Source organism: Pelecanus crispus, chromosome 1, assembly GCF_030463565.1.
Source record: "Pelecanus crispus isolate bPelCri1 chromosome 1, bPelCri1.pri, whole genome shotgun sequence".
NCBI lineage: Eukaryota > Metazoa > Chordata > Aves > Pelecaniformes > Pelecanidae > Pelecanus > Pelecanus crispus.
The window spans coordinates 101,570,937-101,643,025 of record NC_134643.1 but is presented as its reverse complement, the minus strand read 5'-3'; positions in this window follow the sequence as shown (position 1 = coordinate 101,643,025).

Here is a 72,089-nt window from a genome sequence, read left to right as displayed (position 1 = left end):
AAGCTAAATTTAAATAAAAAGTTGAAGAAAGAATCATCTCTGAGAACTTGCCAATAAAGAGATGTTGCTCTGCATTTGTTGCATTTGTGGGGGTATGTCCAGCATTGCATGATGGCATAGTAGCTATGAGGCAGTAGCAAATTATGCCATTTCAGCTATGCAATGTATAACAGTTTTGGTAGAAAAGGAGAGAAAGCAAGGGACTGGAGGTGTCAACTGTCTAGAGGCAACAGGGTAACATTTAATTTCCTAAACTACATTGATCCAGCTTGCTGAAAATAAGTCAAAGAAGGGGTAATATTCACATTTCATTTAAATTATGGGAAGACCTTGTAAATTAATTTATTGGTAGTCAGGTAAAGTTTAATTACACTATGCAAAGAGAAGGTGGCATCTTTCTCAGTACTGCTCCCCTGTGGGTAACTTTCAGAAGCAGATTCAGAACATCGTTAAATCATAGACTCTGGAGACTGAATTGGCTCCGTGACCATTTATAATCCAATTAACAAGAAATAAATAAACAAACAGACAAACAAATCCCAAGCCCCATCCAAATTGTCAACACAGACAAAAAAATGCATTAAAGTTTAACTGCCATAAAGTTTTCTTTAATGAAGAGGATGCACTAAAGTAAATGCCACAAAATTGTTTCTTTTAGCAAACAGCAGGTATTAGCATATTTAGGATTTGAGATTTTTTCTGAAACGCCTGATAGTCCCCAATATCTTTCCAATCAACTCCCTGTTATTGTTCTCCTGTTTTTTGCAAAACACAAACAAGAAAATGAAAAGCATTACAACATTTCATCATATGCAGCAGGATTTAAAGTTGCTTTGAAGAAATTGCACCTCATTATCTGGAAACACAGCTATCCAGTCTGAAAACAGCCCAAGATGATAGAATGCAGCAACTTGTCTATTTAGAAACCCAAGCAACTGTAAGTTTATTTCCCTAGTGCTCTGTTCTCCATTGGTTCCCCACTGAATACAAAATGAACTTAAAGATTTCTGCCTTATGTTCAAAACCCTACAAAGGATTTGCTCAGTTATTTTCTTAGCTGTAATAGGGACCTACTATATTAGGTAGTTTGCAAAGTCATATCTGGACAGTCCCTCCCCTGGTACCATTGAGGAAACAAAATAAGAGGACTGGATTGAGTGATGACTTTTGGGCAAATTCACAAAACAAGCTGGGAATAGAGCCAAATCCTGTGACATTCATACTAGTTTCATAGCAGCCAAATCACACTGGCTGCCAAAGCTACTCAAGTAAGCACGTCTTTCTCTACAAGCATCATCTTTTGTAAGAACTTCTACTGTAATAGTGAAATTTCTAATCTCAGGACACAAAACAGCATACTCTTCTATGTCATTTGCGAAATTTATTTTAGCAAGCTATTAGAATATCAGCCCAGGAAGATCTGTCAGACATGCTTTGATTTAGCTTTCCAACAGCCAACACATTTTTCCAAATCTCAAGCCTAAGAAGGAGAAGAAAGAAGAAGAAAAAATGTGGGAGAAAATCATTATTTCCTTTAAAATCATCTAGACAGCACAGTGTTGAAGGTAATATGCACAACTAGATTAATAGAAAGGAACATGTGTGACAAAATTTTGTTAAATATTACTTATTGTTCCTAGAATGTGTCATTTGGTCATCCTGAAACTCTTTTACATCCTATCTTCTCCAATTTGAAACTTGAACCTGAAAAGCTTCCTGTTTAGCTCTTGGTATTGTGTTTATATTTGATATGTGCATCCACATCTGCATCTGCATGCCCATGTGGACTGATGGCCACTTGGAGGCCTACTTTTTCAAATAGGTTCCCAGCTAAATGGATACATACACAAACTTGTTTTGTAACTCTATTTCTAGAAGAAGATCTAGGAGATCAGCTTCTTAGTTGCTCTAAATTTGGTCAAAAAAGGTTTACTGAACAGACACCAGGCATCCTTCCCATGTGCCCTGGACAGTACACAGACTCCAAATCATGTGATGCAGCCTTCACCATTGACACAGGGGCTGCATCTATTTCAGTAACCGTAGAAAATATTTGTCTTCCATAAACTGCATTAAGGAGGTAAATGCTTACCTTAATTATGAATGAAGTGTAACACCTGTGTGTCTGGGCAGAGGTACTTTTAAAGGGATGTACACTTAAGTGTGTCTTTGTTTGAATCTTCAACCTAACTGTTACTTATCTTTATTTATCAGCCAGCTACCTATGTTGCCTAGGTGTGCTGATGAGCTACTATGTCAAAAATAAAAAACCCTCTGATTATAATCCATATTGTTATTAATAAAAAACACATTTGACTGCAACAAAGCTCAGATCACATTAGTATGTAACTGTATAATAACAGATCTGCCAAGAGGTTTGCAGGATTGTAGACAGAACATGAATTAATTAATTAAGGAATTACATCCACAAGGTGAAAAGTCCCTAAAGATAAGAATGTCAAGAGCTATTTTAGGGAAAAAATCTAGGGTTTCTGCACCTGAATAATTTTATGCAAATCTTCAATGGCAATTCTTGTGTGCATGTGAATATGTTTCCCCTCTTGCATAAGTGCTCTCAGTTCTGGGGTCTCAGATTTTTTGTGACAGACCCTGAAAAACTCAGAGACTGTTCCTACATGATGCTCATTATCAAAGTAGCCTCATACACATCAATAGCAGACCAGCAGTCAATGTGCCTAGAAGTTACAGGAGAGGACCTTCCAGGTTGTGAAGACCAGGGTGAATGTTTGCTCAGGGAAAGAAGGACTGAATGTAGGACAAAAGAGTGTAGAACACAGAGCCCTTGGCCAATGTGTAGGAAATTCATCTTTCCCAACCTGTCATGATCCAAACTGGGCTGGGCAGGGAGGATCATGGCACTTCTGAGATTCCCTTGGGCTAAATTAAGGTGAAATGACACCAAAGGATTAAATGCTTTATTGATGGTAGAAACAGCCCGAACTTGGCAAGCATACTGGTAGGCAACATGGGTTCTAATTGAAATACTTAATAGAAGAAAGGAAAAAGGAAAAGCAACAGGGGGGAGGAGACAGAGAGAGTTACCACCACCCTTGGATCCCCTGATGACGATGAGAGATGATTGATGAGGTGATCCTCCGGTGGTGGGTGCGCACCTGGCTTCCTCAGAGTTGTGTCTTTTATAAGCCAGTCTCTGCCTCTCAATTGAATCATACAATTATAGAATCATTTAGGTTGGAAAAGACCTTTAAGATCATCCAGTCCAACCATTAACCTAAGACCACCAAGTCCACCACTAAACCAGTTAAGGGTAGAGTAGTAGTTTCATGTTTCCTAGCTTGGTGGCTGGATTATTTTTTAATGAAAGTAAAAACTAGGAATCATTAAGGTTGGAAAGGACCTCTAAGATCATCAATCCAACCATCAACCCAACACCACCATGCCCACTAAACCATGTCACAAAAAGCCATGTCCACACGTTTTTTGAACACTTCCAGGGATGGTGGCTCCACCACCTCTCTGGGCAGCCTGTTCCAATGCTTGACCACCCTTTCCATGAAGAAATTTTTCCTAATATCCAATCTAAACCTCCTCTGATGCAGCTTGAAGGCCATTACCTCTCGTCCTATCATGTGTTACTTGGGAGAAGAGACCAACACCCACCTCACTACAACCTCCTTTCAGGTAGTTGTAGAGAGTGATAAGGTCTCCCCTCAGCCTCCTCTTCTCTAGGCTAAACAACCCCAGTTCCCTCAGCCGCTCCTCATAAGACCTGTGCTCCAGACCCTTCACCAGCCTTGTTGCCCTTCTCTGGACATGCTCCAGCACCTCAATGTCTTTCTTGTAGTGAGGGGCCGAAAACTGGACACAGTATTCCAGGTGCGGCCTCACCAGCACCGAGTACAGGGGGACAATCACCTCCCTGCTCCTGCTGGCCACACTATTCCTGATACAAGCCAGGATGCTGTTGGCCTTCTTGGCCACCTGGGCACACTGCTGGCTCATGTTCAGCCGGTTGTCGACTAACACCCCCAGGTCCTTTTTGGCCAGGCAGCTTCTCAGCCACTCTTCCCCAAGCCTGTAGCGTTGCATGGGGTTGTTGTGACTGAAGTGCAGGACCCGGCACTTGGCCTTGTTAAACCTCATACAGTTGGCCTCAGCCCATTGGTCCAGCCTGAGCAATGCATCAAGTCCATCCCCTCAATGACTTTTATGGCTCTTGTTTCAGAAAGTTCTCAATCTTTTGCACAAGCATCATTGTGGGCGCTGGTTGCGAGGGGTCTTTTGGGTGGTCGTGAGCCCCGTCCTCAAATGGACTTTGTATGACCTCTGGCCGTATATGGTGAGTTGTGAGGCACATCAGAAATACAGAGCTGTGCATCATCCAATACGCCTCCCCACACTCTGTGCCAACCGACTTCTCACTTGTGGTTTGGTGTCACCATGCAGATCTTAACTTGTTTTGCTGCAATGTTTGAGACACCAACCAACCACCACAATGTCTGAGACGTCAACCAACATTAACTCTTTCAGTCTCTCACATGAGCTCTGCTTAAAGACCCCTTTAAGTCACTAGAGCAGTTTACATAAAAAAATCTAACCCAAGCTCACAGAGAATAAGACCTACCAGACTGTGGTTTTCTGGACTTGTGCAATAATCAGATACCATATTTTGATGTCAATTTGACACAGGTTGTTCCAGTTCTGTGTGAAGCTTTCCATTCTTCAGTTGTGCCAGTGTGAGAAAAAGAGATTCAAAACCATTTCTTTAGTACATGGGTATCCTCTCTTCCTATAAGTTATTTTGAAATATGCTGTTTGTACTCTTCACATGATTAAATGCTTGGCTTAAGACACCTGAAATATACTGTAGTCTGCATGTGCACACGCATGCACACTCACACACACTAATCTCATGTAATACATATACAAACATTCTCATTATTGTTTATATCTATTTTTAATAGCTTTCATTGTGTTATTAGGAAAAATCTGTATGTGTACTGGCAGTTGTGTGCTTAGTGTATTTATTTTATAAATGCTTCTCTTTTCTTTATTTATTTTGATTTTTAGAAGAAAAATAGATTTCTTTTAATTCGATGACCTCCCTATTATATTCAACATGCATCTTTCCACTCTTTTTTTCAGAGTAGGTAATACCTTTTAGCCACCAAATTAGAATAATTCCACATTCTAGTCTATTTTAAGTGACATTAATAGTGATCTATGGTTTGTTTTAGATAATGAGCAGGTTGAGAGGAACATTTTAAGAGGAATTTATACCATTTGTAAAGCATGCAAGGAAACAAACAAAGAAATAAAACAGAACAAAAGATAAACAGGAACAATTTCCTGTTTTCACTAATTTCGGGCAGGCTGAAATATTTTATGCTTTTGTGCGTATTTCAGTGAAGGCTTCTGCTTGTTTAGGAAATAACTTTCTCTTGATCCTGAGATGGAAGAAGTAAGACAACAGAGACATGTTGCTTAAACATAGTAGATGAAAGAAGAAATAGTAGTGACCAAGCGTTGCAATAGTAGAAAGCAGAAAAAAATAAATAATTGCAATTCTTACAGGCATCTCTTGAAGATCGGGGACATTAAAACATTTGCCTGTCTTATGCACCTTCTGTATAAGATGTTTTTGGAGTACTGCTGCTATTGAAAGTTGTTTTCTATTTGGACATTTGCAGCAAACCCAGGTCTGAACCAGGGAGCACCGCTGTGTGACGTGCCGTGAACCACTGAGGGAACACCTCCCTTGGCGTGTGCTCAGTGATCTGGGACCTGTGATCAAACCCAAGCAAAATGGTTCTATTAACAGAAAATTACTATTGATTATGGTCTATATTTTCACACATTTTTAATGGAAGTTCCTGCTGTCATCCAAGCACACTTTTTTCGCCCCAAATAGTGGAAACCCAGTCTTGGGCTTATGGCCAGGGGTGGGCTGTGAACACAATATCTCCCTGTATCCCAGCCTACCTAGTTCCCTGCAGTCCTTTGCCCCAGCTGTACCTAATTCCTTCAGTAAGTTCTGGCATTTTTCCCATTGTTGAGGGTGAGACAATCCACTCTAAGTGTCAGCTATGCAGGTCAGATACCAAAAGGTAAATATTAAAATCCAAGTCAACAGCCACAGTCGGAAAGTTTAGGAGGCATTCCACAGACAAAATACATGGGTACAAAAGAACCCAGGCAGGTCATTTTCAATGATCTGAGTAGCCAGCACTGTAAAATGAGAGCATGAATTTCTGCAGACAGTCACCCAGGCACATTTTGTTCACTAGATTGTCATATCTAAATCCGAATCAGCTCCGTACACGAAAGTGAGCTGTGCTGCTTCCTAACGCTAATTGTAAATGGACGTATTATGGAGCCAGGGAAGTCATTACGATGGCTCTTTGTCTAAGTCATCAGGCATCCTGTAAAACACGCCATGCTTATGACGGTAAGTGTTGTATGGCTGTAAGAGCTGTATAATATGCCTGTGTCTCTGGAGAGGCACCTGCTGACTGTTCATATTACAGCTTGTAAAAAAGCTATGCAAACAGCTTAGCTACAAAATCTTCCTTTTATGTTTAATGAAACCAATTTGAGCTTCGGTTTGTGACCCTGCAAGTAATAGTTAAAGAGGCTGTCCTTTTAAGGACATATGCAAGAAAAATAAATCCTTTGCCCAATGCATAATTGGTTCAAGGACAGAAAATTTTAGGCCCATGCTACTCTTAAAAAGTCATGCTGTATTTAGATGTAAACCACCTCTTGGTGCTTTGAGGCCCAGACCAAACCCTAGAGAACAGAACTACTACTCCAAGTGTGCATGTAAGGAGAAAAGGCAGTGCAGTAAGCCAAGGATATGTATCTCCTGGCATACCATCGTCAGTAGCGGTTCCAGCCTCCTGCACAACGGGCTTGCCTTTTGGCCCTGTGGTAATTAAGTGGCTGCTCCGTACCTCCCATCCTATGCCTTCTGTTGTGTGGCACAAAGAAAGGGTTGCTTTAGCTTGGATCTCTGCTTTGCAAGTATGCTGCTGGTGCTTCCCCTGTTCTTGCCCACCTTGGTGTCTGGGGGTCATGGCAGGATTCAGACCTAAGAGAGCCAACACTTTTTGTGTGCAGCAAACGTGTTTTAGGACAAGCGGTTAGTGTCCTTGATTTCTGTATTTCATGCAGAGGTGCTTGAGGACACATATAAATATCTGCAAGGAGCGTTTATGGGATGCATAAAGCTCTGTCCCTGGCTTTCATGCTCACTCATCCTTAACCCCTCTAGAATTAAGAGATATACATAATAAATGATTCATTATGAGCAATTATCTCTGGAGATTTTTTTTAATCTTATCAAAGCATAGACTGTGTCAATCATATGCAAAGTCTCAAATGGAATTACTTTTCATAATCATCCACTCTTAAGTTTGTATCTCATTTTTACCATGTCATTTTAAAAGGAGATATGATTCTCAGGGCCTCTTTTGGAAACTGAGAGAAAGAAATAATGTATTTTTAAATCCATCTTCAGGACTCAGAGCCATCAGCTGAACAGCCTCTGGAGTCTTAGGATTTCCAATAAACTTTCATCAACAGAAAATCAATCACTTCAGGGAAAGGTATCTGTATCCCAGTGGTTGCATACAAACAGGAGAGAGGTAACACGTATTAAATTAGATGCCTTATCATGTGGCACAGTAAGAATAGTGCTAATCTACATAACCTATTGCAACAATAGCCTGTGACACAGTGAAGTGCACTGTTAAGTTTAATAAATAATAATATTTCTGAATGTACAACAGATTACTGGAGAGCCTTTGAGAAAAAGTAAGTAAAAAAATAAGTCAAACTTTTGAGGCTAAAAATGGAAAAGACATCCAATAATTATCAAGGTTCATGGAAACTGACTTGAAAGTTTCCATTGTGAATTCCTAATATGCATATAGGGACCCTACTATTGAAACCTTGATGAAAAGTAGATAAAAAGGATTTTCTAAAACAACATTAGGGACTAAGTATGCAGCCTGAATTGTGCGGCTTCCGTTAAAGGTAATGGGTCTTTCAATGTGTATTTCTTGCATTGAAAATGTGTCCTTGATAGCTTCATTTAATCTCACCAAAAGAAATTTCATACTTCAGACAGAAACGTGCGAAGTATTATGCTCTACAGAAACAAATGGGAACAGCCTTAATTTTGTTAACCTTCTAAGTATGTAACATTAATGGGAGCACAGCCCCCCAGACAGTATTGCCTGGCCTGGGAGCTGCCTCCTTGCTGAGCCACATGCCCATGTTTCCTTACCCTGCCACGGGGTGATAACACAGCACCGTGGCCCAGGAAATACTCTTGGACCTTTAGTTAGAGGCAAGAAGGAAAGGAATGATTGTACTTGACCTGGATGGCTGATGCTGGGTATTGTACTTGGCCAGTTTCTCTGCAAGATCAGCCCCACTCTAGTCAGCAAGTGGGCTGGTGACTCTGAAAGAAGGAGGGAAAGGCCCCAGTGGGAATTTGTAAAGGAGGAACCTTGTAAGGTCTAAAAGCACCCTGGGGCCTCTTTAGGATGATGAGGAGGCCTGGGAGACTGTGCAGACTGCCAGTGAGTCACCAGCTGAAGGCTTGTTTCCATTCAAGCCAGCAACTTCTAACCATTCTTTTTCTTTAAACAAGAAGCATAGAAGGCAGATACATTGGAAGCTAAAGCAAAGACTTGCAGCCTCTTCCGGTGATCGAGCTGGAGTTTTCCTTTTGCACTGTGCAGGTGTGGTGAACAGTAGCGCAACAGACACATTCAAGGCTGGTGCAGCATTTTCACAGGCATGGAGCAGATCCAGGGACAGGGTCTGTTGAAGGGTAAATTGTACTGAAGGACAACTCCCTTGAGTCTCTGCAAAAAAGAAACATTTTTCTCCTACAAAATTCAGATACCATTGATGGCTTAATATATATTTCTGCTCAACCTATAAGCTTATTATCATGATTGAAACCCCCTCTACTGATTTGGCAGAACTTTGAAACAAATGTGTTGAAGACTTTATTCCTGTGTAAAACTGTATGTACTCCATGTACATTCATAGAGCAGTGTTTACAGCCAGGTCTTACCTACATCAAGACCTTCATTCACAAGAACATGCAATGAAAACATTTGTCTTTTTTTTAGCTTTATGTCTTTCTGGTGCCAGAACTCATAAAAATGGTACAAATAATTTTTTTTTTTTTTTTATAAGCAAAAAGACCTCATTTTCTCTTTGTGTCCACTCGCCCTGTAGTAAAGCACTGTTTGAGGCATTCCTGTTCATATGGTCAAAAACTAAAATGCAAAACCAAAATGGGCCTGCAAAAGGTCACCAAATCTGGAAAATTTTAGTTCAAAAATGTGTTTCCTTAGAAATTTATGAGTGGATCAAAACAAGGTGTCAGAATGACAATACATGTGGGCTATTAACTTTCAGTATAGTAATGGTATTCTAGTTAGAATTATATCTCATTTTTCAGTATTTCATTTAAGCCTTGGCACTTTAAATAATTAAATCATAAAATGAAGAAACTAAGGTGGATGTAATTTAGACCTATATTTAAAAAAAAAATCATTTCTTTTATACCTCATGAGTATGTCAGTGAGCAATCAGATAGCACAGCTCGGTCTGTTCTCAGTGCACACAGTATGTTCATACATGGAATGAGAGCAACATCGAACTCTGTGTCTTTTTAACAGATGTGGTCTGGAGCCAAGATCCTGAGTAATGCAGGTGCAACTGGAATATCCAATGATGATTTGGCCACATGTATACAAATTGCCAGAACCTAGTATTGGCAAGAGGAAAGGAAAGGTCCCACCTGCATTTTGTATGTGACAGGTGCAACTGAGTCTGTTGACTCACAGTAGCAAATGTAGCATCACTATAAACTCTGCCATGTTCTTTGTTAAGAGTCTTCATGCTGTGCTTGCAGGGGAGGGTGCGATGCACAGATTTTTGCCATTTTTGTTTGTACTAAATGCCTTAAATTTTCTTCCAGCAAAGGCAGAATGCAAGGGGGTGGGATGTGGAAGATTGCAGCAAGGCTTTAGTTCCCAAAGTCCTGCATGTGGATACATGTTCTTAGGTCCTGAAATGACTAACTTCCATTTCTATACATGTGGGACCATTTTCAGGAATCACAGCCTGGAAATGCTAGGAATCAGTGTTTCAACGGGGCCTTTTGGATTCCTTCGTAAGGACAGCATATAACTAACTGTAGTTGGTGGTCAGATAAGTGGAGCATGAAACATGAATGAAATGGAGTGGTATTAAAAAGCCACTGCCTTGACAAGTGTTCATTAAAGGTCAGACTGTGTAGGGAAGCCTCTAACTTATGGACCATGTAGAAGTGACTCTGCCTGCCATCACAAGAGTGAAGTGAGAGAGGTCCTCATAAGTCCTTCTTGAAGAGTAGTACTTTCATATCATAGAGAAGAGGCATCCCACAGCCCTGTCACTTTTCCACTTTTTCCAGTAGCACTGGCAGGGTATGGAGAAAGAGAAAGACCCATTTCAAGGAAAGTCATATACTTCACAGAGCCTGGGTGGCTCCACATCATTCTCCATAGAGACTATTGCCTCAGACTTGTATGCTAACTTGCTGTGTCCTAATTATGTTATTATTATTATTAATCTTGAAATTCTGGTCTCACCTCTGGTGGGTTGTTATATTTCGACCTGTGAATTGCCCATTCAGTTCTAGTTTTCTGTGTGATAAGGCTGTCGAACAGTTGCCAAATTTCATACCAGAGGTGTCTGAACTGTAGTGGTAGATTAAATAATCCCCGCAAACCACATTGCTATAAAGGCTTCTAAAGCATATTAGGACCTTCTAGGGATGAAAAGCAATTGTAAACTGCAGTTATGATTATCATCCAGCACTTAGGTGTTATTGTAACAGAATGAATAAAAAAGAAAGCTATATAATGGCAACTGACATGATTATGTGATGTGTTGGTCTTTGGTAACAAACACAGCTTCTTTTTCATGTGTGAAGGTACAGAAACAGTGTCTGAATCAAGATTTAGTCAAATTTCATTGTCATCCTCTAGAGGTACTAGTTTGTATTTCTTATTTACATTTAACATTAATAAGGACCCAGAAGCAGAACAAGTGAACAAGTAGTATCCCACAAGATATTCTGGAGGTTCAAATTGTGCTTTTTTTTCCTCAATTAAATGAAAATCTCAGACTAGAAATTGTGATCTATTTTATTCTGAAGCTCTGAATAGCTTTATTTTAATAATGCTGAAGCAGAATATTGTATTAAATGAAAAGTCTTAAGAATAATATGTAAATAATATGAAACCTTATAAATTAAAGGTAATAACAAAATGAAATTAAATGCTTCCAACTTTTCAAAACACAAGGTTTCAGTATGACTGAATCAAAGCAAAAAGTGGAACATGATTCAATTTGATACTTTTCTCTCAGTTTTGGAATGAAAATTGGCATGTGGCTATTTTAATTCAACATTTCCCAATGTTAAACAGTTCTCTTGAAAATGCTTTTGGCCATATATTCTTTGTTAAGAAAACACATACATTAGAATAAGTCTTTGCTTGGTTTCTTCACTCTAAGTAACAGTGAATGTTTGACTCTGCGTGGTAGTGACTGCAAAGCATTACCGTTGGCAGGTCTTCCTTACAGTGGTGGAGACACCTCTCAGTTAAATTCCTGCAGGCTATGGGCCAGTATCAGGCTTAGTTGCAGGTCTAAAGGGTTGTAGGAACCAAGCCCTTTTCTCATCCTTAGGTCTTTTCTTCATACAAAGTTAGTGCTATGCAAAGCTAGAGTATGAAATTACAACATGGTGGTGTCCACAACTCTATCTACACTAAGGAAGAAGAAGGAAATGGTTGTGTGGTCTTGTCTGGTCATAAGTTTTGGAAACACAAGTACCACACTGAGTGGTAGTAGCAGAATGTGGATACAGAATAACGAGTAAGAGTACAGATGCATTTTCTTACCAGTAAATCCAGCCTTAAGCTAGGTACTCCAAACTACCTCCTTGTGTAGACATTTTTATGAGCAGTAAGAGAGGTAGCTTACTTAGAAATGTGCTTTCTAAGCTGTTTGGCTCTCAAAGCTATTTTCAAAGCTTAATGTCTTTGACGATGGGTCGAGGTACTTTATTCATATTTGTGGCATTAATAAACTTCTCACAGAGAGCAATTGTGGAACAGCATGTGTTCAAACCCGTACTAACTTCCTAACTTGTGCAGCCTGCTCTTTAGACCCAATTCCCTCAGCTCAGGGTTGACATAGGGCCACTGGCAATATTATCTTGCAGCTACATGTACCCTAATGGTTTACATGCCATCCCTCTGCCAATCTCAAGACAGACTAGCATCAAGCAGCTGCCACCAGCAGCTGTGGGCATTCAGCACCTCTGAAAATTAGCTGCAGGGTATCTTAAGTCTGGTATTCCAAAAGTGGTGAATCATAAATTAGAAGCTGCAGTTGAAAACATAGCTGTAGTTCTTGAATTTTTCATAAGAACTACTACAATTAAAGCCTTATAGTAGACAAAAATAAGAGGGAAAAATCAAAAGACTTGCTGTACCCACTTGAAAAAGGAGAATTCATATGAATGATACTCACTCTAATTGTTTCAAGTAACGTCTTAAAAGTAATGTTGATAATTTTGAAATAGTAAATAAGATTAGTAAATTACCAGTTAAATGAAGCCACAGTGCAAGGTCAACAGCTAGTGTGGCATCACACTAAACAGCAAAATGAACAAATTTGTTGGTTAAAAGTTTCGTAAACCTACTGGGGGTTTAGCAAGAAAAGCTGAACATCAGTGGTAGTTAAATTGGGATGGAAATGTCTGGGGAAAAAAAAATGCAGAAAACTAAGAACTGAAATGCCTCATTTACCCAATTTCACCTTACAGTTTCTTATCCAAGATCCTACATGCTTATTACGTATTTTGCAGCAAAGATATCTGATTCTACTCAATAACACACTTCAAACAGATAGCAAGACATAGCCCCCTTTTCTAAATTGGTATTGGTACTTAATTTGGTGTCAGATATCATCAAGAGCATTGCTAGAGTCATATCACATATCACAAACTATGCCATGCAAGCTGTGAAACAGCTCCAGGTCTAGGAACCCCCCTTTCCTCCAATCAAGCTTTGTAAATAAGAAGTACTTAAGCAGACAGAGCCAGTGGGACAACATCCAAATCAGTTCATGTCACTGAGCTGTCTTAAAGATCCCTGATTTTTCTTCTAAAAATTTGGATGTGTCCACATTTGTGGCTTACTTTGGACTGGCTTTGGAGTTAATCTCCTCATTCTCCACACTTAGTAAGCTTTCACATCATGGACTAGTCTCAGAGTGTGCAAAGTGGATTTCTTTTGAATGAAACTAAACCAGGAGGCATGCTCCAGTCATGCTTCAAAGGCAGTGGGCTCAGTGCATGGGGCCAGACTAGAACTAGTTGAAGTAAAATCTCTCTGAAGTGCAGCTAGTGCAGATATCAGTTCCTAAGCACCAGCTGTTTCTGTCTACAAACCTTCTTTTACTGGCCTGTATGACTTGATAATGTAGACATAGCTTGTCTGTCCATGTGCATTGCTGGCTGGAGATTGCCTGTGAGCCAGGCTGCCTATAATTCCTACACTGCCTGGCTGCATGCAGCATCAAGACCCTTCTAAGACTTGTTTGCTTCTGCAGGGTTTGCAGAGGACAAAATGAGCTTTGCAATAGCCTTCCCTTGAGCCCACTTTGGATACAAGGCAAGCTGGGGTTCGAAAGGCAGTAGACTTAGAACTGGGAGTCTTTGTTCTGGCTCCATGTGGACTTACACCAAGTTTGTAGGACCTACGTGTTTCCCTTGTCCACTGGAGCGAAGCAAAGGAATAAGAGTGATTGCTGGTTGGCTGGTGCATATCCCAAAAGAGATGCAAAATATAATACAGCTGTTCCTCATCTGTGTCTTTCAGAGGATACACAGCACCACAGGTTTCGGGGTGGAAGGACTTTTTGGGAACGAATCATAGAATGATTTGGGTTGGAAGGGACCTTCCTGGAGTTATTCTTCCTGCTCTTCTCATTCCCAAGCCCAGTTTTTTTCTTTTCCATCTTCTTCTTGGAAAGAGTGTTTTGCATTGACTCATAGGTTGTTGTTGTCCCAGAAATGCTGGAGCGCTCTATTTTCTTTTAATAAAAAATTCAATGCCTGTAGCAAACCTCACCAGTTCTAAAAGATATCCATATGGTATTCTAAAAAAATCCATATGGTGTTCCTATATCAGAACCAGCATGTTGGAATCCACAGAAGGCATCTACCCAGTGGCTTAAGAATGCAGCAAGTCCTCAGTAAACAAACAAATAATGCAATTGGCTGTGTAGTCCTACAGAGGGAAATGCTGGTGATTCCTCCTCTCTGGGCTTTGTCTGAAGGCAGAGGAAGGTACTTCTCATGCCTGTCACCGGGAAGAAGTTGCTTCACAGTTCACACTGGTGCTGGGAGTGTGCAATGTCTCTGTAGGTACCTGACTAGTGGAGATGATTATTGTGGTGACTGTGTGCAGACTCAGTGCATCTGCTGAACTTCCTTGGACGTGCTCTATTCATTTTGTGATTGCTACTAGCAAAGAGATTTCTGGAGAGGTGTTTTTCATAGGCTCTTATTGCAGCTATTGCCTACGAGCAGCGGCTGGCCAGTGCAAAAGTTGTGTGCTTGATGGGAAGTGCCTTCCAGGAACTGACTGTTGGGCTTTTTCTGTCCTTACAGCCCATACACCAGCAGTACACATCTAAAACATGGTGGTGGTCTCTTCCTGGTGTCTGAGAATTCTGAGGAATGTGAATTCCTGATCTATTTTGCTTACTTTATTTCTTTTAGAACATTAACTCTTGGTTTCCTTGGGTTTTTCTTTTGTAAGATGGTCGCATTAACAGACTGCACCTCCTCCTAGCAGCCCATGAATGTTAATATTTTAATGTTTATTTTCATATCTCACTCGACTGTCAAAAAAGTAGTATTTAGCAGTACACTTCATTTAGTGCAATGTATTAAAGTAGTACTATCTCAGAATAAATACATTATGCCTCTCATGCATGATATGAAACTTAGAAAGGAACCAGATGCTAAAAAGAAAGGAAAGAAATGAAAGAAAAAAAAAAGAGAAGAAACAAATAGCCATGGACACCCAGAAGCCAGATTGATGCAAATTGATGTAAGCGTCATTGGAGCAAAAGGGAAAGAAAATCAGTTTGCATAAATAATACTCCTTGTCCTTGCATGTTGATATTGTTTAGATGAGTGTTTATGGGACTGGATGGTGGTGTCTTTAATTTCTTTGGAGAGGGAAGGTTGTGCACACACTGAAGAAAAAGAGAAGATAAAAAAATAAAACAGCCTTAATGGAGTATCAGGGTCTCTGCTAGTACTCTCTCAGCCCAAGGAAACTGTAAGCAAATGTATCAGAACAAATGCACAGTGTTTGCAAGCTTTCTTTCTCCATTTCTCGCAGAATTAGAGAACAGTGGGTTAGGAAGGATCTCAAAAGGTCAGACTGAGAAATCTGCTCCCAAAAATATTTGGTGGTTCCTTCAGTGGAGAATTAAAAATAAAGGAATAGATTAAAAGCAAAACTGCTCATTAATTATGTGGACATAATTAAACATTCCTCACACTTGTAAGTCTTCTGTGTGCTTGGCACTGATACCCCAGGATGGGATGTATTGGAGTCCTGACCACTGCAGATCAGTGCTTGACCCTTTTTTTTTTTGCAGAGGGAGGTAGCTCAGTAAAGAAAGAAGCACCGATGTGGACAATTAGTGGACAACCTAGTTCACTGTGTTTATCTGATTTAGTTCCTTTCAAGAGAGTACAGTGCAACATTTACTGCTACATGGCATGCAGAAATTCCTTTTGCTTTCTGCCATCATAAATAAAATTAAATATTCTTTCTAAGGCTTTTTGATATTGTAGCAGAAAATGATGTGGTACTAATATTATCCTCCTGTAATCAGTTTGATTTACATTGAGGAGATGAGCAGTATGTATGAACAGGTGGGGCAAGCTGTAAATCCTCTTCAAGCTAATAATTTTTTTTTCAAATTTCTTATAAGGAACCTTTACCGATAACATTTTTCCTTAGAAGATCACTGATGGCAAAACCATGACACTATACTTATACATTTACTATTGTGTTATTTTGGAATTCACAATAAGTGGGACTCTCAAAAGCACTCCGTATTGACCTCCTTCAAATCCTATTGGCATTACATGGCTGCAAAGACAAGCCACTTTGGAAAAAATCCACCTCAGAATCACTTAAGCTGTATTTCCACATGACAGTAAATCTAATTTTAAGGCACGCTGTAGAGAATCAAAATGCCATGGCCACAGGACATAAAGCACTGAACCTGTACAGTGTCTCCCTGTCAGTCCAAGTTGTTCGAAAATATTAAAGGGGAACCTTTGTTCCAGTAGGTTTTGTATCAGAAAGGCACTGTTTGTCTGTTCATAGCTGGGAGAAAGCTGAAATGCAGCTCAAGATGTAAGCCCCATGTTGTTGGGTTGTTCGGGATAGCTGTAGAAACATGGCTGTTGCATTTAGTCCTGAGAATATGGACTCATAGCTGGGTGAGTATGTACTGTAGTGAACTGTAAGACCAACTGTGGAGCCCAACCTCTTTGCAACACGAACAAAGACGTTGTTTTCAACACAGTGTATCAACTTCACCTATTACTCTACCTGTCAAAAAAGGTAGGTCTTCGTAGGTTTGTCGCAGCGTCGTGTGCGTGAAGGAATGTCCTTTTGTGATTTCATTTTGGAGCAAAACTGAGAAGAATCACACTGTGAATCCAGTGCTGTGTTGCTGACTGTATCTTTAGAATTTAATCTACTTTACCGACTACAAAAGGATCATCTAGTGCAGTAGAGTCATGCCAACTGTCAAAAAATAACCTGAGTCGTCAGCGAGCTAGAGCGTGATCTGCTCCGTTTGTCAAATTTGTGAAGTTAGGGCACTTTCTCGCATTCCTTCTGCCTAGATCCATTGTAATAAATTTGGATTGCATGTCAATTACTGCAATTTATGACTACCCATCTCTCCATTCTGAATATGTATGTGATTTTAATTTAAGGCTTCCTTACTGTACAATATTTATTATCAGTTCTCTATTTTAACCAGCATTGAGATAACTGCTATTTTACACTCCTAATGTCTTCTCTTTTCAAGGTCATCAGTTTCGTGACATCGCTGAAAATGAAGTAGGACGTATGGTTCTGTTTAATCAAATTTCATGCTCTGTTGCCTCCTTCTTATGGCCTCTGTGCTAATTGATCAAGTTTTCAATTAAAGTCCTCCATCTTTGTTTTAATCTTTGTTAAGGTTTTTATTCCATTACATGGTTTCTTGAGATCTAAGTTGTTACAAGTGCAAACCATCTCTGCCTTTCCAACTGTCTAGTTACAATAGCTATATAGCTATATATAGCTATATAGCTATATAGTTCTTCTCATTTCCCCTTTCTTATTATTAAAACCCTCAGTGGACTAGCTTCATCTGTTGGATTTAGACTTAAAGTCCAAAATTCTGATTCATCCATCAAGGAGATATTAGTTTACCTCATGAATTGTCATGCCTAAAAATCTCTCTGTATCTCAGCACCTTCCAGCCATCTTGCTCAGCCACAATTAAGCAAATTGCTGTTCCTAAAGAAATATTGAAATGTCTCTCACTAATAAATGGGCCCATGTCAGGCGTGTGCAGAAAACACTGCCTTATGGAGAGGTTTTCCTAATGAGCAGTGATTCTGTTTTCATTCTTTTATTGTGTTTGTATAGATCAAGCAAATATTAATACAGCAAATATATATTGATGCACAGGGTTGATTACTCATTCTGTAGTTTATAACTCTATGTTTCAGCTCCTAAGTAGTACTATATCAAATACATTTTGAAATCCACTAACATGTTCATTTTTAAAAATCAAATAACCTTTTGAATCAAATGTTTTTTAAAAGGCCAAATAAAATGTGCTGACAGAATCCATATAAATACAATTTTTTAGGGAACTTTGTTCAGTTAGGGGCAGTTCTTCATTTTTTTAGAATGATGGTGGGCTTTTTACTTAAGTTCTGATAGTTTTAATTCTGACAAAAATATAGACCAGATTATTCTCTGGAAAAAATTGCAATGACTGTCAGCAGTCTTAAAAGGTTTACAGTTTAGAGTCTTTGCAATATGAAAAATCTCACTTTATGATAATCTTCAAATAAAGCATGAAAGCCTATAAAACATTTTCCATTTCCCTGTTTAAGATGCAAAATCAGGTTTGCTTTCCAACCTTGTCTATCTGAATGTTTACACAGAGCCAATGTGTTGATAAGAGTGACTGTAGCTGACCAATTCCACAGTGGCTGTGCTAGTACATTTTTTTGTATGCTGTTTTAGTATGAAGTCCTGTAGTTCTCAAACTCTTCTCCCAACATTGTGCTGAAGAGCAATGCTACAAAGCTCTGTGCTTGAAAATCTCTATATCATTTCATGCTGAATATTTAGTCAGTCACCAGGAGGAAACCTGATGTGTCGGGGGTGCTTGAGCCTTGGGACTCAGGTAACACGAAGTGAGATCCTGCTTCCATTGCAGGCGATGCCAAAATTCCCACTGATTTCAACACAGTCAAGATTTCATCCTTCCATCCAAGATGAAATAATTCATAGACGATGGCATCATCTATGGCATCAAACTCTGTCAGGGATCCATTGGGTTTCTTTGAGCAAGCCCACTGACCACAATAAACAACACAAGTACATATATCAGCACAAATACTTTTATTTGTAGAGGCCATCTTCAGACCTCTGTGGCATTTTTTGAGGGATGGTAAAATCCATCTAGCCTGTATCTGTTTTTTGACAGTAGTCAAGTACTGAATGCCTAGGGAAGACGTAATAGAAGGGCAAGCATACAATGGTGCTTCCCTGGCATATTCTCCCAGCTTCCAGCAATCCATGGTTTAACAAATTCCTTGGTTATAAATGTTATTTCTGGGTTTAACAGCCTTGGTGGTCTTACTTCCATGAATTGGCCCTGTTGCTTTTTGAACTGGTAAGAATTTACAGTATTTAGAATATCCTTGGGTAAGGAATTTCCCAGTTTAACTGTGCTGCTTGAAAAGGTGCCTTCTTTTGTTTGTTTTCAGCCTGTCACCTGATAATTTCATTTGTTGCCCCTACTTCTTGCACTATGAAAAATTTAAATAATAATTTCCTAATGATCTTCTCAATGTCATTGATGTTTCTCTTAATTTGTGTCACACCTACCCTTGGTTGTCTCTTTTCTCTGCGAAGGAGTCTTATCTAGTTGTTTCTACTTTGGACACTGTTCTTACTGTGTGATACCTTTACCTGTGTGTTTTCTCATCCTAATACAGCCTTTCTGACCAGAAAACCAGAACTGCAGGCAGTGTTCAGCTATGGGCACAGCATGGGTTTATACAAAGTCATAATTACATTTTCAGTCTGGTTCTCTGTTTCCTCCCTGATAATTCCTAGCATCCCACTTGTTTTTCTTGGGCCAGCTGATGTTTTCACAGAACGAGCTGCTGTAACTAGGAGTTCTCATTCCAGAGATGCTAGTTCGGAGCCCATCCTTGCACACATCAAGTTAAGTTGCGTCTCCTAGGTGCACCACTAGACATTTACCAACACTGCATTTCAGCTTTCATTTTATCCTCCACTATTGTGCCATCTTTCTGGATATCTTTACAGCATCCTTTAATTTCCACTCTTCTGAATCATTTAGCATTAACAAATTTGTCCTCTCACTCTTCCCTCTTTTTTTCTGGGACATTTTTGAATATGTTTATTAAACACCTTTTGAGAGGGAGCTTGTTGAAAGCTTCTTGAAAGTCCTTTCACTGTGCTGTGAAAAGTCTTTGAAAAGGCTTGTACTCTCCCATGTACAACGACTACAAGTGGAATCACCTCAAATGGGTGAACACTTTAGCTTGAATGTTTCTGTCCTTCACTTCTCCTCACAACAGTATAGGTCAATAATGCCCCTCTTATGCAAACTATTTTAGGGGCTTGGGGAGTAAAGAACATATAAGTGCTAGCTGTTAGTATTTCTTAATTTAGCTATTTCAATAACGTCTTATGTGGTGAATGCTTGAAGGAAGCCATAGGAAGAGCACAAGCTGTTCTTTAATTGTATCTGGCAGCCATAATAATTAATAATTGTAAAGCAAACGTTGTCTACATTTGAAGTATGCAGCTACTACAGTGAAAGAAGATTATAATGTCTCTGCTTTTAAAAATCCCTCAAAGCATTATTAAGCATATTCTGGAGTGTATTTTCTTATGCAAGTGGGCAATTCAAGAAGTGCAAAGATGAATACACTGCAGCACACATTTAAATCAGGATTAAAATAAATTCAAAGACAATTCAAATTATTAAAGTTAGTAAAGCAAATTCCCATATCCTTCCCATGGTTATTCAACACTGCTGAGCTTGCAAGAGAAAGATTAAAAAAGTCCATCCCCCACCCCAACAAGTAAAGAAGGCAACAATAAACCTTTTTTATTGAATGTTTGATTATTTTAAGAAAACCTGCTTGTTTTTTAAAATGTATGCTGTATTCTGTCTTGACACAGTGAGCCACAACATGTAATAAATTTTAAACCAATTTTGTCTGTGAATGCACACTATCGATTTAAATAGCATTTATTTGCATTAGATTGTTTTAAGAGGACAGTAGCTCAGCAAGTAGGAAACTTTGTGAGCCTCCACTTGCTATGTGCTGAATGCTGGACCACGTAAATGCTGGACTGGCTTTTCTCATTCCAGCCTGAGTAAAACAGAGTGCTCAGTTTTTTCTGAAGCAGATTTGGCACCAGCCTGATGGGGGAGTCATAACCTGGAGGGTGCTCCCCAACTCCCATTATGCACCAGATACAGAAGAGCCAGTGTGGGTTGTTTTCAGTCCTACCTTATTTCTTTACCCAGAGTTGCATGTGACCTGGAAGGTGCTCACTTCTACTATTCTGAGCCATCCACCCTACAAATCATAAACAAAGCTCTCCTTAAGTCTTCTTTGACAATCATTAACATCAATACCAGTTCTGCTGCAGACAGAGTTGGGACAAACTCATGTTTCCTTCTTGGTCTCACCCCTAACACTGCTATCACTCTGCATTCTATGTCATCTAGATCTTGTAGGCACTGTGCTCTGATCATGATCAACCAAAGTCTTAAGGAGAACACAGGGAATGAAAATGTATATTATACTGTATCACTAGTACATCCACAAAATAGGTGGGAAATTCAGTTGGCAAGGAGAGGAAGGAGAATAATGTGTGAAATGTCCAACTGCGTATCTCCTTTCCGGACATTATAGTCAATGTCAGTAAATTTTGGTCAACCCTTGAAAAATATTAATTCATCCAGATCTTGATATGATGGCTTCTTTTAGACTGCTTTAATTTTTTGTTTTCAATAGACACCTAATTTGCTGTGTGCCAGGTCATGTCTTCCAGACCATGTGCTGCATGTAACTACACAGTGGAGGCTGGAAGGCGGAAAGAGGCACAGGACTCCTTAAGCTGCTGCTTTCTGGGTGGAGAGGCTGGCAGTTCCTGCCTTGGGGAGCTCTGTTCAGTCTGGGGTAGTACACCAAGGCATTTTCCTCTGCTGCAGTGCTCCTCAATGTGTACAGATGGATTTACGTTTCACTAGAAAAGCAGAATTTATTTATTCCTTCCCCTTTTCATTGTGCATGCTTCTCTTACCACCTGAGTTTCCTATCTTCTTTGCAAGATAATGACAGAGAGATAGTCATTAACCTTTCAGTGCCCCTGTCATCTTTAAGGGTTTGGTTGACTGTGGCCAGAGTGCAATGCCTGCAAGTCTTAGATGACACAGAATGCAGAGGTCTCTGAGATCTAGCCCAGTTGTGACACCAAGTGCCATTCACACCGATGACTTTGTATGTGGGCAAGAACTCACATTTAAGGTTAATGCTCTCACATAACCTAGTAAACACATTTAACACAGGCTACCCTACCGTATCCATTTAAGGTGACTCTTTTAAGCCAATTTGTCACTAGTAAACTAACAGAAGAAACCGTGATTCTTAATAACAGCGGAATGATACACTTGTAATCTCTATTTCAGAAGCTGCTGTGGGAAACAGCCTCACAACTTGCTGTTTCTTCTGCAATCCAGTTGGCTTGTGCTAAGATGATGGTTGCTGTATTAAAACCCTAAAATTGCTGTTCTTAAATTTAGGTTTTATTGAATTTAGTAATTCTATTTTTAAAACAGCACTGCAGTTAATGATCCAAACAGATCAATATTTATAACCAGAGTTGTGCAAGCTAAATACATTAATAAGTAAAATAGATATACTTGTACTTTTGCTTAAAACTTAATTAATCTGATGTGAATTGTAGACATTTTTAATTGGAATGATCAGCTAAGGAAAATAAAGTGTTTCCTTCTCTCTGGAAAGAAAGAGAAATTCTGGTTATTTCCAAAGAATGGGTACCAGATTCTGATCTAATACTGTTTTTACACAAGTGAATTAAGCTCAATTCCTTCAAGTAATACCTTCATTTTAAAGAAGTGACAGAGCAAGATCATGCCTGTAGGGGACAGTATGAGTGAAGCTGGTCCTTCTGGTAAGGGTTGGCAAACTATTGGATGAAGGTACAATAATTTTGCTTCCAAAAGCAAGATATTGCGCTGTGCATGCCTAACCACTCGAAAGAGCTAATTAGCTGACACTCAAGCCCTTGATGGTTGTGAGTATTTTGGTTCTGAAGTTAGCCTAGTCACCCTGGCTCTGCATCCTTTGCATGGTGCTCTTCTGAGCCGTATGAAAACTACTCCAAATTGCCCTTGATGTGTTTGTGTAGTCACCCTCTCCATTAAGATATGTCAAGGTCTTCCATAGGCATGACAAAAGTGTCAGTAGACTTTGCAGTCTAAAATAAGTGGATATATTCCACATGCATTTCCTTCTTCATGTGTATGTGGAGATGTGTCTGCCCTTTTGGTTAGGTGGGCAAGAGTGAATTACTGTCACCTTTCTATCCCTTCTTTATTTTGGCTCCTGGAACAAATTTGTGTAATCCCTGGGCTGCTTTATTTAGGACAGTGATGACTGGATCACAGATGGATCCCTGGTTGTCCCAGACTGTCAGAACTCTCTCTGTACCTTGGGATGGGGGAAGAGAATTCAGGAACACACAATGTCAGGTCACCAATGCTGGCTTTATAGAGTCGGAAAATCTTCTATCGAGTGTAAAGTGTGCTAGGGAGGAAGATCTGGTCCCATAAATAGAATAAGAATACAATTTCTCTATTCTGTATAACCAGAATTACATAAGCCTACAGCTCATTCACTTTTGTGCCCAGGAAAAAAAGAAAAGTCCTGCTTTTTTCTCCACTTGAGTTGTTAGATCAAGAACCTGACACTAGTAGCTGCCACATTGTACTTGTCCATAGATACTAGCTGGTCAAGGTTGATATTTTTCTAAGTTGCAAGTACAGGTGTCTGTATGGAGAGGTTTCATTTCTTCCAAACTGCTTCACATACACTTTGGTCCATGTTAAGTTGGTTCCACACTAAAAAAAAAAAAAAAATTTCCATTGTCAACAGTAATTGCCAGCAAGAGATTCCCTCCTTCCTCACCTGTCCCCAAAATCGGTATTAAAAATGGTTGAACTGTTAATGAAGATGAGACAAACCCCTGACAACACTTCTGAGAATACATTTGTCAAGTAGAATTTTAGTCAAGCCCTTTCATAAAGGACCTAGCGGGTATGCAGACTCTTGCTGCTGTAACAAAAAAAACCCTATCCATGCTTGTCTCGCGTCTGCAGACCTATCAATACATTTTGCTATGCAAGAGGGAATACAGACCTGCCCCCCCCCCCCCATCTTGTTTTCCCGCAAGAATAAAGCATTGATAGTTTATTGTCAATTAAGTTTTAGATTTCACAGGCAGGAAAAATCTGTGATATTCTCAAATTCACCCTCATCCAACTCAAATTCATATCTGAAAAAGCCATGTCTGAGGTGCTGGTAGATGGCTAGACACTATAAGGCTTTTTTGCAGTTCTGAATGGTGCAGCTGGTGTTGTCAATTCAGTTTAGACAATTTTGAAATACCTGAGAATCCCTGGGGGAAGTTGTTTTGTGGTTCAGTAGGTTTGGCAGGGGTGGCAGTACTGCCCAGGTTGCCAAATTCCTTCCTTTTGCTTACTCATGGGGAAAGTAATGCCCATGTGTGAGGAGCAGCATTTGAATTTTCCCCTTACTGGCTAGATAAGCAATAGTTACAAACCAAAATCTGCAAAGAACTTCTCCTCTGTGTCGAGCTTTGACTCTAGGACTGTCAGCCCAATGCGTTCTGCTGTGTGGCTCGTCTCTGTTTCCCAGTTTGAACACAGGAGCCAAAAAGTCTGTTCTTGAAACCTTGCAGTTTTCAAGATTTTGTTTCCAGCTCTCATACACTCTTCAGAAAAGTCTGACTCTAGAGCTTCCCTGGCTCCGCTTTTAATTCTTTATTCCCATTGTATTTAAATCCAGAGAGGAACCTGTGACACCTGTGGATTTCAGTGTAACTCTGACTTAGATGGCAAATGGGACAAGGAGGGACGCCATCTCTGTGGTTGGTCCTTCAGTTACTATTTGTTTCTGGAAATGAGGAACAGATGCAAGAAATGAAGAGGTGTGCAAGGGCCAGTCTCCCTGTTTAGTGCAGATTTCTGTGGGAAGTTTGCGAAGACCTGCTGTGTACTGCTCTGTGCATGGCTGTCTATCTTCTGGGATTCTTCAGCTACCCAGTGACATGGGAATCTGACCCTGTTGCAAAAATTAGCTTCAGCAGTTAAGCTTTTGTGGTTTTGCTTAGGTTTCCAGCTTTCCTGGTTGCACAGTACCTGATCTTTGTGCAACCCAGTGCTGTATTATCCTCCCCAACCTACACTCTGACAGCATTTAAGAGGTGTGAATTTTCTCTGTTCATCTCTGTGGGATGTGTAATGCCCTACACCTAAAACTTAGGTTACTATTTTGCTCCTGCTCATTTCAGCTAATAGAGCCAGCTAATAAGATTCTTTTACTGTATGTTCCCAACATATGTTACATAGCCTGTGTTAGAGTCTCTGCATAATTGTTTGATGCACTAACAGGTAATGGAAGAGTGGGAGTGAAAGAAAGGGTTAGGAATTTCAGCCTATTTAACAAGCTGGTTTTGCCTTTGCCTGACAAAGGAGGTAGAAGGAGAGGCTGTATCACAACAGCTTCCTGAAGATCAAGCCACCTTCCTTGTTCTGGTTTGATTAGACTCATCCAACATTTCAGATTCTGGCTTCCAAAATTGATTTACCTATTTTTCATATGTGATTCTGCAGCACAGTGGTGGTAGAAAATAGATTGTGCTGAAATCATGAAGTTTACTCCATTTCACAGTAAAATGAAGACAGAGCAGGTGACTAATTAGAGAGCCTTTCTAAGAATATTTCTAGAACATGCCACAAATGTCACTGTTGCTCCTGACAGGGTCTTGTTGCAGAATTTAAGTCCAAAGACTCAGAGATACCACCTGCCTTTCCCATACTGTAAAAACCTCCAGGTTTGTGTTGCCTTATTAGATATTGGGCTTGACTTTGACTCCCTCACTTGTGGTAATCAATAGTACAATGATACAATAAAATAATAGTTACTGCTGCCCATGGGTGTTGTGTATGGGTGTACTCCTGTTGCTACAACCAAAATAAATCATAACAAACTCTGTGACTATCTGATCTAGTTATACTCAGCATTAATACTAACAACACTGCAGGACCCCACAGATTTTTACAAGTGAAGGAAGGCCCAGTTTGCTATTTCCACCACTCATCTTTTTTCTAGAGATACTCAACCCAAGAATCAATTGGATTTTAAGTGAGTTAGGTTCCAATGTCACCACAACAGCTACAGTAGAGTTTCCTGAGATGTGAAGATGCTTTCTTTCTGATTTGAACAGTTTCTTCTTGTATGCAAGGAATTCTCAGATGTCCAAACTGGGCAAAAGGGTTGGAGCATACAATTCTAGATAGACTAGAGAGCTGGGCAATCACCAGCCATATAGAATTTAACAAGAGGAAATGCTGGATTGTGCATCTGGGACAGGGTGATCCTGGTTATATATACAAACTGGGGGATGAGAGGCTGGACAGCAGCCCCGTGGAAAGAGATCTGGGGGTTCGGGTTGATGGCAAGTTGAATATGAGTCAACAGTATGCCCTGGCAGCCGAAATAGCCAACTGTGTCCTGGGGTGCATCAAGCACAGCATAGCTAGCTGGTCAAGGGAGGTGGTTGTCCCACTCTACACTGCACTGGTGTGGCCCCACCTTGAGTACTGTGTGCAGCTTTGGACACTTCAATATAAGAAGGACATCAAACTGTTAGAGTGTGTCTGGAGGAGAGTGACCAAGATGGTGAAAGGTTTTGAGTGCAAGAATTATGAGGAGCAGCTGAGATCACTTGTTTTTTTCAGCTTGGAGAAGAGAAAGCCAAGGGGTGACCTCATTGCAGTCTACAACTTCCTCATGGGGGACAGCAGAGGGGGAAGTGCTGATCTCCTCTCTCTGGTGACCGGTGATAGTACACAAGGAAATGAGATGAAACTGCATCAGGGGAAATTCAGACTGAACATTAGGAAAAGGTTCTTCACTGAGAGGGTGGTCAGTCACTGAAACAGGCTCCCCAGGGAAGTGGTCACGGTACCAAGCCTATCAGAGTTCAAGGAGCATCTGGATGACCCTCTTAGTCGTATAGTTTAGTTTTAAGTAGTCCTGCAAAGATCAGGGAGTTGGACTTGATGATCCTTATGGGTCCCTTCCAACTCGATATATTCTATGATTCTATGATCTACATCTACCAGGATTTTGTAACTTTCAGTCAGCATACAGAACTGAAATATGAAGACTTCAGAGATCACCTGATTCGGCTCCAGTTGAGTGGTAGCCTAAGTAAATAAAGTGATTTCACTCCAGGAGGTCTTAGGAGATTAATTTGATTTCATCACCATTGTAAGGATTTCTGGGGCCATGCACAGCCCATATTCTTTTTATGTCACCCCTGATCATAATATCTTTCCAGGAGAATGAGAAGAATTTGTATTTTATTGTATTACTTGTATCATGATTTGGGTGATTAGGAATGCAGAGCATGCCTTTGCTTTTGTCTGTTCTTGCTCGGAAATTCCCTTTGTAATCAGACGCTTACTCTCATTGACTGTAATGGAAGGAAAACAGCCCTTGACACACAAGAAAGGACTAATGAGAAAGGTCAGGTGAATGAATAGCTCTTTGGAGCAGAAGCTGGGTTTGAGAAACAGGATAAAGCAAGCTACAAAGCCAGGGCAAGGTGAGCATCCTGAGTGGGATTTGGCGTCAGCCTGGAGGCTGATGCTGCACTGTTTCACTGTTCCAGGCAATGCATGTTCGGTTGCACAAAGGAAACATGTCCGGCCAAATGATCCCGCTCTCTGTATAAAGGCCTTTAGAGTCAAAGGTCTGAGAGACTTTTATTTCATCCTAAAGGGAAGAACTCAAAGCAGGAACAACGTGGCTTCGTCTTCTGATTCCTGAGTTGTTTCCAGAGCCTAAAAAACAAGTGAACATTTTCTACCCAGACTGAGCATCCTCAGGGTAAGGAACTGACTGACTCAGCCATGTATCAACTTGCAATGTGTATATCCCTGCAATACAAGTCAGCAGACATTTGTTTTCTGTGCTATAAAAGACCAAGCAAACATATCATTATTATTACTATTATTTTTATTGTTTTGTATTTTAGGCTTGTATTGAGGGACTGTGAATTTTTTTTTTTTTTTTTTCAAAGAAGGAACTGGCAAAGAAGATTAAGTGATCTAATAATTTGTAATAATGAGTACTGCATTTGTGAGTAGTACAGAATGTTATATTCTGGCTTTTGGGACCATGCATGCATTTTATAGGGGAATAAATAAATAATCATTTGTGACTTCAAAATGTAACAGTCTTCAGAAGAGAAGGGGAGAGAAATGAATGTTGATTCAGAAGGGAACTACTGTTCCAATTTGCCATAATTTTAACAAGAAGAGATCTGTGGAGTGCTTACAGGAGAACAACGTGTAGTTAATACTTCAAGTTAAGTACTGGCTTGATTTTTTTTCTCTTTATTCTTGGATCCAATTATGAGCAATCTACAGAAATAATGAGAAATTATTGAAAGTTTTCCAAATTTCAGAGCTTTTTCAAGGTAATGAGAAGGAACCTTAGATTTTAATACCTTTATATCTTGCTTCAGTTTTGAAAACTGGATGAACTTCCCTATGCAGTTCACCTCTGAACTATCACTGTAAAATCTGATCTATTACTACAATTTATGGCCAACTGGATATTGATTTACTCACACCAAATAATAACATATGCTAAAAGCAGTCCCATAGGATCAGTGGAAAGACTTGGGCAGTAAAATGCAACTTAGATTTTCAAAGTCTGGCCTTACAGTAATAAAATGGGTTCATTTGAAAAGCTTTCCAGAGTTTGAGAATTATTGATATTCCCCATTTTGAGGAAAACCAGGTCAAAGTATTCAAAATGGAAATATGGTTGGAACTTTTGTTGGATATGAGGGCTTGCTATTTGCTTTGGATGTGAAAAGGGATTGTGTTTTACCTCCCTTACTGAAAAGCAGTAATTCACATGAATAGTCAGTGATACTGCTCACAAAGGGGAGTTGAATCCTCTTCTGGCCTTTATAACTATAGGTCATATTGTGCCCCTGGCTGTAAAACAGATATTCTTACTTCAGGAGGTACATTGCTGACCACTGATACAAAATTCAATGGCCAGTTGGTGTAGTAAGCTGTGTAAGGAGTGAGTGCAATTGTAGAAGTCTTCTAAAGGATTTTTGTGGCCTTTTCTAGGTGCAGAAGACCCAACTTGCCATGCAAGGAATTTCTGGACTTCTAGGATGAATCCCAGTCTAGATTCTTTGGCCTAAAAATTATTCCAAAGACTGACAGAAAATCATAGCATAGTCTACAAAAATTGTATTGTCACCTTCCTAGTTTACACTAAGATGACAATGTTTACACTAACAAGACAGACTTTCAGTGAAGTTAATAACACAGGTTGAGTAGCAAATCAGCACACAGCTGCAGCAAGTCTTCTTTTCCACCATGAAAGGACCAAATTATACTCGTATGTGGTAGAGAAGACATTCCCTAGGAAAGAGAGGTGTCAGGTGTAAAAGTGCTTGGAGCATGGACGTTGGCATAGGAAGGTCAGTTGTCAGTGTTGCAGCCACACTGCCTTGTCTGTGCTGCAGGCAGAGTTGTTGTGGGGTGGTGTGCCCTGACTGCACAGGGAGTGTAGTGCAGGACAATGCCTGAGGTTGCACCACCCCTCGATCACACTCTAGCTTCCAGGGTAAAAACATCTGGATATCTGAGTTGGGGGAGAACCAGTATGTCCTGCAAAGGATCCTCTCATGTGAAGAAGAATGAGTGCAAGGTGCACTCAAAGTACACCTGTCCTGCATTTGAGATCTAGACAAAATTGCTGTACATGACATTCTCTTTCTGAACACTTCCTGGCAGAGTGCTCTGAAGCAGATGTGCAGTCAGTATGCTCTAGAGAGGAAAGCCATCTGCAGGGGGGACATGGGCCAGTCTGCATTACTTGGCCGGGGATCCGTGGACCACTGTCTGAGGTGGGTACCTTTAGCAGTGTGGATGCAGACTTTGGCACTTCCACTGATGCTGCGTTGCAAGCATCTGGAAAGCGTGCTAGCAAAGGTTCTAAGTAGCACCATGGAAAACTACTCCAGTTTGGAGAAAAAATATTAACAACTGAGCAGAGACAAGGAGTTTCTACCACTGGTGGCTTTGTGTGGTTTATATTTAGTTGTTTAGCTAGTGCCTTGTTGTAAGGTTGATCTGTATTTTAAGAGGACATTGACATTTTGTGGTTAAAGATTCACTGCATGGTTGCACTTGCATATGTCCTTCCCTCTTCAGAATTCCTTAGGGATGTTTGTTTCCCACTTCTGAAGTGTTATGTGACCTTTTAAGAGAGAAGTGCTAGGCAGGAACTGGTGGATACAGCCTCCAGGTGATGTATTTATCATTTTAGGGTATAGATGGTGAGGGCAACTTTTGTTGAAAGTGCCAGATACAAGCCGTTGAACAAGAAGATAGCAGCGGCGCTTCCAGGGGGGGTAGGTATACAGAAAATAATTTTGTGGCACCCCATACACAGAACTGAGAGTCCTAGCCACTGGCTAATTTCAGAGTCCATGGCTCTTTCCAGGTGTCCAGAGCATGAGGGAGTCAGCGGAGATAGATAGCGCAAAGCACGAGACAAACGGCCAAATTCAGCACTTCTGTATACTCTCTTTGACTCAGAATAATTCCACTCACGCCAGGGGAAATATTCTTGTCAGTATTATTAGTAGCAATATTTGACTCAAACTTTGAAAGTAAGGTTAGTCTTTGACACAGTAAATATTCAGTTTTCTGTTTACCTTCTTCATGTTAATGTTTTAAAGTTTATGCTGTAGTAAATAATATAGTAGTACATTTTTATTAGATAGAGTAGACACTTTTACATTCAGTTATTAGCTGTTTAGACATTGGTAAATGGGCTATTCTCAGAGATGCTGATCTTTGGATATCCCTTTTCTCTCCAAATGCACATTCCAAACCAGAGAACATTTCCCTCCTTTAAATCTTTTTTTTTTCTTAAAAAACCCAAACTGAACAGCAGATTTTATTTGTGTCTGCAGTTTTTTAGTTTTGTTTTTGTTGGGAATGGTATACATGGATATTTTATTAACGTTCAGAAGCAGCGTTCTTTATGATTCCTTATGATTCCTTCCTTCCTCCCTCCCCTCAGAACAAGATATAGGAATTAGTGCAAAGTAGTATATAAGGAATTTTTTTAGTGGTTTATGTGATCAGTACAGAGCTAGCACAGAGCCTTCCAGAAACTCTTGGCAGGACCTTGAAATGATCATAACAGACGAGTGGCTGATTGCAGAGCTGAATCAATCTGTGATTACATTACAATATAAGGGCCAGTTTCTGCAACCCCTTATTCATGCAAGCAATCCTAATGGAGGCAAAGTTAAGAAGGAAAAGAAAGCTGAAATCATCGAATTCCTTTCAAGCATAAAAAACATCCTGAGGAGTGAAGGGGTTAATGCCTTGAAGACTGCCTTTTCCCCCCATTTTCCATCAGCTGTACACAATGTGAAATGAAGAGAATTAATTTAATAGTTACTAATGGCTTAAGCAAAAGTAACCTCTGTAAAGCCCAGTTCCAAAAAAACTGTAGGTATTGCTGACTCATTCTGCAATTCAGAGATGATATTTCTTCCAGTATTTCATTTAACTTTGAAAGACTAGTGAAAAGTTCCTTAACCTGGAGTGGCTTCTACAAACGGATAATTTGTGGCATACCCATCTGAAACTTTTACTTGAAAAAACAATGTATTCTGTTATTATATTTTGAATGCCATAAAATGTAATTGCAATTAACCCATGTTTCCATTGTTATCCCTAGCCCCGCTTGAAAATACAGAAACATGACATGATGTGTTCAAGAGACAGAAGAATACATGATAAAAATGTAGGCACAAGAAAACATAGTGGGTTGGATAACATGCCTCCAGCATTGCTTATTCCATGATTCCGAAAAGCATTTAAGAATCTGTGCTTGAATTTAAACTGTGTGTTTAATAAAGCCTGTCCCTATGCAAAGCATTAAGCTTATGCTCAACTTGAAAGCTGTGGTCAAGTTGTACCGATGTGAATAGAAAAGGTGCATCCAAACTGATCAGCATAAAGCAAATATGGGCTGATGAAAAGCCCACTGATACCCAAGGAGGTGTTTCGGATCCTTGTTTGGAGCATTTGCTAAAATGAGGTCATTCATTTGTTCATTCCACAGTGCTCTACTGTACCCCTAACATGGATGGGGCAGTGTTTAGGTGAGAGAAATACAGGGGATGCAGTCTCTGCCCTACCTGACCTTAGATTTTGCTCAGGGGTTGGAAAAAAATTTTGAAGTACATTTCAGAAAGGGAAGTATATGTCAGTTCCCCCCCTTTCTTGGTCCTATAGTATAGGGAGCCTTATTTCCCTCCAGGTTCTTTGCATTTCAGGAGACTGTCTCCAGGCACCCCTAACTGCTGCCACCAACAAGCTCTGCATGCGGAGTTAAGGGAGCAATTTCAAGAGCATCCTTGGGGCCCATGAAAGGTACTGAATAATCAGGAGATGGAAGGAAGGTGTAGGAAGAGCAAGTTACCTTAAAATTTCTACTTTTTTTTATCGATAGACTCTGCATATACAAGTATGGAAAGATTCCATTTCAGCTGTTAAGGATGTTATTTCAGTTATCCAGCACATAACTGAGTTGCCAGAAGTGCAAGGAACAGTACGGCGCTCAGTCTTTCCAATGCTCTTTCATTTTAGAAACAGGGGAGAAAAGATTCCTACTAGACACTGGTCCCAGGGTAGGAGGGGAATGTGTGTATTTAGGGATTTATACAATAAATGTACCTGAGACTGCCTGTGGTCTCCGTATTGGTCCTGCAAACTCTAAGATGGAAATGTTATAAAGCTTCCAGTCTGCTTTTCAAAGAGGCTTTAAACCAGACTTTTGAATATGCATATACTGACGCCTTGTTGCTGGGTATGGGGGGAACAACAGGAGATTCAGGGATGCAGAGCTATGGCATAGATGATGGTCTTTGGACCAGAGTACAAGGAGTTAAACAGCAGTGGCACATTTAAAGTAGTTTCACACTGGAATGTTGCAAATCCTCATGTTTCTCTCAAGGTCTTGCACACGGAGACAGATACTAGACGCACAGACTGATACAAAGCCGTGCAGCCTGGCTAGGGTTTGGCAGCCTTGGGACTGGGTTTACATACTATTTTGCATTTCTGTTCAAATAAGTTCTCCTAAAGCTTTAGGCATTCCTGAAAAGCTACAGTGAAAGCGACAGTGTATTTTCCATAGGCTCCGTGGCTCTATGGGAGACCCAACTATGCAGCCTGTCTAGTGTGGAGAGAACTCTGTCATGAGTGGGGAGAAAGGGAGAAAGCTCAGTTGGGAAAATGTCACGGAAATAGGCTGCCTCTTAGGCTTGTATAATTTTCTGTCATTGACCAGTGATAGGGGGACGTTCAAGCAAGGATGACTTAGTGCTGTGTTTGATCAAATGTAGTAATCTTGGCTCAGGAAATTTATTCAGATGTTAATAAAAATGGAAAACTGTGAAATAGTGGCATTTGCAGGATAGTAGGGAGGCTTTGTCTTCCTTCCTGCAATTTACCCTCCTTCATTGCTGAGGCCCAAATAACAATGTGGATAAATGACTATTATCACAGGACCTGGCTTTATATGCCTTGTGCAATGGTAGGAGGAAAATTAATACAGAAGCAGCAACCTGATGAAAGCCATTGTAACAACAGCCATTCTTTGTGAAATGCTGCATGCTAAACTGATTTTCACTAAATGTTTACAATCGTGTATCTCTGTGTCTATGTGAGAGACGTTCTTGTTTACCGTATGATTTCATCAGCTCCTACAGCTTGAAACACTACAAGGCACCCTGCGCTCTAACACGCAAAAGCTGATGGATTCTCAGTGTAGGGGAATTGTACAAGACCCCCCTAACAACCTCCCCCCCCAAAAAAAAATCCCCAAGCCCCTCAGGCTTCTAGGGTTCATGATGTTTCTTCTGTGATTTCTTCTCTGGAAAAAAAAAGATGTGCAGCTGAAAACTACACTGGAAAGAGAGAGGGGTGGGGGAAATATGCTCCTAAAATGTTTTGAAGGATAGAAATTACCTGCTTTTTGTGAGCTCTGTGCAATAAATTCAGTCTGGGCATTAGTTATCCAAATTACCTCTTCCTTTTATCTAACATAAAAAACACTGTCACGCTCTTAACTAATGTTTCATTTTTGTGTGTAGATGCAATATCGGATGCTTAATTAGGCCAATAATTATTCACACATTAGTGTGAACTTTTTGAAGTATAATGGTAACTTGTTAAATGTATAATTATTACCACTGATAATTAGCAACCTTTTTTTTTTATGTGCATCACTGATCCTGTAGAAGAAAATAATGTTTTCAGTACTGAATGGTAGAATTCAGTGGAATTCACACCTCCTCACACAACCTGAGTTAAGATCGAAAACTTGACCTTGCTCAGGTAGAAGTCCCAATGTATTGTAGTCTTGGATACTCAGTTGTACTCTACGTTTCTAAGAGGCTGCTATTTGAATTTCCTGCTAATTTCATGTCTTTCTGTTGTCTTTGCAACAGGAAAATTGCATCCTTTGTGTCATTGTTATGAAAACTTTTAAGCCTCCTTTGATGCAACTAATTCTCTGTGCAATCCTTGCTTTTTTTTTTTTTTTTTTTTCTTTGGAAATTCAAATAGCAAGCATTTGATTCCACAGCTGAAATTCTCTGTGAGGATGTCTGTTTTTAAAAATACAAGTCTGATGCATATTTTCCATTTCACTTTAGAAATTTGAATGACAAAATACTTTGGCAAACTTGAAGATAAAGTGCTCATTCGTGCTAAACACTTTGGAAATACTTCTCTAGCCTGACCTATTCTTTTTAGTACTGTGTGTGACTGTGTTGTATATAAATTTTTATGTGTGTGTGTCCATATATATAGGTAGGTATCCATCTAGATATGCTCCTTATATAAACAATTTATGTGCATACACATTCTTTAATATAACATTAAATACAGAACCATATGTTATACAATATTATGGCTTCACTATTATTCACTCGGAAGTTAAACATTTCAGAAGCTGAGGTACATCGTATAATCATAACTCTGGTCCTATGTATTTTATAGTCTTTAACTGGGTAATCACGCATTACTTGACAAATAATGCATCCATGTGCAGCTTTATCTGCATGCTTAGGAGTTAAAGCATTTTAAAAATAGACATTTCTCCACTGCCTCCCCCAGGAACTTAAACTTACGTTGTTCAAAGTCAGTGACAGCATTCTTAGTGACTTCCGTGCTGCAGGATGTGGAAATCCACTCCCTAAGCTAGTCCATCCTCTGTGCAAATGTAACTTGAATACGGTACTTCAAACCCTGAACTGTCAAACTTTCCCTTCATTGTTTCACAGGTATAGTAGCATTTGCATGAGTTTTATTCTGAACCATTTATTCTTTTTTTAATAAAAATTATTTATGAAAAACATAACATTTTCAGTACTGGAATGACTGATCAATTCCTTTCTGCTGCTAGAAAAGACTTCTATATGTACTTAGCTTTACACATAGTAAGGGGTCATAGTAAAAAAATTACTATCCAATTTTTAGAAGAAGTTTAAGTTTTTGATTAAGTTTTTGACATAAACTTTCCAAGGACAATTCTGATTTTTGTTTTTTAAAAAAAGCACAACTACAAATGGTTCCAAATAAAAATATTTTTATAGGACTGCTTCACCTTGGTCCTTAGTATAATTTGTAAATGAACGCTTTTACATACACCATTCTCTTCTCTGGATTTAACTTCCCATTCAGATTGTATTTTCATATTGTCTTCCATTTCGTCACGAGGACAATCTATCGCATATCAGTATTCAACTAGAAGTCCCAATGTTTGAAGCTACCTAGATTTGAGAAATAGTTTGGACTCTTAGAAAAACACCAATTATAAATTTTGGATCAAGTTTCAAATTTGGGTTGCTGATTTGAATGAAATGTAAAGGACTTTAGAGGTGGCATCTATAGTTCTTCCCTATCACCAAGTTACAAAGCAGATGAAAGGAAATAAACCAAAAGAGAATGATCAAGAAGAGCAATTAAAAGCTAAATCGTTCCCTGCTGTATTAGAGTGGCAATAACCTTTTGTTGCCTTGATTTACTGCTTTGTAAATTGGGAATATCATGGCTGTTTCTGATGTTTACTCAGCACTTAACAGATAATTAGGATTGTCTACATGCTAAGTATTTCAGCCATACGTGGTATTTTAATGGCAATACCCAGACCTGCATATCAAAGCAATGTAAGACCACAGTTTTTGCATACTTCATCTGGGACAAGAAAGGATGTTTTCTTCATTTTCCTATAACCCATTTCCTTTCCTCTGCTTGGACTGTATGAACTTAGAAGAGCTGGTACCTGGAGCCATAATGGGAGGTTTTGGGTGTAAAGATATGCTCACATAAAATTGCGTTCTTTCTGTAACAACTGGATATAGATCCCGAGGGTGAGTGAATTCAGTCTATTAGGAGGATTGTCAGTATCCCCAGTAAAGACTGGGATGGACAAGAAAGTTGTTGAGTCTGCTGTTCCTTTGATCTCCATTTGCATAGATTGTCTAATAAAACTAAAATAATGTTTCTAAATATAACAGGGCTGGAATACTAAATACTATATGTAACCACTGGACTGTATTTCCCTCTTTTTTTTTTTTTTGCATAAGGTTGATATATAGGGAAAGAGCTAGTAGAACCTCCTTTTAACTCCTTCAGCCTTGCCTGTTCTTTGGCCGACTGGGTCATGTGGAAGGCGTGGTGCCTTAGGAGATTATTGTCTATGCAGACTTGGCTGGAAGCATATAGCCGCATCACCATGCTGAGCTCAAGTTAATATATGCTGCCTCTTGGTAAACCTTGCTAATTTGGGTTCAGCACCATGCTAACTTTAATTAAATGGCTTCCAATTCAGAGCTGGCTCATATCTTGGTTTGTATCCCCATTCATGGGAAGAGTGAAATTTGTCTACCCACAGTGATATGATAAATCCCCATAGTTATCACTGAAGCTCTTTACTGAGTTGGTATAACTTGGCACTATGACTATAATGGCCTTACTTACTAGAATCAGTTTGAATGTTTTATTCGTATTTGCCATCAGATGTTCAGGGAGTCAGGGAAATGTACATTAAAACATTGCATCCTTTAGTTGGAAACATAAAGGAAAATATTTTATCTGTTGTGTTTTTTACCTCCAGAAAGGTGGCACAACAGCAATAAAAACTTTTTGAGAAAATAATGTAAACGACGTATGAGAAAAACAGCCAACAGTGTCATAAAGCTAATCAAGAATATATTTTGATTTGGATTGAAAATGATGTAATCTTGCTTTTTGTTTCTTGCCATTATAATTACTTTTCTGTTTTAAAATAATGATGAGAGCAACTGACATCTGCCAAAAGCAAATGATGTGTCAGCTTAGCATAAATTCCTTGTCAAGTCTAGGCAAGTGTAAAAATGCAAAATGTAACATTAATTGATCAATTTAACATACCAGAAAAGCTAAATTGCTCCAAATCATAAAAGTTCTTATTTTTGCCATGTTCAAAATATCTTTTTCAAGTGCAACTACTTTACCATTAAACAATGACCATGCAATGGAGACGAATTTCATGTTCATTCTCCATTGTTGCAAATTATTTTAATTACTTCTGCAAAGGGTAATTGGCACAATCAGCAGATGTTAGCAGATCATTTGGGAACATTTATTTTGCCAATTTATCCATTCTTGAAATGTCAATATTAAATTATTTTAATTTTTGTTACAAATATGATGTATATATACAGCTATAGTAAAGGTAACTGTTTTCTAGGAGAACTTGTGACCTCAGGGTTCATGAGCTAATACATTTGTTCTGGCTACTAAAGCTAAACTGAATGTTAATGCAACATTTCAAATACTATTGTCTGAAGTCTTTTGTAAAAACAATGTGTTTGTATTGTAGCACAGGACTGTATTTATGCAATGAGAAAGCATAATGTGCTCAATAAATATTGAAGTTCTTGGACTCCTGCTGAGCATTTGATATTGAAGCATACCTAGTTATATACTTTGAAATTGATGCCCCTTTTCATTCTGGGCTGAATTTGCACCTTTGCTACAGTAATTTCACTTTGCATCTCTGCACATAATTATTGTGAGACTGATTCAACAGGGGAACAATAAAGAGAGAGATAGAGAGAGTTCTGCCTGAACAGCAGGCAGTTGTATTATTTTAATGAAACTGGAAAGTTTGAGGAACTGAAACAGTAAATACTGCAAAATCCCAAACCAGGACTTCAGGCAGTTGTTTTCTGGTCCTCTGTTACCCTCACAGTATTTGGAGCTAAATTTCTGTGAAGTCAGTTATAAGTGTAAAAGAGAGCAGACTTTTGGCCTTTGTGGTCTCTTCCACAGCAGAGTAAGGAATCGTATTAAACATCCTTCACCTGTAGCCTCCAAGCATTTACATGCTGACATGGATACCTGAGTAAGGAAATGCAGCAAGGGGGTAAGACATGGTTGTATCTTCCTAACCCTAAACTCAGTATCCATCCCTCCTTATGTATTAACTCTTCTGAGAGCTCTTAATTAGCTCCCAAGGCAAATGGACTCAGGAAGGTGGACCGGCTCTTTTCATTCTGCACAGAGTCATCATAGTTTTAAGACATAGGTAGCTGTAATCTTTTGCTCTGTGAATGTGTATATATTTTTAATGTTCACGTTAGTGCTGAAATGCCCTCAAAACAGGATTATTTTGCATTGGGGTAATGAGTGTCTCAAGGAGACATTCACAAGCTGAGCAGATCCTTAGCCCCTTGGAAAGTGTGCCAATATAAGCACTTTGAGGACATACTGATTTAGCAACACTCCCAGATTTGGGAGGATGGTGGTGGTCCCCCAGAGGACATTTCACTTTGCTGGAATCCTCTGAGAGCAGTGAGTGTAGACTGTGCCCACAGGAGAGTCAGACTCTAGGCATAGGCCTACTGAGAGAGTCATTGACATGAAGGAAGTCCTTTCAATGAAGTTAAGAGTAGTGCATTTCTCATTCATGAAATTTTGGCCCCTTTGAAGCCAATAGGAGTTCTGTTGTCCTCTTGCAGTGTGGTGTTTAAGCCCCGAACCTGCAATAAGCTAAGTGGATGAGTTCAGAAAGAAGTATGAGAACTGACTATTCCACAGAAATTAGTGGGCACATGGGAGTAGTCTGGGATTTTGGGAGGGAAGTTTTCCAAGACACATAGGAAGTTACCCCCATTTCAGCTGAAAATAGCTACTGAATTTCTCCTTTGGGTAATAACAGATCTCTCCCAGTGTCCTTATTATGGTTCATTCAATATAAGAACAATAAAAGTGAACACAGAGGCCCAGCTACTCAGGCACTGTAGATCCATTGACTTCAAGATCTGCTGAAAAATCAGAACAAAAGCATGCACAGAGGGGTCTTCAAACTTGATCTGTAATTAACTTAAAAAAAACCCCAACAACTGTGCCAGTTCAAATCCTCATACTATACGGTATGATGCAAACTGACATACCACCACTGATATTGCCAGACTTGCATCAGTCACCAACCCAATTATCTCATGCATTGGGCCACTGGTGCCAGAGACGCAAAATGAAATTCCAGACAGTGCAGTTTTTCAGTGCAGTGAAACCAGAGCCTTTTATATTCTCATCAGCTCACTTTCTTAGGACACATCACCTTCTAAAATTTATTTTTGATTTTACTACTTGGCTCAATAAAGGGGCAGAGTGGCCAACAGGATGATGAAAGATTTTTATATGAAGTCGGTATCACTTAAGGTTATCGGTAAGTCTCTCTCTCTTCCATCACTGTAGATATCCAGGTTTCCTACACATATTTCTCGGGGATGTATATTCTTTAGACATTAACACTCTCAATGATCTTTCACAAAATATGTTTCCAATTTCTTTTTCCTGAGCAGCAGGAATGTTGCAATCAACTTTCTCTGGAAAAATGCTATGGGATACATTCATTTCAGATGTTGTACCCCAGCAGCTATAGCTGTGACGTGTTGTTAGTGAGAGAGTGGTTTGTTCCACTCACTGGTTGTTGGTCTTTGTTTGGTCCTCTGTCTCATAAGGAACTTTTGCTATGGTTGTTTTCAAATTGCAGTCCTCTTCTTTCCCTTCTTTTCCTACTGCCATTTCTGTACACTTGCCTATTGATTTGCTACTCTTTGATAATTTGCCTTCTGCATGGATATAGGGGTTTATATTCCTGACTCACTTTTCCTGAGTTTGCACCACTGTCTTGACTGCCCTTCACTTTGTTGAACTCATTTACATCTCTGTAAGGAGTGAGAGAAAAATAGCACCCTTCAGTGCTCCATTTGCTCCTCTCATTGCACAGGTGTAAATGACAAGATATGAGATTGTCGGGAATTAGGTCTGGCTCAAGCTACTGAGGCATTGAGTTATGCTTGCAATTTGAGGTTCAGAAAAAACGGGAACTGTCAATTTTCATGTTGTGCAGTGGTGCAATGGTATGGAATAGCATAAAATCTTGCTTTGATCCACAGTCACTACATATTTGTGTGCCCTAGCAAACTCTGAACAAACCTGAATTTAGATGCAAGTTTATAACTCTTGGATTGGGCAATATTGTCTTTGAGATACAAGGTTTTGCTGCAAACAATTCTTGCTACTCTGTGCATATTCTTTTGCTTGTAAACAATTCAGTCTTCTGTAGGTTCCCAGGCATATGTTAGTATTGTTGGTACGAAAAAGTTTTCACTTCAGCTGGCCATTCTGCCCTCATTACAAGGGCATTCGTTTGCTTGCCTACCAGTTTCCGAGCTATAGAAATAACACCCTGATATATTAAGAAAAGTGGGAGCCTGTTTACTACACTGGCTTAGAAACTAAGGTTGCCCAGTAACTGCTTCAAGAGCAGTTGAGGTTTGTGTGGCCATGGAGGATTGGGACGTCAGAGAGAAGAAGATGGATGGCTGAGGATGGCAAGCACCACAACTCTTTCTTGGTAAACCATCCTGCTTGCGTATCAGACCCCTACATGTTGGTATATTTTTAGTTCATCAGTTATTTTGAGTTCATTAGTTATTCTGCCCATTTATCCAAGCTTCCGTTCACAAATCCAGTGCATCTCAAACTTTTGGTTTAATACTAGTTTATTAGTAAAGTTATTACACTGCATAACTTTCAAACTCCCAGAACTTTGCTCTAATGATTATCTTTAACCATGCACTTCTCAGAATAAGCCTGTGCAGTGGCCTGAATGACATGCAATGTTTTACCCTGCTTTTAAAATGAAATGATCTGCACTCTGTCTTTGGAGACACATTCAGACCTGGGTCTTGTGGAGTTCACAAAATCACATAATGGTTGAGGTTGAAGGGACCTCTGGAGGTCATCTGGTCCAACAACCCTGTTCAAGCAGGGCCACCTACAGCTGGCTGCCCAGGACCATATCTCCCTTCCAACGAGGGAGATTCCACCACCTCTCTGGCAACCTGTACCAGTGCTTGGTCACTCTCACAGGGAAAAAGTGTTTCCTGATATTCAGAGGGAACCTCCTGTGCTTGTGCCCATTGCCTCTGGTCTTGTCACTGGGCACCACTGAAAACAGCCTGGCTCCGTCCTCCTTGCATCTTCCCTTCAGGTGTTTGTACACATTGGTGAGATTCCCCCTGATCCTTCTCCAGGCTGAACAGTCCCAGCTCTCTCAGCCTTTCCTCATAGGAGAGATAACTCCAGTCCCTTCATCATCTTCATGGCCCTTCGCTGGACTCTCTCCAGTAGCTCCAAATTCACAGTCACTCATACATTTTTATGGGTGAAATTTAGCCCTGTGGCTTTTTTGCTTGCTTGTTTGTTTGTTTTAATCATTCTGGCTATTTCAGGAACACTTAAAGTGGAAAAGTAATGAGAAAATAAGAATATCTAATTTACTCTCAATTTCTTTTTTCCTGCTACGTCTGCTTAAGAGGCTGTGGTCTTGATCTAAGTCATCTAAGAAATGAACAAAGGAACAATTTATACAGGAGATTAATGAGTGTGAGGGACTTTGGTGATATGGCAGTAAGTAGCATAGAAATGTTATAAATACCTAAAAATTCAGCACAGAGAGGGATGGGCAAAACTCCAAATGGTCGTCACTATTGTAAGATGGAAAATAAAACCCTTAATGGGCAAAACCTCTGCCTGTTATTGGTAAGAAGCACTAAAAGTAGCCATTCTTAGGAGCACTTGTGGTTGACTAGCACTTGTTATGCTACAGGAGAGGAGTGGTAGTCCTGAGGAAGAGGTTTTTCTTTGTCATATCAGCAGTTTTAAGTAGAGCACAGATGCTTTATGCTTCCAGGCTTGGTTACATTAGAAGATGTATTGAGCACAGTGCAGAAGATTTTTTTTTTTTAAAAGTAAGTGTTGTGCTAGGAATTAATGGTGCGAGTAGTGAAATTTTTCTTCTCTTGCTTGTAGAAACTACAGGCACTTTTCACTTTTGCATGTGATTCTAATTGAGATAGGTGTAAAGTCAGACATTTTCACAGAAGTCACACAGGCCAGAGTGTACAATAGCAATTAAGTATCAAGTGTGCATATGACTAATTAATTAGTGCCATAAGAAACATATGTTTTGGCTCCTTCCTGGAGCCACTTACCACATGCCTGTGTTATAAGGCAGAATGAGAACCGGCCCCATGCTGAAATAGTTCATTACGAAACAACATGACAAAGAAGAAAGCTAGTATATGCTGACCAAGCCAACTAGTACACAGGCACAACAAAGGGAAAAAATATCAGGGAAACTTCTGCACTGAAATGAGAGCTCAGGCTGCCTTCAAGGGACAACTTCAAACCATAGGTGTACTAGCACTACCTTTATTTTAAATTAATGTACAATGCTTAAACATATTGTAAGGCTGAATATGGCTCATGGCTGAAAAAAACCATATAACTTCTGATTACCCCATCAAGGTTGGAATGGAGACAGGTTTTGATATTTCTTTTTTTTTTTTTTTTTTTTGCTTGGTTTGGGTTTATATTTGCATATTTACAGTGTCATTTTCATTCACTCCATGCTTCAGTCCTGAGCTGTGTTTCCCCTGGTTGTCTTTCTAAGCCTCAATACAGCTCATTCCTCTTGAGAAGGAATCTGAGCAAAACTGAGCAAATAGCTTGTTTCAGCATAAAGATATGCAACACGGGGCTTTTGGCCAGGCTGCTTCTAAAGAGTTGGTAAGAGCACAAGTCCAGGCTCACCAGCTGACCCAGGGGCTGGGCTCTGCTCCCTTCTGCACTTCCCAAAGACAGCAGAGACTTCCCAATTCTTCCTGACTTCTAGAGGCTGCAGAGATGGTCCCTTCCACAGTGTTTGTTCTGCTGGGATTTCATTATCCTCAGAATATTGTTGCCTTGAAATACGCTACTTCAAATGATGTAACTAGGCTTTAAGGGTACAGTTGCAGAAGTCAGGTACAATTGTACAGCTTGGTTATATCTGCAATGTAAATTATTTTTCAAGCAGCATTAAAAATAGCATGCTCTCAGTCACTGAGAACGTGGACAGAGTTCAGCTGCAGCTTGGCAACTGGATGTTGGCAGAAACTTTGTACCATATTCATTGAATATTTGCACAAGCAGGGATTGCATCAGTGACAATAGTAGAAATTTGTATGTTAAATACAGGAATGCCTTTAAGCAAAATGACATAGTGAGTGGTAATGCCTTCTAATTCTGTGATTTGCTACAACTTTATCTTAGGTTATTCTACCCAACTCCTGACATGAAGATGTGGCAAGCGCAAGTGTGTTTAAAATAAATCTCTTCAGGATTCTTCATATTTCCATTCCCAACTTGAATGAATACACCTCACCGAATGCATTGCTACTCTATGATACTTCTATCAGACCTAACTGAACAGGATTTAAAAATCTTTAACATGGCTTTATGGTGAGAATATTCATGAATACAAATCCATAGTTTGCTCACACTTAACATAATCCAGGTACACATTTTTCCAGTGCACTCATTCATGGGAAATGTAACACAGATGAAAAACCCATATAGGCTCATGTTTTATATATTTGACCATCTGTGCTTCTTGCTGCCAATAAAAAGTCCTTTGCTTTTGCTCTTATTTTATTGACACTTTTGGCAGGTGGGAGTTTTATTAGCTTTTTATTATTTTACCTACTTTTAGTCTTTGTCTCCCCTCTTTAGGTCCATGGCAGTATTTTAAGAATATGCCCCCTTCTTTCCTGCTGTTTTCTTACAACTGAGCATCCTGTTTAGTCATTTTATTTCTCATCTTGACAGCTGTCATCCCCTCTGGCTTTTCTGCTTCCACTTTGTGGCTTGTTAAGACGGCTGCTTTAAACCTGAGCACTCCTCATTTCTCCCCTATGTCCTCTGCATTAACTTTAGGGATCTGTGCATCCAGCGGCAGGCCTGCTGAAGCCATGGATCTCCAGGGATCACCCTGCTGCATTAGCAGTCGTCTTCACGTTTGCTCATCGCAACTCTGCTGCGTACAGCTTGACGGTGACTCTGCCTCTGTTGTCCCTGCCAAAGAGGGTGGTAACTTAGTTGCAGCTCGGACAGCCAACACAAAGAAGGAAAGGGGGACTGGCCAACAATGTCTAGAATTTACACTTCCTTCGTTTTCTGGGTTTGCTGAGGTCTACCCCTGTTTTTGTGAGCACAACCCACCTGGAGAACCCAGGGTAAGCCCAGCTCAGGCGGTGACCAGCTCTCCCCAGTAAACACACTCATCATCTTTCCGGTGGGTCCTACTCTCCTCCGAAGGAGGGGTCTCTGGATCTGCCCCAAGCAGCATGGCATGGTCTGCCTCGTGCCCATGCTCCCATTTCGAGGACAGCGAGGGATGCCTGTGACCAGGCTCATGGGAGCTTGCTTCACTGGTGCTCTGCCAGGGGTGAGCCCAGGTGCGCTGGTGGGCATGCTCAAATCTGGCCAAGCAGCTCTTGGTAGGGTCAGTACTCACCTGGAAGTTCTGTCCTGAACGTCAAGCTCTGAGGCACTCCTGCACCTTGGTTTTTCTTGTGCAAAGTGCTGCTAATTGTGCTCTTTGCTTTTAATTTTTATTTCTGAACTCCTTTGGGAGGGCACTGTCTTGTACAGTTTAAGATGAGCCTCAAGGCACTCTTAGTCTATTAATAACACTACATGAAGGCACTGGACATAAACAGGAAAGGCCTTGGCATTCTTTCAAAGAACAAAAGTTCATTTCTCGATCCAGAAACACAGTTGGTACTCACAAAGTCATCATTAAAAAAATCAACAAAGGTTTCTTTAAAATCATCTTCGGTTGCCCAAGCTCTGATCCACATACCTGCCTGTACTGTTTGTTGGTACATCTGTGATCAGAGGGATGTAACAAATAGGTAAACAATTTATCACATCTTTAATAAACTGGACAAAAGAAAAATCAAGATCATGTTCAAGACCCATTTAACTAATACTCATCAAATAAAATTATTTGCTGTAATTGTGGTCTCCTGGATTTTGATTTGTTGCCAGACAATATTATTTAATGTGCTCAGAAATGAAGAATTGGTATTCCAGTGGCAGAATATATCAGAGCAACATCAAAGCCATTTATAGCCTGTGTGGCTGAGTTGCATATCAGGTTTAAGAAAACATTCTGTTTAAATACACTTAGTTGTGGGTTTTTTTATGTTAAGCATTATCAGGGATAACAGTATTTCATCAGAGGCAGATGACTCTCCAGAAACATAATTAATCATGATTATTTATGTCATACCTAATTATCAGGAAATAGCCCCAGGGATACACTTCAGTTATATTTCAGCACCTTCAGACTATAATTACTTTGCTTTGTATTAAATATTTTCTCCATACTCTTGAAGAAGTTTAGAACATATTTATAAGAAAAAAGGTCAAAGGGATAGAAATAAGTAATGTACAATCAAATAATGAAAATATGTGCATTTGGAGAAGTGCTGAGTTATTATGAGGAAGTATATTAATTTCATTCTCTTCATAATTAAGTAAAAGAAATGACTTTTTACTGTAGTTTTTAATATGTGAGCACAGTAGCATAACAGCAAGGGCCTTAAAACATAGGCCTTTTAAAATTCTGTTAATGTAGCGTAAAGTGGATTAAAAGTTGGAAAAAAAATGCAATCCTACCTAAGGGTCTGAATTCTCAAAGACTTTTCATTTGTAAATTTTGAAAGCCATTTTTCAGTGAGGACCTTTCATATTCTAAGCCATAGCTTCTGGTGTTGCTGTAAAAATATTTAGATGCATTTCTGGCTTATTATTTATAACCCATTGTGAGTAATTAAAGCATTTAATAGGAGCTGTAAAATTAGGTAGGCAACGTACATGAGTATGTATGCGTGTAATTTACATTCCTTGTTGTTAACGATATTGAATACCTTTAAAATGAAGGAAGGATAAGACTGAATATAAGACCTCAAAACATGCACACACTCGTGGACCTAAGCTATAATTTTATTGAAGGGCATACCACACAACAAAGTCATTCCTGTATAAATGAAAACTTGGACATTTATTTTTACAAATAAGGGTTTTTTTCCCGTGTTTTTGTTGATAAAAAAGACAACAACATATTTTCAGCACTGCTATAACCAGAGGCTGTTTTTGAGAACACGGTTCTTGCATAACAGATTTGCAGAACTATGCTGGAATGCATATCATTATACTGTCTGGGAAAGTAGTTTTGGGGGGTGGGTTGGCTTTGGGGATTTTTTTGGTTTGGGTTGTGCTTAGGAAAGTTATGTACGACCAGGCCCAAAATTCAAAGTATATTTGGTTATTTCATTAGCTGACAGAATATGAGCTTAGAGGTAGTCGTTCAGTACTCTGTGTACACTCATTGGTGTGTGCTCAATGTTAACGTAAAGTTGGAGCCTACTGACCTCAATTCACATGCTTACACCTATGTGTATGTTTAAACACAGTTTGTACCGGCACCAGAAGCCTCAATACAGCTCTCCTTGAACAGAGTTATGCCCACTTCAGTGAACTGCCCTGGGACTAAACCCTTCCATCCAGCTGTCCTGTAGCGAGTGCTGAATCTCCTCGTGGTTTTGGCAGAAGTGCTTTAGGATCTGGGTAGTTTCACTCTTCAGGCCTAACCTTGCATAGGTCCCATTGACTTCGGAATCATGTTTCACTAAAGCTCGTGTTGTGACTTGTCCATGATTTAACTGAAAGCAAAGTGCCTTGGCAGCCACGTCATTGCTGTATTTAATGCCCAGGCCCTGTTTTTAATGTCTATGTGTTTCATGACACAGTTTTGAAACCTCTTCAGGGTTTGACTTTACAAAACCCCGATTAAAGTGAAATTAGAGGATTATTCTCTTTGCAAAATTATTCAACCTGCTTAAATATTAAGGAAAAAATAATAAAAAAAGGGGTGTTATTTTAAAATGCTAAAAAGGAATGTCTCGTATTAAGGTTCAGAGTCAACAATGTCCTCTTAACACTGAGGCAGCCAAATACAGAAATTGTTTGCTAGTATTTAATGTAGAGACAGCCCTCAGATAGAGTCCATTACAGTTTAATGACAGCACCATGTTTATCTAAACCACTCATGAAAAACAATTTGTACGTTTGAACTGTTACCCTATGCCTTCTGTGAATAAACATATGCAAAACTGAATGTTACCTGGGGAAATATTTGCTTAACACAAGTCTGATTTTTTTCTACCTTCTATTGCAAAAGGTATTTTTCTTCTCTGTTTGCTTCTTAGCCTTAGCTGGACTTTTTTTTTTTTCCCCCACCTATTATTTGAAACATCATTAGAACAGAAGGCAAAATGTTTGGGTAATTGAACATTCAATTAATTAAATCAACTAATATTGAAAACCAGTGTTATGAATTGACCACTTTCACTTGGCATTTTCCCTCTCTATTTTTATCCACTTCCCTGAGATTTCTGAGCATTAGTGTCTAAGTGGTGCACTGCTTGTTGCTGATGGACAGGAGCAGCCTTCCCTTAATAAAGCGCTAAGGTGGAAACAATGATCTAGTGACTTTTTAGAGAACATTAAATGTTTCATTTTAATTTTTTTCTCCCAACCTACTAGCATCCAAAGGCAACCCCTAAGTAAGATGCAGTGAAGCTTATATATCTGATGTTGATTCAGCTCACACTGAGGCAAGCTGAGGCACTTCCCTGAGCAATATTTCCTGAAGCAGTGAGTGGTTGAGGTGAGAAGCTATCCATCTCCAAAAGGCTTAGGGGAGTTCAGCTACCAGCAGTGCATGGGAAATGAGAAAAGAAAAATAAGCAAGGAAGAGAATTCTAGAATGGGGAAAGTGGTCTTCCTCTAAGCTAAACGTGCTATTTTTTTTCCAGAAGGAGCAGTCTCGTGTCTGGATCTAAACACCCTCCTCGCGTCCCAGTGGCTGATTTGATCGGTGGGTTCTGCATAAACTCCTGGGCCAGGCCAAACACCTCAGCTTTCACCACGTCTGCTTTTCCCTAGGTTGAAAGCTATTCCTTTGCTTTCCTAAGCACCCTCCACCCATTTGAAATGTATGCCACAGCTGCTAGAAAGCTGCAGCTCAGTTCTGGCTGGTGAGGAATGGTGAGTGAGGTCTGTGAGGGAGAGGGGTCTGCAAAGCTGGGAAAAGAGGACACTGGAGGTCTGAATTTTTTGTAATTTTGATCTGGCACACAGAAAGAAAAGGGAGAGGTCAGGGTTACCTTTTCCAAGGACACAATGGAAGAAGGGGGATTATTATTTTAGGCAAGGTGAACATGAAATGATCCACAATAGAAGTTTTTGATGAGGTAGACATTGGATGCTTTAAATAAATCTATTCCTCAAAGAGAAATCTTCAATGTTGTCCTAGTGGTGCTGGATGTGCCTATGGCACATCCTCAAGTGTGCAAAAATGCACACTGCCTCCCACTGAAGATTTTGAAAGAAAACAGGCATTTTTTTTCCCCCAAGAAGCTTTGTTTGCCTGTGTGTGACATTGTGAAGGCTGTGGCAACTTCTGCATTGTTAAAAGAAATTATCCCTTGACCATTTATTCTTCCCAGTGCTTTCATTCTTCTTCCATTTATTATTTTACATCTTCTCTATTTCCCAAGGTTTTTTCTGCAGGAAGAGAGATTTGGCTCATGGCATCCGTCCTGTGTTCTTGGTCTCTGTGGTTGTAAACCCTGGAGTGTGACTTCAGTGAGAAATTCACTCCAAGCATAAGCTGGGAAAATCTCATTTCATTCTAAAAACTGCAACCTCAGTAGGGAAAAAACACAAAGTGCCGGCAAATAATCTGCTATTTGTATACATACTGTTTCCCGCCTTTTTATTTCAAGTTTTCCCAGAGTGAAAGCCCGTCTTTTATCAGACAGTTCTCTCCTGCAGTCTTCCCAAGCCATAGCAGAACAGAGGAACTATTTTAAAAGTACCATCTATTTGGATCGTTTGAAAACCTATTAAAACACTACATATACAACTTGGAGATAATTTTAAACTCTTTCTGTAACCTATTTGTAATTGCTGAGGCTCAGAAACAATCCATGTGAAAAACGCTTTTATGTGCTACCAAGTTATGTATTTTTCACAGCCATATTAACTACTATCGATAATGTCCTAGTATTTGAATATTAAGTGCACAGTAGACACATCTCTGCAGGTATTCAGCAATACCTCCCTCCCAAAGGAGGGAAATAGGGAAGCTTGTATAAGTGAGCACCTATGTACCATTTTTCTGTTATTCTGCCTTGTCTTAAATTCTTCCAGGGTAATCTTATGGAATTAGTTAGATTATGATAATGACCTTGGTTTATTTGTATTAGTCCACGGAAGTAATGACCTTCAACTCCAGATTCATCCCAGCTACCTTTGGTCATTTGGAACATGTGGGTTGTCTCTGTGTTCAGTGTAGAGAGACAGTGAGGTCCAGAAGGTTACGCAGCTCCCCTGTCTTAGAAACCATTGCTATGGCCCTATGGGCTGTCATTAGAGGGCCTGAGCACCTCCAGTCCCCCAACTTCAGTGTTTGTGTATCCCCAAATGGTAGCGTCCACACCATTATACAGCTGTTCCACTACAGAATGGACCACGTGTCTTTAAAAAAAAAGCTTAGACCTCTCTATATGAATCTATACACTAAATGAGTGTGTAGAAGTCTGCTGATCCTGTAGGATTTCTGTGTAATTTTAAAGACTTTTCTGTAAGGACTTCATAACGCTGGTGCACTTTCGCACTTGATCATTTTTCCACTTATTTTTCCAACACTCCCCTAGTTATCTGGCCACTCCAGGCACCTCAACTGTAAAGAGAGAAGAGTAGCAGTAAACTCTGCTGACGGCACCTGAATCTTTCTACAGGAAATTAACAGATAATGGGGCTGTGAATAATGAAGTCAAAGGCAGCTTTCTCCCTTGGATCCCACTGGAAGTCCAGCCTGGAAGGTAACTATGGATGACCTCTACATACATACTGCATGTGTGCCTATGGAGATGTAGATGACATCCATCAATACCATGCCTTTTAGTTCAAGGGAATCAGTCAAAAAGCCTGTCCTGTGTTTTTCAGTTGATAACTGACTCAAGCTAACTTGACTATTCTGCTGAGGTATGTAATATTTTCCATCTTCTTTTTTTTTTTTTTTGTAGTGGGGGATGCTCATTTTACGACCTCAAAATGTTTGGATTTTTTTTTTTTAATTTCAATAATGAAAATGAGTACATTGGAAAATTCTAAACATTTATTTATGATATTTTTAAATCAGTATTTCTGTTTTGTAAATTTAGAATTTTAGATTTTTATTTTCCATTAAATTTTCCTTTAGAAATATTTTTCTGATTTACATAGGAGGAATAACAAACTTTCATAAAGTTCTCAGATTTGAATTTAAAAATCCTGGTTTGGGTAAAATGAAACATTTTGTTAAGTGAATTTTTTTATTTTTGAACTTGTTGATTTACTACAAATTGTCATCAAAATGGCAAGAACAAGCAGCTAGAAGAGTTATCTGCCAACTGTTATTGCTGAAAGCTGTTTAAAGACAGGAAAGAGTCTTTATTTCTAAGATGTTTAGACTAGTTTTTCACTTTCATTTTTCTTACGTTTTATGTACTCATTAATAGTTGGATATTCACTAAAGAACTCAAAATGGGTGTTTTTGTTATTCTTAAATGCAAAACAGAACCAATCAATAATTTTGTCTGCTGTTAAATAGACCTAGACTATGGGTGGTGTTAACAGTAGAGAAAATGAACAATACAGGATTAACAAGTATTTTGATCACATTACTTGTTTAAGTCAGCTAAAATACAATAGTATTTTGTGGAATTAAACAGGAATCTTTGTTTAAGAAAATACACATCAAAGGGCTGGTCTCTGTTTTTTGCTTTTTTTTTTAAAACATTTTTTCTTTTTTATTTCAAACTCTTTGCAGGCGCCACACTCTTTTTTCACGTCTATTGCATTCATCCATTTTCTCTATTTATTCAGCGTTAGATACAGCGGACACTCAGGTAGCCAGTGCAATAATTTTGAAGAGCCTCACCAGAACCTATTGAAGTCAAGAGAACATCCTTCATTGACCTCAGCAAACATGTTGTTTAGAAGGAAGTTTCAGATGTCAATTGAGCATTGCAATAAAGTCTTTCAAGTGTAAACTTGGTAGCTGCATAGCCCCTTCTCTTTATGTCACTTCATTACATCTCATTGCAAAAGGTCAAAGCAATAGAGAATGATACATTTCCTTTTACTAGGGAGCAATGCCAAGGAGCTGTTGCTTAGGTTTGGTTTGTCCTGTCTGTTACTCTCAATGTCACTGAAAGACAGCATGGAAATTAGAACATTGAAAGGAAATATAATGATTGCAAGTCGCTGTCCTTATCTACTGACTAGTGGCATCTTTTCTAGAGGCTGTGTTCCCTGTGGCTGGTGACAAGCTCTGTCTGAATGTGGCTGAGCCTTAGAAATGTCTTTTTTTTTTCAATCTGGATCTTATATCTGAGTAATTATGAAATCTCCAGAGCAGGGAACTCTTCAAATCAAACGTATGCATCAGAGCAAAATATTAATTCAGCAAACATGACACAAGATAGCACATCAATCAGTTTTGTAACCGTCTCCTTTATAACTCTGCAGTATTCTTTTCCTGACCCATAAATGTCACTCGAGAACACAAAGTATTTTCCACTTCCTAAAACATAGAAACTTTACATCCCTACATCCAGCCTGAATTTTTATAGTTCTATTCTGCAGTAAAGCACTGAAAATTCAAAATCCCAAATGAAAAGGGGCACTTGCACAAAGTTTAATGTTAAGTTAGGCATGGCACTGTTCTTTTTGCTAAAACTGAAGCACTGTGCAGGAATTTGGACCTTTTTATTTTATGTTGTGTTACACTTTTATAACATATGGTAATGTGTAATATATTTTGAAATATGAACTTATTTTGAAACTGAGCATCAAAACATTTATTTCTGGGAAAACTGAAACCTTCTACTTTTACTGTGCCAAAAAAAGATTTTTCTTCCAAATTCAAAGCTCCTCTTCAGAACCTGTCAGGCTTAAGGAGTTGGCATGTTTCCTCAGGATATTTTCTAGTAGCTCTATTTGTTTGCTTGCAAGAGTTTTGCACAGCAGTTGCCCCCATCCTGATTTGGGTTTTAGATGCTGCCACAGTGTAAATACAGAATAATAACAAATGATAGTCATAAGTGGAAAAAGAAAAAAGAAATGAGGAGAGCATGAGTTAGCTTCAGTGTAGGCAGCAATGTGCCTGCAAACTTCCAATTGCCCCATGGCCAGGCTCCATTTAGCACTTAGTCTGCTTTCGTACATATATATGTTTTTCCTGAGCTAACAAATATTTCTTCTTAAGGATGAATTTTAGGTGTAAATGAACATGAAGATGGTGTGTGTGAGAGGTCTGACTTCAGGGGTTGCTGATCCCTTCAAAAACATTTTAAAAGTTGCTTAGATAAGTAGAGGTAAAAAAGCTAGGAAAGTAATGTGATACTGGCAGGAAAGAAGGCTTTGGGGACCTCATCTCAAAAGGAACAGTCAGCTTAAATTCACGGTTGAACTAGTGGGGAAAGAGTGCTAACGAGAAAGAACAAACAAACTCTGACCGGTTTGCTAATGTCCTGATCCATGTACTGTGTCATGGCTCTCTTTTTCCTTCCCCTCATCTTTCCAGATCTATTGCTGCAGGTGAAGATTTCTATAGAGGAAGTGAGCCACTGGAATTAACCTTGTGCCCATGAATTAAGCAAAGATTTCACTGAAAAAAATTTAAAAAAAGATGGAAAAGAGAGAGATAGAGCATAAGAGAGACAAGTGAAACAACATGCTAAGTTAGTTGGTAGACTGTGGTCTTTATTCCAGAAAAAGGATGATCACTTAGCTGCTGGTATTTGAAGCAGGACAAACTAGTGCTCTACAGACCAAAGCACCAAGGGGAGAAAAGCAGCAAGGAAAAGAAATGTTCATATTATCTAGCCAGTTAGAACACCTGTATTAACTGAACATCTACCTGTAGACTGAAACTAGCAGCATTACGAAAGTGGGAATAGGATTAGTTTCCCATTTAAAACAGACATAGGTTTTTCTGATTGCATGTAACTGTTTCTGCAGCCAGCTGATGGGGAGCAACCACCACCGGATGAGTAGGCCCTGTGTAAGACCACAGCATGACCACGTGGTGCTACGAGGCAGCGCCGCCTCACGTGGCTATCAGATGCTCTGTTATCGTGCCAACGCTATGAGTATTTCTGAGCTGTGAACAGATGTAAAAACAGTTATAATGACCTGCTTGCATCAAATCCATCAAAATTCATTACAGAGATAATAAAGGTACGTTAGAAACTGTCATAGATTTCTTAATCACTCCCCAGGATTTCCAGTTCTTTGGTATTCAGACACAGTTTCAGCTTCCAAGCACATGCCAATATCTGGGTAAAGCAAGCAAGTGGAGGTGTGTCGTGAAAAGATGCAAAAATGTATCACACTGACTATTCAACCGGCTGCTTCTAGATTAAAACACAGCTGGCCGAAAACAGACTCTGTCATGTTATACTACATATGAATGCATATTTAAATGGCCTAGAAAGCCATGCTAAAAGAATATGTATGCAGGTGCCTCCTCTGAAAGTGTGATGATGCCAAGGAGGGCTGATCTGACCTCAGCACATGGTCCCTGCCCACGTAGCATTTACTGATATTGACATAGTGATGCTCCTATCTTCCTCATGTTTTTCCTGAACCTGGTGATACCACTGACTTCAGCTCTACCCAAGTCAGTAGGAAAAAAAACCATTCAGGACCTTATCCCACTTCTTCCTTTCAATCCAGTTTGGGTCACCTTTCCTTATTGTTGGTGGCTGTTGCCAGCAAGCTGTCCAACTTTACTGAAGTCCCAATGCTCACAGGGCCAGAAAAAGCTATGCTTTTCTTTTTGGCCCCAAACTGAGCTTTCTTTACTAGACTGAGCTGTTACTGGATGCTAGTGGTAGTATAAGAAAGTTGGAAGTAAGAAAAGGGGTCTAGAAATTGGGAGTGAGTTTGCGAAGGCACTCAAAAATATGGATGAACTTGAATACAGAAAAGGACAAGAGGTAGGGAAGAGTTTAGGTAAGAAAGGAGTGTATAGGAATGAGCAAAGAAGTCTGTATGTGTTTGAGGAGTGTAGAGCCTCACGTCTTCCTGAGAAAAAAAGGAGGCTGCTTCTATGTGTCCAAAGATCAGGACTACATGGAGAGAGCTGGAGAAGGTTTGCATGGCCTAGGGTGGGAGGCTGAGGAAGGACAGCCAGGCAAAGCAGCAGAGAGAAGCTGAGTTCCTGGCTTTCTTATTATAGGCTCTTGGGATGGCCCAAGACACATTTTTTAGTTGTCTTCTCATTACTTTCCCATTTCTGATGCCCCTATTTTGTGGAGTTGCTTGGCCAAGAAATATTCATACAAAATTATGAGGTTTTCAAAGAGCTTTGATGATAAGACTCATATACATAGCAACATAGGTAAGACCTACCTATCTGCATGTTCCTGTAGCATCTGTTCAGTAGGTATCTCTGGGGAGGAGCACAGCACAGAGGCCCATGTGCATCATGTCTTGGCTAACAGATCTGGAGCTTATAGCCCAGGCAGCAGAGGCTCAGATGGTCAGAATAGAAATCTCCAATTCTGAGGGTCTAACCTGGGTCTGGAATTGCAATAGCAGAGGATAGGATAGTTCATCCCTACTTTTATTTGTAGACAGAGAGGAAAAGAAAACAAGCCTGAGTATGTACAGGTCATGTACACGCATGAGTAAATTTGGTGGAAAGGGAGTTTGCAGTTGTAAGTAGTTTCTGGGACAAGGCAGTACTGCATTTAGGAGAGGTTTAGAGAAGAAAAGGCTGCCAAGAGAGGAGAGTGTGTCTGATGAGAGGCTGGAATCAGCATTTCTGTGGCTATGGAAAGGGATTATGTGAGAATTTTGGTGATAGAGGAGACAGGGTTAGAGAGAACATGGAGTGGGGCAGAGAGGGAGCAAGCACAGGGAGCCACAAAATGGGAAGCATGAAAGCAGGAAAAGAGCTCTCTAACAGGAAGGAGAAGAAGTGCTGAAAAACACAGGGAAGAAAGAAAGGAAAAAGGTAAGATAGGAAAAGAAAGAAGAAGAACAAAGGGCAACCATTTCTGCACTGGACAGAAAAAAATTACCTTAGGGAAAAAGTAATGAAAAAGGTATCTCGAAAGATAAAAGATGACAGAGGAAAAAAGAACAGAACAGACTGAAGTAGCAAAGAGAAAGAGGGAGACAAAGTACATGTAAACGACGTTTTTAATTAGCGCAAAGGATAGAGATATCTACAGAAAAAGAAAAAAAAAAAGCATATGGATGAAATATCAGAGACACTTGTTTATGTAGGTCCCTTCAGGCTCAGGTTTTTATGCCTCTTTTTCACTGCTGACATTTTAAAGTTGAACACAGTTCTTGCCTCTTGGTCATTCTGGCCATTTCCCCCCCCACGCCGTGACTGTGTATATCATTCCTCCAGTAACACAGAATGATGTAATACACATTTTCCACGTTTATATCTTTGCTTATTTTTTATCATTGTTTTCTGCTGACACTGATTCCCTTGTTAAAACAGTCTTTTTATCTGTACTGACTGCAGTTTTCTGGATGACAACTTCTTCTTTATCTGTGGAATTTTTTTTGGTAGAACTGTTGGCACCCAGTCACTGTGCATTTGCTCTGCAGCTCTCTTACCGTGCGTACCTCTCAAGGAATGACATATCTTTCTAAGGAAACAGCAGTGGTAAAACTTATTCAGGCTACATTTGTCATGAGTTTGTTCATGGACAATATGTTTTATGAATACTGTTGCAGTTTATTTTTCACACAGATGACTCCTATGAATTAGTTTTTGTCAGACAGACACAGAGTCATCGGTTTCCATTCCAGTCCCTGACACTAGCACAACCTGTGGGTTTGAACTCTTCATTAAAGAAATTAGATTATAAACCACATCTGTCTCAGAAACAGGTTTAGTTAATGGTGGTAAAACATAATGAAAATAAAATGAAAGCCTTGATAAATTATTTTTTCCTGTTTGAAAAAGCTTGACATGCTGTTTTATATTGCAACTTCCTCCAATTCCCTGTTCTTGTTAGGGAAGCTAATGTAATGAGGGAGGCGGGAAGGTGGATAATAGTCCTGCCTTCAGCATCTGGATAGCAGCATGGGTTTGAGTGTAGTTTTAAAAGGGGACCACAGGTTTGCTCTATGGTTGTGTTATGCTTTTGCAGGCTCTGAATGAGTTTGATATGTACTATGAAAAATTTCTAAAGCAAACTTTGCATGGAAGGAGTATAATGAAGGGACCATTTGTCCCATCTCATTAAACCAAATGGTAAACTTGGGATCACAACTGTGTGTATTTTTTGTGCTGTAATTGAAGGAATGACCCCAGAATGGCCATGTGCACTTGAACAAACTTCAATCTAGCTAGTGCAGGAGAAAAATAGCAGTGGAGATGTGGTAACCCAGACCTCGGCACCAAATGGGTCCTGGAAAATTTGTCCAGCTCACAGCAAAGCTCATGTCACCTTGTCTTCACTGCATGGGTCCTGTAGGTGATTACACGTGGGGGAGAAGCTGTAACCAGCTGTAAATAGGAGACAGGATGTCTGAGTGGCTTGGCCATTCCCAGTGTGCATTTTCCCCTCACTCTTAGAGGCAGTGAAATGACACTAACACAAAGTGCACACTGCACAGAGCAGGCCCTGCTTCTGCCTGGGCACTCTGCGACTGAGACTACGATGGGAAGAAACAGCCAAGACCTGGATTTTCAAAAGCATGTAAGAAAAATGAGGCACCTTAGAGTTCAGTTGTGAAAAGTGCTGAGCTTATGCCAATATCATGGCAGAAGGTGCTGCTCACTTGGCAGGGTCACCCATGATCTGCTATAAGACGACCTTGGCTGTAAGACCTTCTGTCACCGCCAGCAACCCTCAGACATCACTTTTTTATGTGATGCTGCTGGAGTTTTCTCCCATACAGGCTCAATACCTGAGCTAACTGCCCCCCTCCCCAAACAAAGATGAAGCAGCTCCTGGGCTGCAGTGAGCTGTGGACAAGGCTTGCAAGGAGTGATCAGAGCCAGAAATCTTTCCAAATGAAAGAAAAGGACCACAGAGATGGAGAGTAGACGGAAAGGAAAGGGAGAGCTCCAACCAGGCAGCTCATGGTTCAGGTTTTGAAACGTTACCAGCTAAAAGAAAAGCCTGGGAACACAATCTACCATCAAAGCTCTCCTGCAGAAAGACGGTTTCAGGCCTCCTCGTCAAACTGCTGTAGATGGTCAGCACATTCGAAGGATATAATTTCTTTCTCTACTAGTAGACTTGTTCTGTATGGGACTGGTGAGAGAGGGAAATACAGTGGAGGACAGGAATGAGTGCGATAAAACCTGTAGCAGATGGATGCTCCCTCTATTTAGGGTTTAGCTACTGACTGTACTAGGTACTGTTGGATTTGCAAAGAAATACAAACTTGCTTATCATCACCTCAGGTAAGGTGACACATGAAAGGTACTTGGAGGCTGTGAAGGGCTGTAAAGGTAGTTATGCATGTCACACAGATGACAACCTTATATGGCTGTGTACATCCCATTAAGTTAAAGCAAACTAATAACTATTTTCCTGTTTCCACTCTTCTAATTATGTAATTATATTTCTATATAAAAGGAACAGTAGGTAAAGGGAAAAGTAAGTGTGGGTTTTTTACATATACACATAAACATATATGTAAGAGTGTGAGGGTGTATGTGTGTTTATATAAGTAAAGAGTTCTACTACAATAAAGTCAGCCTGGCCAAACTGTTTGTCTTCCTCTGGGAGATTTTGCATTAAGCCTTGTGTTCTTACAATCTCACAATGATCTCAGATAAGCAAACTGCACCTTTGTGAACGAACAGAAGAAATCTATTGTTCTGATGTTTATCTATTTGCATGTTTAGAAAGAAGTGTGATCTCATTCTCCATTCATTGTCCTGTTTTATTCTTCAGTTTATCTCTGAATACATTTTCTTTGACCATCTCTCTGATGCAGATACTTAAAGTAATCTTAATGAGTGGAAACCCACTGGTTATTATTAAAGCTGTTTAAGCAATGTAAGTTTTCATTTTCTTGTGTAGGCTCCTCTTATTCTTAATTGCAATGATCTCACTCCCTAAAGTGTCTGTGCTTCCATTATTAAATCCTATTAATAACTTGTATTAATAATACACCATACAAGTCCCAGTCTGTGCTGAAACACTGCAAAACAAACCTCAGACAGTGAGGAAACAGTCTTCATGTTTTGTTTTAAAAGGAAGCAGAAATATTCCACTTAAAAGTAAAGCCAAAGACCATGTTGCACTGGATTCTCCATTATGCTGATACCTCACTCTTCTTGTCCTACCAAAAAGCACTAAACATGTCCTGAATAAACACTGGAGAGGTCCCAGCTTGAAAGGTTGACACACTTGTGGCATGAATTGGGAGTTAAGGTCAGATGGCCCTTGTGCATTGCAATGCCAATGCTGAAACCCTGACTGTGGTATCTTTAGTTGGAAAAATTGTAAGTCTTCCCTGAATTTCTGAGAGATCACTACAGATCAGAATGAACTCATAGAGATGCAATACGTAAACAGCTATTACACCATAAAGGTCTGAATCAAATTGTCACTGCCACGCTGTGGTAAACAGAAGCACTGGTGCAGTGAGAGGCATCACTGAGTTGGCACCCACCTCACTGCAGCTGATGTAAAAATATCTGTTACTGCCCCTGTGAACCACACTATGGTGCCACCTATGTAGTCCTCATGCAAAAGAGGGGAGGGGAAAGGGGAAAAAAGGGAGAAGCATGGAAGCAGCCACAAACTCACTGCCATCCAGCCATGCCTTAAGTCACCATCCAGGTGTGCGTGGGTGAGCAGAGAGGCCGGGCAGAGCTTGCACCACAGGCAGGGAAAGGGCTGCTGGGCTTTGTCCTGCAGCTCCCAGAGGGCAGCCTGGCCAGGGGTGGAGACTGGGGCAGGTAAGAGGGGTTGAAGTCAAGTGTCCAGGGGACATAGTAGCTGGAGGAAAACTGTGCTTAAATCCTCCTGGAGTGCATGGGCTAAGTCTTTTGCTTTACTAGGACATAAATAATTGTGTTTATCTTTGTTTCTAAAATTAATGTTTTGCGCTTTTTTTCCCTGTAGTAATTTTCCAGTTCTAAATATGTAGGCCGACCACTTCAGCATGTTGCCTTTTTTCTAGGGCACTTGGTAGTACCTAATTTTCCCATGCTTTTTGTGAGGACTTGAGCCTGCATCTTAATTAATTTTAAGCAGCACCTTCTAGACATCTAGACCTTTCAGCACCGCCGGTGGTGACTCGGGGCAGAGAGAAGCAGGGACTGATCCCATGCAGAATTACTGTGGAGGAGCTGAGCTCTTGTTACGCTGTGAGCTGAGCTGATGCCTTTAGGCAGGGCAAGGTGTCCCTGCCACGTCTCGGGGAGCCTGGCTGGACATGTCCTGCGGGGTGCGTTATCAGCACAGTGCCTCTGCTTCTTCTTCTGGCAGCGCGCAGTGAGGGCAGGGATGAACAAAGAGCCGGAGTCTGTGCCTTGTGCCGAGATGGTCTGCTTGGCTCTCCTACTAAATATTTCATTTGAACCAAGTTTGGGGCTCAGTCAGACTGGTCCCAGAGCCCCTGAACACAGCCTGCACAAGTGAGACGACAGGCTCAGCTCAGTTCAGCTCACTCCCCAACATAAACCATCGCTTCCTACCCCAGCCCTTTGGGAGCGGGGAATATGAGTGTGAGGGAGTGCTTGCTAGCTAGCTATAGTGGTGTCCCTGAATAAGGCATTTCCTTCTATTGTATGAGATGTTGCTTCTCCTGCTAGGTCTTTTTCCCCTCCCCTACAGCTTTTCTAGCTTGCTTCCTCTCGTGGCTTTAATAAGAAATGAGGTTGAGGGAGGCAGAAGCAAGAATGATTGCACAGAAGGGATATCAGGTGTCTGAATTCTCCCTGTGTAGATAAGTACTTCTTAGCAGATACGGTCAAAAATGTTTGGTGGAAGCAGCTTTGTGTTAGATAGTATCAGCTTGTTATAACTGGGACATTTTGCAGGAAATATTGATTATAATGATATTTCATTTTGAACAAAATGGAAAGTAATGAAGCGACCTCCTCACTTTCTGTAATGCAACGTTTTGAAAAGACTGAAGCTGATCAGACTGGAACCCCTTGGCTCCATTTTGGAGTGGCTTTCACTGCAAATTTAGCTTTTAAATGAAAAATCATAAGTGGCAAACGTCAAAATAGAAAGGAACATTTTAATTAAAAACATTTCTAGGGCAAATTCTGAAAATAAACCTTCTGTTCTGATCTAATATGGAAAGATACAAAATCCTGGGCTGTCTCTCAGACAGAAACTCTGGCTCCTGCATAGCTCTGATAATATCCAGAGCTCAAGTGTGGCGCTGATCCTGGATTCCTTGACCAGTAAAGCTGCTTGTGTGCATGTGTGTGTGTGTGTGTTTTCTGCAGATGGCTTCCATCCCTTTTTATTGTAGCAGTTCCCAATATCAGCCAAAAATATCTGCACAAAAGCCTCTGTTATGTCTCTGGGCTTGAATACTGGCCAATGTTGCATATATGGAGAATAGTAACTCAGTATCTTGAATGGCTATCTCTTGCATTGTACTGACAGAGCCTGAGCTGGATAAAATGAAGGGTGTAAACTGAAATTGAATGAGCCATAAAGACTTAAATTATTCATTTGGGAAGTATGTTCTGAGTGTCACCAAAACCCTAGAGATCAGGGAAAAAGAAATAAAAGCATTTTCTCTTTTATTATTGGCTTGTAGCTTTGCTTACTGAACCTTGTGCTGGGCAGCCAGAAAGGTCCTGCAAGGGGCAGAGGACTTGAAATTTCCATTATGCTGTTGCCCTGTAGCAGCATTTGGTATAGGTGAAGTGCCTTCTAAAAGCAGCCTCCGCACAGGGCGCGCAAAATTTGCAGCAGCTTGAAAGCTACACAGTTTTGCCTCTCATTACGGAAGAAAAAAAGCTTGCTTTTAGACATTGCCACAACAATAGGGGTTCCAGATGCAGTTTTCTGTTACAGACTGGCAACAACAAGGATATGTATTTTCTAGAAGTAAGTGCCATTTTCCATTCCAATAACCCTATGTAATTCTATGGCTCTACATGTTCCTTATTTTAGGATTAATATATCTGATAAGAGGACTGCTTGTTCAGATCCCCTACAATGCAAGGGAAAAAGGGTGCTGGTTTTTAGAATAAGATGTCAATTGAAGTACTTAGACTACTCTAAAGTATATCTATTAGTATTTTTTAAAAACTGCTATCTAGTAGTCACCGTTTACTTTCCATTGCCTGCAGTTCATGGAGCGAGAGAATATACAGCTTGAGAAAACAGAGCTGAAACCATCTGCTCATTATTCTGCTGATTTTTACTGCTTTTCCTTACAACACAAACAGGTTTCCCATGGCATATATCTCAATAGACTCTGCTAAGCCGTGCAGGACTGTTCCTGTCCAGTGCTGGGAGGAGGGCTGCTCACAGCAATGGTGCAGCCTGGTCAACACAAAGCTTCCCCAAATAGCTGGGTACCCTCACGCCACAGGATCTGGTTGTGTATTGGGGGTCCCCAGACCTCCAAAGCTGTCACTGCAGCTCCAGCGGGTTCTCCTTGCTGCAGCCCAGGCAGTGGGATATGGCTAGCAAAAAGGTTGTCAGGACTCAATGATTGCATTAGTGTGTTAGTGACGGCTATAAATTAGAGCAGACTCTATGGCATTTAGAGCACGTGCGGGCTCCAGTTGGGAAGTTCTCATCCCTCTCATTCATAGAATCATAGAATCATTTAGGTTGGAAAAGATCTTTAAGATCATCCAGTCCAACCATTAACCTACACTACCAAGTCTGCTCTAAGCCAATCAAGGGTAGACTAGACTAAACCATGTCCCAAAGTGCCACATCTACCCATTTTTTGAACACTTCCAGGAATGGTGACTCCACCACCTCTCTGCACAGACTGTTCCAATGCTTGACCACCCTTTCTGTAAAGAAATTTTTCCTAATTTCCAACCTAAACCCCCCCTGGCACAGCTTAAGACCATTTCCTCTCGTCCTATCACTAACTACATGGGAGAAGAGACCAACACCCACCTCACTACAACCTCCTTTCAGGTAGTTGTAGAGAGCGATAAGGTCTCCCCTCAGCCTCCTCTTCTCCAGACTAAACAACCCCAGTTCCCTCAGCCACTCCTCATAAGGCCTGTGCTCCAGACCCTTCACCAGCCTTGTTGCCCTTCTCTGGACACGCTCCAGCACCTCAGTGTCTTTCTTGTACTGAGGGGCCCAAAACTGGACACAGTGTTCAGCTAAGCCCGTGGGATCCCTGATCATGGAAAGGGCTGCAGAGCTTAAAGGATTTTCGCACCTCTGGGGTATGTTTGGAAGTGGACAGTCTCACACACCTGAAAGCTTCAGACCAGCACAGAGCAGAGCAGTTTGGACCTGGCAGGGGGGAAGGTTTGGCATCAGAAACACACCCACAAGCCGCAGAGTGGCCACGTTCCCTTTCCCACACCCTTTCCCTCCGTCCCGATTGCGATGCTGCCACACTGGAATGCCACATGAGGCAGAGTCTGCTTCCCACCAGCGGGGAGCCCCGCAGGGGAGCCCAAGCAGAGGAGATGGCTTACCTCTGTGCTCCAGCACTGAGAGGGAGAGGCTGCAGCAGGAAGGGATGGGATGAGACAGGGTTGTCAGACATAGTGTTTCAAGCACACTGTAGTGACAGGGAAATTTTCTCTGTCATGGGATCATGCGAGCAGCCCTGATCCACCCACCTGTATCATTACCGAAACAATGGATGGCATATCTCGCCTGCTGTTGTCTGGGTGGCAAATACACTTTAGGGAGGGAATGAAAAGTGGGTGTGAAAAAGCTTGACTGCTATAATTGTCTCCGATTAGCTTAAATATTTCTTCCTCTTTTCTGCACATTGATCCAGCCTTAAGACAAGGGAGGGAGTAAGGAAGACTTGTCTGGGGTTGGTTCACTTCCTTGTTTTGTGTTTTGCTTGTCGTTTTATTTTTATTTTTTAAACTGGAAATTAATATTTAGACTATCCGAGATTATGTTTACTTTTAATGAAACAAAATCATTCTCCTCCTTTTAATTTCAACTGTTCCCTAGGAAGCTCTCCTCAACAGGCTAAACGCTAGGATTTAAATGACATTTCCCTGTTCACAAAAGCAATGATTTCTTACATGATCTGTGTCACTGGGAAAAGTGACATAATTCTTGGGAGGGATAGGATCTTGTAGGTTAGGGTATATGAGTCTTGAGTTACCACATGAATCTTATTATTCTTGGTAGGTTCCTCATCTTTTTTTCATGTTTTCATCATATTCCACTGAAGGCTTTGACGTACATTCAGCAGCAGATTGAACTCTGACAGGCAAAGCAATTTTCATCTCTAACTTCTGCCTTGCCCCTTTCAGTGAAACTTCTGCCCCTGCAGTATGGACTGTGGGGCCTCTCCCAAACCCATGCAGTTAACAGCCAGGCTTATTAAAGTAAATCTTAACCCATTTTGATTTATTGCAACATACCATCCTGCAAAATGTGATGGTCAAGAGGTGACTCAAAAAGCCACCCAGCCACCTCAGCTACAGGGGCAGCAGCTTTAAGATGATGACAGAGTGGACAACAAGGGAGTAGAGATCACTTCAGCAGCAGGATTTTAATCTGACAGTGACTGTGTGGCAAGATCCTTAAAGCCTCCCAAGGCACAAAAGTTACAGGACAGCAAAATATTTGTATACTTGTTGCCCCATAATTGTAACGTTTCTTTCCCCCTTGTGCTTGCACAAGTTCTTGGTATGATGACAAGGATGGTGTTGAAAGCTTAAGCCATCTTCAGCTCTGTCTTGAATTTTCCAATAACATTCCAGTATGAAATCCGAAGGAGGGATAGCAGCATTGTCTGTCATATTTAGCTGCTGTGAAATTGTGTGACATTAAAGCACAGGGAGGAAAACAAACTCTTGAAAGCTGATAATCGCTGCACTTTATTGGCTACAGAAAAGCCAGGTTAATCCCCAAATATTGATGCTGTTTCTGGTGCTGACATGCCATCTGCTCTTTTTCATGCTAGAGGTGACCACTGTGCACTATGAACTTTAAATCCCTTGTTGTAGGTGACGCTTATTTGTGTCTTCAGACATTTTACATTCATGTAAACATGCTTTTCCTTTCCCTCAAAGAAACCCATTTGCTTTAGTGATGTTGTAATTAACACATGGCAGCAGTTAGGGGTTGGCCTGGGGTTTTTGCATTCTTTCTGGAAGGGTTTTGGTGGACCCTGATGCCTAGTTCTCAGGTGCAGCAGTATGCTCTCCTGCTGGTTTGGCAGTCTGTTTGCCTTGTTCCCAAGTGGTAGACAAAACAAGCAAGGCTTAATTTTGGCAGCTATGAATAGGAAGGGGAGAAAAAGTCTTGCTGAAAACTGGCTAACGTGCTTAGAGAAGCTGGCCCAAGAACCGATGGGTAAATCCCCAGCAGTGGGTTGCCTTTTACAGAAAGAAGTTGTATGAGGATAGTACAGTGACATTTCGAACAAAAGCTAATATTAAGCTTAGCCAGACTGCAAGCAACCCATAAATTCCTCTATTTCTGTAGTAGGACACATTCTGAATGCAGCTGCCTGACCAAACTAGAAGGGAATTAAAAAGAAAGAAATTCTTTTGCCTTAAAGGAAAAAAATAAATTACTTCCTGAGAGCAGTGCTGTACCTTGCTTTAGAAAGCATCTTCTATTTGAAGTTTTCAATAGCAATAAAACAATTTATTTAAACCCCTAGCAACCCACAACCCAATTTTCCTTTCTCATTACAAGTGTTTATGGCAAACACATCATCTAGGATTTTTCTCTGTATGGAGACATGAATACAGCCTCCTTAACTAATGGGATTGCCTGTTTTATGCTAGATACACATTTAACACATACATTTGTAATACAATTATTGATGCAATGGATTAAATAGGGGAACTACAAAACCATACAAGAAATTAATTCCCAGTCACTGATAAGGCTAGAAGGATTCACGTGCACTAGGAGGAACTAGTACAACAAATAGAAAATGTAAACTGTGACAGTATTTCTTGCTTTATCAACATTATGGGAATAAGACTGCCTGCCAAAAATAGACCTGTTTTGGAGCTGTATCGAACCACACTGTTTTAAATAAATGTACATACAAGTATGTACAGAAATGATGTTGAAAGAACAGTTTTATGACTGCAGAGTCACTTCACCAAAAAACCAGGAAATGCTAGAATTAAAATCATGTAGGAGAGAAATCTGTTCCCTCCATTATGTCTATGTGTTATGATATAGTTGTTAATGACACAGTCACATATAGATTTTTTTCCAAAGGACCATACCTCATTCATCACACAGGACTGATGCTGCTTCCTTAATCAGCAGTTATTCAGTCTCTTGTTTACTCCTTATTATAAGATGAGAGGCCCCAAGCCTTATTTACTGCACACTATTCAAATCCTTCTCTAAAGACAGAATTTTCAATTGCCTCCTGGGCTTTTCTATTGAGCTCATCCCTGTGGTATCTGAGCACTTTGCAATGGATGCATTTATTTATACAAGGCCCTTGTGAGAATAAGGGATATTATTAGCCCTATTTTACAGATTTACAGACAAAATTTTGGTTTTCCAGTCTGAGGCACCTACAGCCAGATTTTTCCAGTGTGCTCAGCTTTATCTGTTCAAAGCAGAGTTCAGGTCCTATTGAGCTCTCTTGCAGCTGCAATACTCAGCATTTCAGCAAATCAGGCCCCAGGGTATGAAGTCAGATACCCAGAAAATAAAATGTGCAGAATTACTTTCTGCTTAGAGAAAGTTTGGGTTTTGTTGTTTCTGACTTCTTGTCCGATCCATTCCTTCTCCCTGACCCTCTCTCCCAGCTCTGACTGCTGCCCTGTCTCCTCCTATCAGGCCCAGTGAGGGGAACCAGTGTGAGGCACAGCCATGAGATGGCTGGGCAATGCAAAATGGCAGTATGCGGTGGGCGGACAGTAGGAAGGGGTTCAAAGGAGCGATTTAGAAACTTCACCTGGGCAGGTAGGCATGGTGTTAGAAAAGCCAAAGCTCAGCTGGAGTTGATACTTGTGAGGGATGCCAAGGAAAACAAGAGGAGCTTCTGTGCTATGTTAGCACAAGAGAACTGAACAAGAGAAATGTGGGGCTGTTGCTGAATGGGGTGGGTGATTTAGTGAAAGCAGACAGAGATCAGCCTGGATATAAGGAAGAACTATTTCCCAGTGAGAACAGTCAGGCAGTGGAGCTGGTTGCTGAGGGGCTAAGCAGGCTCCATCCTCGGAGGTTTTCAAGGAGGTTAACTGGATAAAGCCCTGACAAGCTTGGTCTGACTTCCTGACTGACCCTGCTTTCAGCAGGAGGTTGGAGTAGGGAACTCCCTAGGTCTCTCTCCCACTGAATTATCCTCTGGTCCTACAGTTTCATCTCTCCTCTTTTTTTACAAGCATGTTTTTCCCAAACAACAACTCATCTAAGATTTGGCTGTGGTCTTTTTGACATTTGAACTAGGCTGCTTTCTCAGAAATTTAATTGCAAGAAACCCACCTCAGTCCTGGGCTGGCTCATGCGCAGCAGGGCAGGTATGTGAGAAATGAAGTGCTGAAACTTAGGCATTTACTTAAATTTTCCCTGCGCATATGAACTGAGAGATTTCCTTCTCTTCCAATGGGCTACAATGAGGTGAAATTTGGGAGTTTTATTCATGGGGAGAGGAAAAGGTACATTCCTGCCATGAGGTCCACACTTTCTCTGAAATATGAGGATGCTGGTGCTTTTCAAAGTGAGGTTGGGAGAAAGTGCCAAAAAAAGAAAGGGAAAAATGGGAAAATGTTGTGTTTTCCCCTAACTTCATTCTCAGATAAAGAGTAATTACATTTCCGCAAAATAAAGAAAACCAACAACAAAAGATGAACAATGAATATTTCCACCTAAATAGTTGCAGTCCCACAAAGTTGTAAGCAATGCAGGTATGTCCTGGTGTGGAGAAGAACCTTAAAATAGTTCATGATCTCCAAATCACCTAGAACAAGGGGCTTTATAGAAATGTTTCTGCAAGTTACCTTCCCATGATAAAGATAGAGCAAGTAGGAAATGAACTGCAGGAAAAGAATGACAAATCTATACCGGCCTCAACTGTGGTTCTCTTCGGTGCACAGTCTGAAGCATCTCCCTCTTCTCACTCAATGAATTTCTGCATATTCTCTTTTTGAGTGCAATACTGTGGATCACATGAAAATAAGAAAAGTCCTCAAGAGCTTTTCTATCTATAAATGGATTTGAGAAATTTCAAAGTGCATTGCCAATGAAGTTGTAGTTTCAAGGTTGCAAAACACAAAAACATTGCATATGTGTAAAGTTGTACCCTCTCAATTTGTTGTTCATTTTCTTTCAACCAATAGAATAGTTTTCAGCTTCTGTGAGGGCAGAGAATGTATTATTTCTGTATGAGAGCAATTTACTTCAGTTATGTATATATACATACACGCACACACACACAAACACACATGAAGAAGTGGTCTGAACTAAACTAAGGGAAACCACATCTGACCTGAGAAAAGGAATAATTTGCATCATTAACTAAGTAAATTTAACTAAGTAAATTTTAAACACTAGGAGGCTTTGCATCCTTCACTAGATGCAGTGATATAAATATTATTTCCTTAGTGGCATGCTTATTGAGGCCAATGCTGAAATTCATATTAGGCAATACCTCACTTCCAGAGTGGAGGTCTCTGCAGAACTAGTGTCAGCACTGGAATGCTGAAATCCTGCCGTAGCGGCAGGAACTTGTGCACCCTCTCTGCATCCCCCTTTTAGCAGGAAACATCCTTAACATTAAAAATTCTTTGCATGAGCAAGTGGGGTGCAATGCCCTCAAAGTGCACATGCATGTTAGTCCAATGAGAATGTTGGGGTCTAGATGGGGCTACTAAACCCCAGCTGCTCAGCAAACAGCCAAAGCAATCAAGTTGTGGGCAATACAATCTCCTCCAACAGCCTCAGGTTTTAACATTTCCATCTCTGGTCACCATGAGCGGTGCTGGTACCCTTTCTAGCACCATGCTGTCCACAAGTAATAAGCCAGGAAACCACTTTGCCCCCTTCTCAGCTTGGTTCCCAATTTCATGCTGAGCCATGCCCTGCAGCATGACTGAAGTTCAATCAGGAGGTGAATGAATGCATAGATGGCACAGCAGGCTTAATCCCTGTAACTTTAATTTCCTTCACCTTTATAGACTGGCAAAGGGAAGAGGTAACTTTTTTTTTTTTTTTTTTTTTTTTTAAGGGAATGAATCCTGTGGCTGTAGGGGATGGGCTTCATTGAAGTAACTTTCTATTTACTATTGAAAAAAGAAAGCTTTAGGTTTATTGGAATCATTCAGTGAAAAAGCACAGAAAAAGCAGGTCATCTTCCTATCTCTCATTTCCTCTGCTTCTTTCCTACCCCTTCATACAATTTGAGGGGTACTTTTTGACATCTGCTCTTCAATTTGGGGCTGTTCTCAGCACTAATTTTTAGTTTCACTGGGAGCATTTGAACTCTTTAACAGCGCTTCTCTTATCATTGCCACACCAAGTAGTTATTGCTACAAAAGAAGTGAGAGATAGAGAGAGGCACCTGATACTTCTCAGCTGAGGCAACTGCTGCTCCTAACCTGCTTTTTTTACAGAACAGTGAGTCATGCATTAGGGTTGAAACAAGATTTATTTACCTGAGTTAGAAGAAATAAATAAAAATTGAGAACAAACAAACAGTAGTCATTGACAGTCAGCTGGTACCTAATGAATCATTTTCTTGGGTTAGCAGAGATTCGTATGTTTACTGAGTAATTTTTTCCTAAGTGCAGTTGCTCTTGGAGACTTCTGTGACAGTACTAATTCTGTGATTATAACATCTATCTCTTAACCCTCTTTGCTTCCTGCTTGGTAATTTTGCTTCTTTAGAGAAGTCAAAGAAAAATATCTCTTTTTATAACAAGATGGAAGCATCATGTGCATAGTGAGAGTCCCTCACTGACATGCGGCTTCCTAAAGCTGTGGCCTCATAGCCAGCTTATGATTTTGGGTGGGACACACTTATGGTTTGGCAGACCTTGCTGGTGACTTGGTGTGGACATTTTTCCTGATTTTTGGTTGCTAAAGTGCACTAAAAAGATGAAAGCATGTAGTGAATGATTATCTGGTACAACTTTGTGGTGCAGTCTGTTGCTCCATTTGGCCCAGGGCTGTTACACCAGGGACAGGGCTAGTGTGGGATGTCACTGGGAAGATGAATGTGCTGGAAAGTTGTCTGGCTCTGTGCTCCAGTAGAGCCCAGGGTGAGGAAGGAAAAGGAAAAAGCCTTGTTTGGGAACCTGCTGTTTCTTTAAATGGGAGATAGAAAGCTGAGGAAAGTTTTAGGCAGAGGCTGTGCAGTGAAGGGAAGAAAGATTCAGGGTAGTTTTCAGTGGTAATCTTGTTCTCCTTTTTGTAACAAACTCCTTTGTTCAGTTCAGAAGAAAAGATGAATAAGAAGGGGCAGGATGGAAGTATAGAAAGCAATGAATGCTAGAGAAAAGGTAAATCAGTTATGCCTACTTACTGTAGTACAAACATGCAAGATAATAGGATATGGGGAATATGTCTGTCAAAGCAAAGGAGCCAGGGACAAAGGGCAAATACAAGTGAGAGTTACCTATTTTCTGAGTTCAATGTCCACAACGGGCATTCAAGAACAAGCCTAGACTCTTATTTTTAAGGTCTGCAATACAGTTGTTGCATTTCACATTGATGCCTGGGCAGAGGTGACTGGGATTTGTAAAGGGACAAAAGTGCAGCAGCTCAAGGTGACAAATCAGCTGTCTAGATCCATTCAAAGCCCATACATGCTACAAAGACAAAGAGGATATGAGTGATGTCTTTGTAACCTGGTAATCCATAGGCCCCTCCACCAGCTCTTGGAATTGCACAGGGAAGCCCCTGGGCCTTGGCTCTGTGAGAAGTGTGTGCTTCAAGGAGGGCTGCTGTGGAAGCTGGAAACCCACTCTGCAGAGTCAGCAATTCCACTGGTCCCCATGAAAGGCTGTTCTTGGGCAGAGAAGAAAAAGGTGCCTAACCATGCAACAGGGAGGGAAGGAAACTGAGCATTGAGACTGCTTGCTTGGGCTTGGGCTCTATCTCTGTGCTACCTGAAATGTCAATAACCCACCCTCAAATGTCAATAACTGCACCCTCATGGGGTGCAGCCCACAGCTTCCCCAAAGTCCTTGTCCAGCTTGGCAACAGCAGCTGACGAAGCGCAAAGGGCCATTTGAGGGTTACTGCTTCTGCAGACACTTGGTCTGAAGGAAAGTGAGTGAGATGCTGCCCAGAGGGCATAAAGGGAGTGGAAGTTTATAGAGATGACATTTCAGTTTATGGGAAGCATAAGGGAGGACATGAGGTAATCACTTCTGGACATTATCTTAAAGGGTCCTGGACTCCAACTAAATATAGAAGAATGTACGCTGTTAGAAGTACGGCTGTGGCATTTAAGGTATATCACTGCTGACTATGGGTGGGGAGCAGATCAGCACAAGCACTGTTTTTTGAAAACCTTGAGCCAAGCTTATATGATGTTCTTGAAATGGACACACAGAGATGTGAAAGAGCACAGAAATGATGCTACTTGCGAGCCTTGACTGGAATAAATTACAATCAGTATCACCTTCTTGTAAGACAATCCCCCTTTTGGTTCAAACTCCTTCTGTTACTTGCAAATCATCAGAGGGCAGTAGAATTACTGTGGTGTAAAGTTATTTACTTCCAGACTTCTGGTAGGCTGTAGTGAATTATAGTTACTGAACAAGCTTTTATCTAAGGTTGCTGCAACTGAGCAATTAACTTTCTGACTCTTACACTAAAGCAATTCGTGTAAACAGATTGTGGTTATGAAGCAAAATGCTTAACAAGTTATAAATTGTGGATCGCTTGTTGATTTGTCCTTTTTTGTTTCTTTTACTTTCTGAACAAAACATATATTTTCTGCCTGTAAGTGGGGTGGTTTTTTATAAAATGTTGAAATGTGCATGTCTTTGGGATATAGAAGAACCCCCAGAAAAAGTCACAACCCCTGGTGGTTTACCATGTGGGGTGAGAGGATTCCTCTGAAGAACAGACATTTTGGGACTTGTTACAAACAAGGCTCCATCAGCTATGATGGAGTGTGAATTTATAAATTTATAAGCAGGGAAAGATTACCTTGCATTTACAATGAATAAGGAAATGTGGCTGTGCAGCTAATGTGAGGTAGGTCAGGCTGTATAAATTAGTCTCCTTTCTTATCTTTCCTGCTTGTATGAGTAGCCAAGCCTGTAGGATAAGTAATGCAGCTCCTTTGCATGATGACACCTCTACTCCTTTGTCCTTGCTTTGCAGAGCTCAACAATGTTGCCATATAAAGTACCATTACTACCACAGAAACTTGCCCCATTTGAATAGATGGGACATCTTCAGACTCTCTGCAGATTCAGGCCTTGTTTAATGTAGACTTCTTTGGCTCACAGCTGTAAGACCTACCTAGATGGTAACTTTTGGAGAATAATGATACGCTTATCTATTTCCTTTAAGACTAATCCTTGCACCTTCCCTGGA